The sequence below is a fragment of the Primulina tabacum genome, chromosome 9 (genome assembly GCF_025594145.1).
Source record: "Primulina tabacum isolate GXHZ01 chromosome 9, ASM2559414v2, whole genome shotgun sequence".
In the NCBI taxonomy this organism is placed as follows: Eukaryota; Viridiplantae; Streptophyta; class Magnoliopsida; order Lamiales; family Gesneriaceae; genus Primulina; species Primulina tabacum.
Genome location: NC_134558.1, coordinates 26,770,350 through 26,831,297, shown reverse-complemented (window position 1 = coordinate 26,831,297; position 60,948 = coordinate 26,770,350). Strand labels below are relative to the sequence as shown.

Here is a 60,948-nt window from a genome sequence, read left to right as displayed (position 1 = left end):
ACTAGTTTTTCTTTTAAAATATACTAGAATTTTTTTTTCCTCATTCTATACTAGAAATCGAAACTGAAACGTCAACTACTAGTTTTTCTTTTAAAATATACTAGAGTTTTTTTTTTCTCATTATATACTACTTTCTAATTCATTTGGTCGAAATACTAAGCCTTTTAAAATACGAATAATTTGCACCATTTAAAAATAACTCAACCAACTATTATTTAAAATCCAAAAGAAAGTAATTCAAACGTAAAATCGTAAAGCGTCGACCAATCTAACCTAACAATGTTTCAAAAATAATTTAACTCTAACATCCTCTCAAAAGCATCATGAAAAATAAAATCTTAAAAGTAACTTAAATCATTGTCATAAGCATAAGTGCGGAAAACTAGCAACTGTCCTCGGGTCATGTGCACCTTCAGCCCTGTTAATTCAACCATCAAGTCCTCCATGAACATCAACATCATGCTCACCTGCATCGATCACACCTAGTGAATCTATTGACTCAGCAAATCATAATCATGATAACAAGTAATACATATATATCCATATGCAACGATGAAAATACCATTTAGTTAAATAGCTTTTAATGAACATGCATTAACGTAAATATTTTTCTTTTCAACATATCATATCATAATTCATTTCATCATATACGTATATGTTTTCCTTTTATTGAATTCGGGTCGTAAATTGTGACTTTCGTATCAGCAGAAGGTCGATGGATGCATCTACGTGTAACCACAATATTGGGCGGCGGGGACATGAGCGACACTCTCACCCGTCAACTGAGCATTGGACCTTACATATCATCGTATCATCAAAATCATCATATTAGTCACAATCAATTCACCTCCTTCAACTTTTCATAATCTCATCACTTATAAAAATTCATGCATATATAAATCATTTTTTTCTTTTAAACCAAACATGCAACATGTATTTTAGCATTAGCGTTTCATCATATAATTTCATAAATATTTAAAATAAACATAGTAACATTATTTACAGCATTCGGGGCACTGCCAGGACGTCTAACAACATTTAGGTGTAAAATGACCGTTTTACCCCTAAGAGGATAACTTTCCATATTTATCCCTAGACCTCGAAATGACGTCCCAAAAAATTACAAACTTAACCTATTATCCTTAAAACACTCCCTTAAATATTCTTTAGGCTTAAAATTTAGTTTTTCGATAGATTCCTTGATTCGTGTTTAAACTTGGACGTACATCCCGATTTTGACTCGTATGGACTCGAAACTTAACCAAAACTTACTAAACTTGGACCGAAGCTTAATAACACCTAAATAAACCATATTCTACCCCAAACAAGCCAATCACGACCCATAACCCATCCTAGAACAGCTACCGAACCTTTGCCCTATTTTCGAAAACCCTAGTTTGATCAAGCCATGCAATCTTCGACCCTAGCCCTCAAGCAACTCGACCAGCCCCTCTTCTACCACCCTAGGACCATACTGGACCCCGATGGACCCTACTGGACCGAGCCTAAAGGACCTTGAAGCCCCAGCCCTCAAACCCGATCACATTCATGCGCACGACTCCCTTCCTTAACGCGATCACCTATCCCTTCGAGCCTAACATCGTGCAGCCCCCTTGAACCCCACCCCCACCCCCCACCCTTCAGCCCCTTTTTGGTCTCCTGGACACACCATAACCATAGCTGGAAGCCGTGGCCATCAAGGATACACTAACCGAAGAGTCGTAGTCCCACAAGAGCTATTTTCGAGCAACCCCTTCCTCCTTCATGTCCAGACCTTGTGTCAGCTTGTCTTGGCCCTTGGACTCTCTTAAACTCGTCCCTTCCCAAAGTCCTATGATGGCAGCCCCTTTATGCATCATTAACACAAGTTTAGAACATTAAAACATGAGTTTTAGGCAAGCCATGGCATAAAAACGAAAATAAACCAAAGGGTAACCTATTTTTCATACAAACATGCTTCAAACATATAATATGGTGTGATGGATTAGAAAGAGGAGATTAAGGCGTGAATTTGCGTTTATTACGCATGAAAACGTTTTGGCGATTCGAGAGATGTCAACGGAGAGAACCTATCTGAATTTTTCCTCACTGAAAATGTGAATTCTTCCTTCCAATATTTTCGTTTATGAGTGTGTTTTGCAAGAAAGAGTCCTAGTGTTTGTGTGAGGGGGTGGGGCGTGTGATATGAGGGTTTTGGGGTAGTGTTTAGAGCTTTTATTTTAATATAAAACAATTGGTGTAAGATTAGGCCCATAAACATTGTATAATAGGCCCACTAAGTTCATTAGGTAATATTTATAATATTTTATTTAGGAAAGTTTGTGAAATTAATAGCTGAATTCTCAAAAAGATCATATTTCGTCAAAAATCGAATATCGTTTAAAAATACTTCTCGGCGTATAAAATCACCTCAAAACACCTCATTTTCGAAAATACCATATAAAATTCAACACACATTAAATTATGAAAAATAATTATTTAATAAAAATATTTTCCCTCATGTGGTCCCCGGTCTCCGTTACTCGATCGCGTCTCGAATAAGCTTTAAAATACAGTCTTATGCCTTCTAACAGAAAACCCTAATATAAACATGTAATCATGCATATCATCTTTAATTCATGCAATTAAAATCATTTATTCAGTCATTTTCTATTTTCCTTAGATTTGCATGCAGTTGGATTCAATTATCGTATTTTTGGACCTTGCAATTCCTCCAACCCTTAAATGAAATTTCGTCATCGAAATTAAAACTTACTGAATAACTACGGGTAGCAGCACCTCATATCCCTCTTGGTTTCCCAAGTAACTTCTTCCTCCGAGTGATTTAGCCATTTGACTTTGACCATTGGAATGACTTTGTTTCAGAGCCTTCTTTCTTGTCTACCTAGGATTTGTGTAGGTCTTTCCTCGTATGACATATTCGGAGTCAACTGTAGCGGCTCATAATTTAGTTCATGTGAAGGGTTCGACATGTAATTTCGCAACATCGAGATGTGGAACACATTATGTACTGCGGCTAGCATCGGTGGCAACGCCACTCTATATTCTAGTGTTATAATCCTTTCCAAGATCTCAAATGGTCTTATGATCTCAAACTGTACTCGGACTGAGCTTTCCTTTCTTGCCAAATCTCATAACACCCTTCATAGTTGCTATTTTCACAAATACGTGGTCGCCTACGGCAAACTCTAGCTCTCTTAGTCGCTTGTCGGCGTAGCTCTTTTGTCGGTTTTGTGCAGTCTTAATCCTATCACGGATTTTGACTACTAGTTCCGCTATTTGCTTGATCAAGTCCGGACCAAATTCTCTTTATTAGCCAACCTCATTCCAATGTATAGGTGATCTACATTTCCTTCCATATAGTGCCTCGTAAGGAGCCATCCCTATTGACGATTGATAGCTATTATTATAGATAAACTCCACTAGAGGTAACTTAGGTTCCCAACTTCCTTGAAAATCAATCACACTGGCTTGGAGTAAATCATCCAAGATTTGGATCACACTTTCAGACTGTCCATCGGTTTGAGGATGGAATGTTGTACTGAACAACAACTTAGTCCTCATCGCTATATGTAGACTCTTCCAAAAAGATGATGTGAACCTCGGATAGACACTGGAATCCCATGCAGTCTGACTATCTCTCGGATATACAGCTCTGCATACTCTGTCATGGTTAATTTCGTCTTAATAGGTAGAAGATGCACTGATTTCGTAAGACGATCAACTATAACCCAAATGACATCGAATCCCTTGATAGTCCTTGGCAATCCCACAACAAAATCCATAGTGATATTTTCCCATTTCCACTCGGGAATAGGAAGTGGCTTAATTTTTCCAGCTGGCCTCTGACGCTAGGCTTTAACTTTTTGGCATGTCAAACACTCGGACACAAAACGTAGAGTGTCTCGCTTCATGCCCGGCCACCGATATAATAACTGCATATCCTTTTACATCTTCATTCTTCCAGTACGAATGAAGTACAGGGTATCATGAGCTTCCTTCATAATAACTTCTCTCAAAGAATCGCCACTAGGAACCCAAAGTCGATCTCGATATGGAACTATGCCATCCTCCTCGGAATACAGCTTCCGACCCTTAGCTATCTATTAATCTCCACTTTTGCAATTGCTCATCAGAAGACTGTCCCTCACGGATTCTATCTCTCAAAGTCTACTGTACTGTCATAGTGGCAATATTAGGGGCCTTGCCCCTAGCATATACTGCTAGCTCAAACCGCTGAATCTCGAACTGCACTAGTCGCTGAAGTGATAATTGATTAATAAACACTGTCTTTCTACTCAATGTGTCCGCTACTACATTCGCTTTGCACGGATGGTAGCTAATATCACAGTCGTAGTCCTTTACCAATTCTAGTCATCTTCGTTGCCTCATATTCAACTCTTTTTGGGTGAAGAAGTACTTCAAACTTTTTATGGTCGGTCGGTGAAAATCTTGCACTTCTCCCCATATAAGTAGTGTCTCCAAATATTTAGTGCAAAAAATACTGCTGCGAACTCGAGATCATGTGTCGGGTAATTCTTCTCATGAAATTTCAATTGTCTAGATGCATAAGCTATAACTCAGTCGTTTTGCATCAGAACTATTTCTAACCCAAGTTTCTAAGCGTCTGTATAAAAAACATACTCTCCTTGCCCCGATGGCATCGATAATACTGGCGCCAAAATCAAAGCTTGCTTCAAATTGTTAAAAATTTATTGGCATTCGGATCCCCATATAAACTTGGCATTCTTCTTTGTCAAGACGATCAATGGTACCACAATAGAAGAAAATCCTTGTATGAACTTTCGGTAGTAGCCAGCTAGTCCCAAGAAACTACGATCTCGGTTACGCTCTTAGGTACGGGCCATTCTTTCACTATCTCAACTTTACTCGAATCGACTTCAACTCCATCTCTAGAAATGATGTGCCCTAAAAATGCCACTCTCTCAAGCCAAAACTCACACTTGCTGAACTTAGCATATAATTTCCTATCTTGCAGTATTTGCAGTGATGTCCTCAAGTGCTGACTATACTCCTCTTTGCTCATCTAATAAATCAGAATATCGTCGATGAAGACTATAACAAATTGATTCAGATACGGCTGAAATACGCGATTCATGAGATCCATTAAGATTGCTAGCGCATTGGACAACCCAAATGGCATGACCATAAACTCGTAGTTCCCATATCGAGTCCTATGAACATCAGACTCTTTCACTTTCAACTAGTGGTGTCCCAAACGAAGATCTATCTTCGAGAAAATCAATGCTCCTTGAAATTGATCAAATAGGTCTTCGATTCTCGGTAAGGGATACTTATTCTTGATGGTGACCCTATTCAGCTCTCAATAATCTATACAAAGTCGCATACTACCATCTTTTTTCTTCACGAATAATACCGGTGCGCCCCACAGAGAACAACTAGGGCGAATAAAACCCTTGTTCAGAAACTCTTTAATTTGATATTTCAACTCTTTCATTTCGGCGGGCGCTAGACGACAGGGTGCTATCGAAATTGGCACATTGCCCAGCATCAATTCAAAAGAAAATTCCACCTCACGGTCTGGTGGGATACCAGAAATGTCCTCAAGAAAGACGCTAGGAAAGTCTCTTTCGACCTCAACATCTTCTAGCTTCCGACTGTCAGGAACATGTTCTGAAGTAACACATGCTAGAAAATCTTGGAAGCCTCGTCTTATAAGTTTCCTCGCATACAAACAAGAAATTATGTACGGCATTTGCTTGTTCCTTACTGTCTCAAAGATAAAAGACTTCCCACTAGACGGTCGAATAGATACTGACCTCTGGCGAAAATCTATCGAAGCTTCATTCAATGATAGCCAATTCATGCCAAGTATAATGTTGAATTCAGGCATTGGAAGTACAATGAGATCTGCCCGAACCACATCTTTTTGCAAGAAAAGCTCCAGATTCTTCACAATGCACGAGGTGACCATTTGATCACCGGAAGGAATAGAAACTTTGAAGCCCAAGCCCATATCCTCGGGTATAATATTTAGTCGCTTGACGAACGTCTCGGTTATGAATGAGTGTGTAGCTCCCGAATCCAGCGATGCGTAGGTAGCTACACCTAGAATGAATATCTTTCCTACGACGAATACACCATCAAATCTATTCGTGTTGAAGCTTAAGGAATTTCTATCAATATTTTCCCAAAATTTCGAAAATTAAGTGATTGGACTCTATTATTTCTCGGAAGAAATTTCAATTCAACCCGTTCAATTTTTGAAATTAACAACTTCATCCCTAAAAGTTTCGAAAAGTTGCATTTTAGCCCCAAAAATTTCGAATTTCATCAAATTAGTCCCTATACTTTCGAAAATTGCTTATTTAACCCTCAGGATTTTAGAAATTGAGAAAAAAGCCCCTAATTGTCTAAGATTTACAAAAAATTCCCTAGACTTTTCGAATTTTGCAATTTAGTCCCTGAAATTTTCGAAATTCCATATTCATCCTAGAATTTTTGGTTTATCTCAATTTCAGTCCTTGGACTTCTCAAAAATTCTGTTTGGTACTTTAAATCTCGACCAAGTGAAATTTAGCCTCTTAAAATTTTGAAATCTACAATTTGGTCCTCATAGTTTTCGAGAATATCCGTTCATGCCCAAATTTTGAATTTTCTCAAATTTAAGCTTTAAAACTCTTATTTGGTAAGGCTCATAATTCATGTTCAATTTCTATGATTTCTATTGTCATATATTAATTCCAACTATGGTAGAGCATGCAACCTATTTAGGTTTTTCTTGATCCCAACTCGATTCTCATAACCAATTTAACATTTCATGCAATAAAAGCAATATAAAAACATTAAATAACTAGGTTACCAGCGATTAGGGTCGTGTCTGACTCCTCCTCAGCTTCCTCATCGTGCATCACATAATCTCTACCTACAGTAGGTCATTTCTTATTCGGGCAATCAGCAGCTTTATGTCCTTCTTCTTTGCATATGAAGCACTTGTATGTCCCCCACATGCACTTGCCAAAATATAAGAGATTGCACTCTTTGCACTGTGGTCTCTCTACAGGTTTTTGTGCTCCAATTTGTGATGGATTTTGTTGTCCTGGCTTCTTCCATTGTCCTTGGGGTTTTTGTTCCCCTTGAGCTTTCGGAGGTCCCGTAAATTGCCTCTTGACTGGCTGAAAGTTCTGCTGGTCCTGCTGCCTCTTGCGCTGCCTCTCAAAATCAATATCTTTCAGGGCTTGCTCAGGTTGGAATGCACAAGCAGTGGAAGCTGCATAATCTGACGGTTGCATCATCATCACATCACGGCGTATGGTAGGTCGAAGGCCATCCATGAAGTGCCTTAACTTCTCAGTAGCATCCCTAGCAATAAGGGATACAAAGTGACAACCCCTATCAAATCTCCTCACAAACTCAGCCACAGTCGTGTCTCCGTGACGGAGAGTCATGAATTCTCTCTTCAAGAATCATCGGACGTCGACGATAAAGTAATTCTCATAGAAAATGTTCTTGAATTGCTCCCAAGTGAGTATGGCAATGTTGACACCATGTTCAGCTCATTCCCACCAAAGAGAAGCATCATCTCGAAGCATATAAGTAGCACACCTAACTCGGTCAGCATCTCCCATATTAGATAACGAAATTGCACCTCAAGTGATCGAATCCAACCCTCAGCAGCAAAAAGGTCGGTGGTGCCAGAAAATTCCTTCGGACCTAGCCTCCGGAACTGATCATAAACGTCAAGCTGTGGCCTCGGAGCCTGTTGAAACTGCTTCTCAAAGAAATATGCCATGCTTTTCATTGCATGAATAGCAGCATCCCCATTAGGAGTTGGGGGTGCATTCCCTTGACGATCTCCATTAGTTTCGACTTGCCTATCAGTACTAGGTGTGCGTCTAGGAGGCATTATATCTGAACGTTTTCTAAATTCTAAACGTAATCAACATGCATTTAAATCTAAGATTTCTAATCATGAAACATGTAAATTTCATTTATCGTTCAACTTAAACATAAATATCATTAAGTTTCAATAAGCATGCAAGTTAAACATATGGATCATGCGATCATGCAGGTGCTAACAATAAAATAATATAAAACAACTTACAAATTTAGAGGCTTGATGACTGAGCTTTCCGGACTGGCGGTGACACAACCCTTTGCAGGAACATTGCTCTGATACCAATTGAAATGTCCACTACTTGTTTTCTTTTAAAATATACTAGAAATTTTTTTCTCCCATTCTATACTACTTTCTAATTCATTCGGCCGAAATACTAAGCCTTTTAAAAATCAACGTTTTGCACCATTTAAAAAAACCCAACCAACTATTATTTAAAAATCAAAAGAAAGTAAATAAAACGTAAAATCGTAAAGCGTCGACCAATCTAACCTAACAATGTTTCAAAAATAATTAACTCTAACTTCCTCTCAAAAGCATCAAAAGAAATAAAATCTTAAAAGTAACTTAAATCATTATCATAAGTCATAAACATAAGTGCAGAAAACTATCGACTGTCCTCAGGTCATGTGCACCGTCAGCCCACTTAGTCCAACCATCAAGTCCTCCATGAACATCAACATCATGCTCACCTGCATCGATCACACCTAGTGAGTCTATTGACTCAGCAAATCATAACCATGATAACAAGTAATACATGTACATCCATATCCAACACTGAAAATACCTTTTAGTTAAAATAGCTTTAAAAGAATATGCATAAACGTAAACATTTTTCCTTTCATCATATCATATCATATTTCATTTCATCATATACGTATACGTTTCGTTTTATTGAATTCGGATCGTAAATTGTGACTTTCGTATCAGCTGAAGGTCGATGGATGCATCTACGTGTAACCACAATATTGGGCGGCGGGGACATGAGCGACACTCTCACCCGTCAACTGAGCCTTGGCCTTACATATCATCATATCATCATAATCATCGTATCATCGTATTATTTACAATCACTTCACCTCCTTCAACTTTTCAAAATCTCATCATTTATAAAAATTAAAGCATATATAAATCATTTTTTTCTTTTAAACCAAACATGCAACATGTCTTTTAGCATTAGCGTTTCATCATATAATTTCATAAATATATAAAATAAACATAGTAACATTATTTACAGTATTCGGGGCACTGCCAGGACGTCTAAGAACATTTAGGTGTAAAATGATCGTTTTACCTCTAAGAGCATAACTTTCCATATTTATCCCTAGACCTCGAAACAATGTCCCAAATAATTTCAAACTTAACCTATTACCTTAAAACACTCACTTAAATATTCCTTAGGCTTAAAATTTAGTTTTTCGATAGATTCCTCGATGCATTTTTAAACTTGGTCGTACATCCCGGTTTTGACTCGTACGGACTCGAAACTTAACCAAAACTTACCAAACTTGGACCAAAGCTTAATAAACCTAAATAAACCATATTCAACCCCAAACAAGCCAATCACGACCCATGACCCAGCCTAGAATAGCTACTGAACCTTTGTCCTATTTTCGAAAACCCTAGTTTAATCAAGCCATGCAAGCTTCGACCCTAGCCCTCAAGCAACTCGACCAGCCCTTATTCGACCACCATAGGACCATACTGGACCCCTATTGACCCTAATGGGCTGATCCTAAAGGACCTAGAAGCCCCAGCCCTCAAACCCGATCACATGCACGCATGCGGCTCCCTTCCATAACGCGATCACCTATCCCTTCGAGCCTAGCATCGTGCAGCCCCCTTGAACCCCTCTTCAGCCCCTTTTTGGTCTTTTGGACACACCCTAACCGTAGTTGGAAGCCGTGGCATCAAGGATGCACTAATTGAAGAGTCCTAGTCCCAAAAGAGTTCCATTTTCGAGCAACCCATTCCTCCTTCATGTCCAGCCTTTGTGTCAGCTTATATAGGCCGTTAAACTCTCTTAAACTCGTCCCTTCCATAGCCCTATGATGGCAGCCCCTTTATGCATCAATAACACAAGTTTTGGAACATAAAAACATGAGTTTTAGGCAAGCCATGGTATATAAATGAAAATAAACCAAAGGATAACCTCTTTTTCATGCAAACATACCTCAAACATATAATATGGTGTGAAGGATGAGAAAGAGGCACTATAAAAAAAAAAGGCTAAAGACAATGGTGAAAAACCGTTGTCGTAGGTCTTGTAAAACCGTTGTTAAAGGCCATGTGGTTAAAGGGTGTGCTCAAAGACAACGGTGAAAAATCGTTGTCGTTGACGTCTAAAGACGACGGTGAAAAACTGTTGTCGTAGGTCTTGTAAAACCGGTTTTAAAGGCCATTGGTTAAAGAGTGCGCTCGAATACAACGGTGAAAAACCGATGTTGTAGCGCTGAAAAATCATTGTTAAAGGTCAATTAACAAAGGTTTTTCATATTATTTCCGTCACTAATTAGCGACGGTTTTCATTTGATTTCCGTCGCTAATTAATTAGCGACGGTTGTTCATATGATTTCTGTCGCTAATTAGCGATGGTTATTCATATGCTTTAGCGACGGTTTTTCATAATATTTCCGTCGCTATTTTTTTACGTAAAATGAAAAAAAAATATTTTATAATTTAATAAATCTAACAAAATAAAACTTAAAATCTTACTAAACTAATAATATTTATAATCTTAACCAAAACTTAAAAATTTATCAAGAAATTAAGAACTGAAATAGAGAAAATTTATTGTGGGAAGAAAATAGATCCAGGACGCGGATATTTATAGACAGTTTGCGACAATTTTTGTTTAAATCGTAGCTATTAACGACGGTATTGCCATAAACTGTCGCTATTAGCGACAGATTTTATTGAACCATCGCTCTTAGCGACGGTAAAGATAAGGCCGTCATTATTAGCGACGGTTGTTTAAACAACCGTCGCGTTTTTTAAATTAGCGACGGTTGTATTGTCGCTAATTTAAAATTGCGACGATTTTGTCACAACCGTCGCTAAATATAGAGACAATTTTTTTAAAACCGTCGCTAATTTAAAATGCGACGGTTTTAAAAAAACAGTCGCTATATTTAGCGACGGTTGAAGAAACACCGTCGCTAAATAAACAATTTTCTTCTATCTACACAGTTTTTTTAAACCGTTGTCTTAGGCCCTAAAAATGTACATAGACAACAATTTTATAAACCGTTGTCGTAACTACTAAAAAAGCCGTTGTCTTTCACTGACTTCAATAGACAACGGTTTTTAAAATTGTTGTCTTAGCTACATAAAACACGCTCATAGACAACGGTATTAATAACCATTGTCGTAGTTACTAAAAAAACCAGCTCATAGACAACGGTTTTTATACCGTTGTCGTAACCCATAAAAGACAACGGTTTTTAAAACGTTGTCTTAGCTACATAAAAACGCGCCCATAGACAACGGTATTAATAATCGTTGTCGTAGCTACTAAAAAACCCACTCATAGACAACGGTTTTTAAACCGTTGTTGTACCCATAAAAGACAAGGGTTTTAACAAAAATTGTTGTCTTAGCTAAATAAAAAACCAGCACAAAGACAACGGTATTGAAAACCGTTGTCTTAGCAACCAAAAAATACGCCCATAGACAACGGTTTGCTAAAATCGTTGTCATTGACCCATAAAAGACAACAGTTTTTAAAAAATTGTTCTTTGACAATGAAAAAATTCACAACGACAACGATTTTTGTTAAAACTGTTGTTAAAAAGAATAAAACCGTTGTCTTTTGAGTGTTGTTGAATGTGGAATTTCTTGTAGTGAGGAGATTAAGGCGTGCCTTTACGTTTATTACGCATGAAAAGTTTTTGGCGATTCGAGGGACGTCGACGGAGAGAACCTTGGTGAATTTTTCCTCAAGAAAATGTGAATTCTTCTTTCCAAGATTTTCGTTTGTGTGTGTGTTTTGCTATGAAGAGTCCTAGTGTTTGTGTAGGGGTGGGGCGTGTGATATGAGGGTTTTGGGGTAGGGTTTTGGGCTTTTATTTTAATATAAAACAAGTGGTGTAAGTTTAGGCTCATTAATATTGTATAATAGGCTCATTAAGCCCATTAGGTAATATTTAAAATACTTTGTTTAGGAAAATTTGTGAAATTAATAGCCGAGTTCTCAAAAAATTCATAATTTCGACGAAAATAGAATACCGTTTAAATATACGCCCCGGCGTATAAAATCACCTCAAAACATCTCATTTTCGAAAATACCATATAAAATACAACCCACATTAAATAAATAAAAATAATTATTTAATAAAAATATTTTGCCTCATATGGTCCCGGTCTTTGTTCCTCGATCGCGTCACAAATAAGCTTTAAAACACAGTTTTATGTATTCTAACAGAAAACCCTAATATAAACATGTAATCATGCATATCATCTTTAATTCATGCAATTAAAACCATTTATTCAGTCATTTTCCATTTTCCTTAGATTTTCATGCAGTTGGATTATGTTATCATATTTTTGGACATTACAGGAACCAGTCCATTAAGCCCATAACAAGATTCGGTAAGGATGAACTGGACCCGAAACCATCTCCGATCCATTTCCCAATGGATTGAATCGGTTCAGTTTTCGATTTTTTTCTAAAAATGGATATTGGGCCAACGGTGCAATTGAGTTTTCGGAACCGGATCCGAATCGTTATCAGATCCGGTCCGGAATCAGAAAATTAAAATCAATTAACCGTTGCCCAATGGCCATTTTAATTTTTAATTTTTTTTTAAAAAAAGATGCTTGGGTCAATGGCCCTAAGGCATTAAATTAAAAAAAATAGTCGTTGTCTTTGAACCAATTTTTGTATCAATTATCATCATATTCAGTAGCCATTAGCAAAGAGTACTGAATACATTAAATTAATTGCGAATTGCGGGTCAAATTGCAATTATATTTTTTTATACCAAAAATCAAATATAAATACAAGTTCACTTCTAAATATTTTACATAACAATTTTCTCTCAACTCTACATTTTTCTATAATCAATTCTCTCTTTGCTATCATTTATCGACATATACTCAATAAATTTTGTTATAGTTTATCTACACTTAATATTCTCTTTATTATTATATATTTATTATTTCACAATTTACTCATATAAATAATTCGAATTTCGATGGCGTCATCTTCAAACCGTGGTGGTCGTGAAAATGAATACATTTTCGAATTTGGTGAAAAATATGGGTACATTTCTGACTAAGATGAAGTCGAACCTGACCACCAAGAGGAAGAAGTCATGGAACTTCCTAACAAAAATGTAGGGAAACCATCGTTCACCCAAGCAACACGTTGGAAACGAGCACGACGACAGTCCGAGCAAAAAAAAAGGCAAAGTTTGGGATCACTTTTATATTGAAAAAGAAGATACGGACAACTCTTTGTCGTATGTAAAATTTGCAAAACCAAATATTCTTATAAAATGGGTGTTGGTTTCGATGGTACCGAAACTTTAAAAAACATTTAGTCAAGGTACACAAACTTGACACTGATACTCTACAACCATTTGGTAGTAAACCAAGCTAACAACATATTAATCCTTCAAGTGGTAAAACTTTTTCAATTACAAATGAAATTTCTCAAAAAGTCATCATTAAATTTGTTATGAAATGTTGTCAAATTTTTATAATAATTGAAAAAAAAAAGTTTTGTTGAATTTACTAATATTATTCAACCTGGTTTCACAATATTTCTAACCATATACTTAAGAAATATTGGTTTGATATGTATAAAGAATATAAATAAACATTAAAATCACATCTTTCAAATATTTCTTACAAATTTAGTTTGACAACTGATATTTGGACTAATTTGAAATATGAATCTTGTTTGTTATTACATTTTACACTGGATTGATGAAACTTGGATTATGCAAGAAAGAAAAATTAGCTCTATATCGTATAGAATCGCCACACAACGCATATACTATAGCTAGATATGTTTAAAATGTTGTTAATATTTATGACATACAAAATAAATTAATATCGATCATATTAGATAATTCGAGTGTAAATACTCTTGCGACTAAATAAATTAAAAATGCATTAAAATCGATTTTAGATTGTAATTTTTTTCAGATGGTAATTTGCTTCATGTTATATGTAAATGTCATATTACGAACTTATGTGTTAAATGTGCATGTGATGAACATATGTATACTGTAATAAAAAAATTCAAAGTATGTGGGATATTATTACATGAAATAAGATTTAGTTACTCTATATTAAAATAAAATTGTGGTAGAGTCTTTAATGTTGACAGTAGAAGATTGAAATATTTTGAGTAATTGTGTTTCTCTATTAAAAATTTTTAAACAAGCAACTGAAAAATTTTTCTAGCATTAACTACCCTACTCCAACCATGTTTTTATATTTTCTTTTCAATATGTTTTATGAATTTATTGAACATCGTGATGAACTTATGCATAATTTTGTTTCAAATATGGAAAACAAAATTTTAAAATATTGGGAGAATATCCCAATTCTGTATGGCTTAGCATCATTACTTGTTCCTAGTCAAAGTAAATGTGGGTTAGACATGTTTTTGAATATTATGCTAAATTTATTCGGAAAAATGTTGATGATCAAAAGAAGTCAATCATGCATTCTCTCCAAGAATTGTTTGATTGGTATGCTAGTGTACAATGTGAACCGAGTGCACAGCCGAGAAAGAGGCCGACAGAGAAAAACAAAAGTAGAACTCTCAACTTCTTTCAAAGTTTGAAGCGACAAAAATTCAAAGGAAAATCAGTGATTATAAAAAATTACAATGAGATCCAAATTTATCTATGCCAATATATTGGGACTACAGAGAACTTCGATATTCTTGTTTGGTAAAAGTAAATTATCAACTTAGCAAGTAATAGAGGCAATTGCAAGAGATGTCATAGCCATTCAAAGTTTAATTGTTGCTTCCGAATCAGAATTTTCAGTATGTGAAAAAATAATTGATGAACAAAAAATTAATTTAAATTCAGAAACACTTAGAATCCTAGCATGCCTACAAGATTAGGTTCGCAGCTGAAAAAAAAAGGACTGCTGGAGCTATCGACGAATTTCAAAGCTCAAGCTCCGAAGAAGATCTGGACTATTCAAATATATTTTAATAAATCGTGATGAATCTTCGATGTTCAATCGTAAAATTCAATGTTTAAGTTACTTTTATTTTTATTTTTATGATTAGTCAATATTGTTTTCAGTTTTCACTCAAAATACTAAATAAAAAAATTGTTCATTAATAAAAGTAATTTTATATTAAAAATAATAAAATTCGTAATCGAGAACCGGTTTGATCCAAACCAAAACCGGTCTATAAATTATAAAATTGGTTCATGTTTCAGATTGGTTCCGATGTTTTTACCTTGGAAATAATTTCGAACTTGTTCCGGAGCCGTTCGACCCGAAAACGGAAATGAGAAGTGGTTAAGCATGACTAGTATATAGTACTTCAACTTTTTAGCAGAAAAATGACTATACAAAAAGTTAAACACATAGTTAAGATTGAAATTTGACCCGTGTGATAAGTGTTGTTACTTGGACCAAACTCATTCGAACAGAAAAGTCAAGACATGGAGTCCGGAATTTATGATGTTTTAAATAAGTGGACTGTATTCAATTCAGAGTTTTGATGACTTTAATGACTTTTTCAAATGATAGATTTTTATGAATTTGATAGGTTTTTATTGACTTTTACAGAATCTCACAGATTTATAAACAAATTTATGTGGATTCATGTAGACTTTTTTGCAAGATTTTTATAGACTTTTGTGAATTTTTTTATAGAATTTTATAAATTTTGTAGTTAATTATAACATATTATTTTTTATTAATTTCTTTGAACCAATAATTAATTGTCATATATAACATATCTAGTTTGAAATAGTTTTTCAATATTTATTTCAATAAATAAATTTACTTATTTAAAAGTTAAATAATTTAATCCTTACATGTGTACATATGTGGGTTTTTATGCATGTTTCTAAATTTTTAAAAATACATTAATTGATTAATCTGTAGCCTGGTTTTTGAATTGATAATATACATGTGAAAAGAATATTTTTTTATCATTGTGTGGATACAATTTTGTATAAAAATATCATAGCTTACATATTAATCGAAAATGCTAAAAAGAATTTAAAAAATCATGGTTGTTGCGAGGCTATTCAATTATTAAGAATTAAGCGGCATATTTTTGGATCATCTTTTATTATTATTGAATATTACATTAATTTGTATAAAACATAAATTAAAAATCACAAAATCAATTCTAAAATTATTAATTTCCTATGATATTAATAAAAAATATTAAATGGACAATCAACAAAAAATAAAAAATTTGAAAAGAAATATGTGAGACTCCGAAAATAAAATAGTATTGATGTCATTTTTGTAAATAAGTTAAAAATATTCAATTTATTTTGATGACATTTTCGTAAATAAGTTGAAAAATAATGAATTAATTTTAAAGGTAAAATGGTAATTAGTTACATATTTTGGTCATATGAAGTCCAAATGATTTAAAATTTGTATATAACGTAGAAAACTCAAAGATATAGAAGTTTCATGTTTTGAGTTTTGAAAAATTTGATCGTTTAACTGGTCCAAAGGGATATACCGATGTTAAAATGTTAAATTTATTATATTATTATTAATATAATATAATAATATAATATAAAATAATATTAAAAAAAATTAACTTGAGTCGTGAATTCCACCGACTCAAATGAACGTAGACAGACAGAGAGAAAGAGGAAAGAGAAAGAGCGTTTTCGATTTTTCTTTTCGGTATTGCGACTTATCGGTTTATCCAATCGACGAGCCGACTTCAGTTCTGGGATCGTTGACACAAGGTTTTCGATTTGAGGTGTAAATTTATATTTTTGGCGATCTTTGAAATTCGTCGATTTTTGGAATAAATCCGATAAATTGTTAAATCATACAGAAATTAAAGATTGTTGAATAGCGTATGATTTTAACGAAGAAGAGATGATTATAGTGATGTTATTTTGAATTATTCCCAATTTATTATAATTAAGGAATTTTAATCGTTGGATTGATATTGAAGAATTGTTTGTCAGATGTTATTAATTCTGATTTATATGTGGTAGAATAGCCGAAAAGAAACTAAGTTTTGAAGTCGGAATTGAATTATGTTATGATTTCAATTTGATATGAAATTTCAAAGTTTCAAAAGATATTTGAAACTTATATTGTTGATTTTGAATGATGATATTGATTGAAATTAATATGTTATTATACTGATATCTTCAAGCTACATCGACTGGAACGAAGAATTGAGGTATGTTGCGACCGAGTAACATACGCATGTATCTGTATCATATGATATATGTTGGATTGATTTGATGGATTGGAATGAGAATATATGTCTATATGCCTTATTTATTGATTTGATGTGGCATACATGACATACACGTTGAGCTATGATCCTTTGATACCTTGATATGATTAGATTTGATTCTGGGGTTTGTGAAAACGATGCTATGTTTGGCATTATGTGGCCCTTAAAGCATAGTCATTAGTGACCTCGATGATTGATTGAGATTTGGGATTTGATAGCGCTTTGTCGACGTTATCATACGAGTATCCTTGATTGAGGCCGGTGTGCCAGCTCGAGCATTGATTTGATAGCGATTCGATTGATTCTGACATGTGCTCAGTGGATGGGCATTTGACCTGATACCTCCACGACATACATGCATTGCATATCATATATCATTGTTTAGATACATGTGGTATATATTGTGGTTATTTCAAACTGAGCTTTGCTCACCCCAGAGGGGGCTATTGTTGTCTTTGTATGTGGACAATGACATGTACTCCAGGATATCAGGAGGCCGGAGAGGGTGCTTCTGGAGGGATTCAAAGTTTGAGATGATGTTTTATGTTTTTCCCAGTGTATATATGTATTTATATACCGGGACATGTCCCGAGGATATGAGTTATTTGTATGTGGTTGGCTTTGATTACGTGTGGGCATGTTTTATGATACGATATGAAATACTATTTTTAGTATTCAAATAAGATATTTTTGGCTCATTGTAAAGAAAATTTAAACTTGTTTTCTGGTGTAGTTAATTAACCCTAATCAGATTGTATTGCAATGACGATTAGGAGTTAAGGGCCCCATACAGAGTGGTATCAGAGCATAGCTGGGAATGCTCGATTGAGTCTTGTGTACACGTAATAGGCACAAATGAATTGTGCGTTTGTGTTTGATTTATTTGTATTACTTGCTCCTACTTGATTTAGTTTGAGTATGTTATTGATGAGATTGATGATATGAGATGATGATGATGTGAAATTGATATTGATTTGTGGTATTCATCCTCTGATTTATAGATGGATCCCACAAATGAAACTGCGAGTAGCAGTGCTGAGAGGATAGTTGGACAATTCGAAGGATAGTCCATGGATTTAGTGATGGCTCGATTCCAGGATTTGAAACCACCGAGGTTCTTTGGCACTGAGAGTGCAGAAAGAGCAGAGGCTTGGTTGAAGGATATCGAGCACTTGTTTAATATTGTTGTATACTCTAAGGCTCGGAGAATGAAACTTGCCCTTTATCAATTAAAGGACAGAGCAAAATCTTGGTGGAAGCCGCTGAGATTGGATTGAAAGAAGCCGGGATTGAAGTCACATGGGATGTCTTCAAGGCCCAGTTTTTGGAGCAGTATTCTCAACCTTCGTGTTATACTGCCCAAGAAAATGAATTCAATAGTCTGCAACAGGGAACGATGACTGTTGCAGAATATGCTTCGAAGTTTTCTACGTTGTTGAAATATGCACCTCACGTAGCTGCAAATGCAAAAGCGAAATATAACAGGTTGTGAATGGATTGCATCCTGCTATATATACTTTTGTCATTTCATTTTTTCCTACGAGCTACGCAGAGGCAGTTGAACGAGCCAAGGCAGCCGAACCTGGATTAAGGCGAGGAGGTCCTCAGTATGTTCCTCCACCTTAAGTGTCAGCTCAGCAGCCTGCCCTGTGTCCCAGAAGCAGGAAAGATTTTTTTGTTTGAGCAAGTTATGCATAATTGTGTATTGATGTACGAGGATAATGTTATATTCTTGAATTTGACTCTCCTCCCAATGCACGACTTTGATTGTATTGTTGGCATGGATATCTTGACAACAAATCGAGCTACTGTCGATTTTTTCATGGAGTGGTTCGATTTAGACCTGTTGATAGACCTAAGTGGAATTTTTATGGCAAGGGTTCCCAAGCCAAAATTCCATTGGTATCCTCTTTGGAAATGTCCCGACTTTTGTTTAACGAGGATGAGGGTTATCTTATTTACACTATTGATGTCTCTAAGAAGGAGCCTTCTTTATCTGAGATTTCTGTTGCGAAAGAATTCCCAGATGTATTTCCCGATGAGATTCTTGATTTTTCTCCTCATCGAGAAGTTGAGTTTAGTATTGATCTTATGCCAGGGACTGCACCTATTTCTAAAGCTCCTTATCGCATGGCACCTCTGGAATTGAAAGAATAGAAAGAACAATTACAGGATCTTCTCGATAAGAGATATATTCGACCGAGTGTATCACCTTGGGAAGCTCCGGTTTTATTTGTTCGAAAGAAATATGGTACGATGCGAATGTGTATTGATTATATGCAACTGAATCGGGCTACTGTGAAAAACAAGTACCCACTTCCTCGTATTGATGATTTATTTGATCAGCTTCAGGATATTTCTGTTTACTCTAAGATTGATCTTCGTTCTGGATACCATCAAGTACGACTTCGAGAAGAAGATGTGCCTAAAACTGCTTTTCGTACCAGGTATGGCCACTATGAGTTTTGGGTTATGCCTTTCGGTCTCATGAATGCTCCTGCTGTTTTTATGGATCTAATGAATCGTGTCTTTCGAGATTATCTTGACCGATTCGTTATCGTCTTTATTGATGATATTCTTGTGTATTCGAAATCGAAAAAGGAGCATGTTGAACATCTGAGACTAGTACTTCAAACTCTTCGCAATGGACATTTATATGCTAAATTGTCCAAATGCGAATTCTGGATGGACAAAGTAGTATTTTTGGGCCATGTTATTTCGAGACATGGCATATCTGTTGATCTTGCAAAGATTGAAGCTGTATTGAATTGGTCGAGACCTACAAATGTTCCTGAGATCCGTAGCTTCACGGGTTTAGCTGGTTATTATCGTCGTTTTATTGAAGGGTTTTCGAAAATAGCTAAACCTATTACTCAACTGACACAGAAGAATCAGATATTCATTTGGTCAGATGAGTGTTAAGCTAGTTTTCTTGAATTGAAGACGAGATTGACCACAATACCTGTGCTTACTATTCCCTCGGGTGCCGGAGGATTTGTAGTGTGTACAGATGCGTCTGGTAAAGGTTTGGGCTGTGTTTTGATGCAACATGGCAAGGTGATTGCTTATGCGTCTCGTCAATTGAAATCTCATGAAACACGTTATCCTGTTCATGATCTTGAATTGGTCGCCATTGTGTTTGCACTGAAAATTTGGTGCCATTACTTGTATGGAGAAAAAATTTGTTATCTATTCGGACTATAAAAGTCTGAAGTGTCTCTTTTCTCAATCTGATTTGAATATGAGGCATCGCAGGTGGATGGATCTCCTGAAGGATTTTGATTGTGAGATTCAATATCACCCTGGATCGGTGAATGTCACCGCGGATGCCCTTAGTCGGAAAGTTCATGATTCTATTTGTGTAGCCAAGGTACATGATGATATATGTACTTCTGGTTGGAATTTTCACTCGAATTGGAATTCTGTCACTGTCTCAGCATTGTAAATTGAGCCTAATTTATTATCTAAAATACGAAAGGCCCAACGAAGCGATGCTCAGTTCAAAATTCGAAAGAACTTGTATCTGCAGGACATCAGTCTGGATTTCGGATTTCTTACGATGGTTCTTTACGACTTAATGGTCGGCTGGTAGTTCCTGATAATTCTGATTTGAAATATGCCCTTCTTCGAGAAGCACATTGTAGCAAATACAATATTCACCCTGGAGGCTGAAAGATGTATTTGACATTAAGACCTCAATTTTGGTGGAGACGTATGAAGAAGAACATTGCTAAATTTATTTCGAAATTTCTTGTCTGCCAGCAAGTGAAAGACGATAGAATGAAACCTGAAGGATTACTCCATAGTCTCGAAATCCCGAAATGGAATTGGGAACATATTGCTATGGATTTTGTGACTCATTTACCTCGTTCGTCCAAGGGCTGTGATGCTATTTGGGTTATTATTGATCTGCTTTCGAAATTTGCACATTTTATTCCGTATGAGCGGACTTATCCTTATAAGAGAATGACCCGTTTATACATCGAGAATATTGTGAGACTGCATGGTGTGCCAGTCTCCATTGTATCTGATCGTGATCCCAGTTTTGCTTCTAAATTCTGGGGTAGTTTCCAAGAAGCTATGGGTACGCGTTTGGCTATGAGTACTGCATATCATCCTCAAACTGATGGCCAGACTGAGCGTACAATTCAAACGTTAGAGAATATGTTACGTGCAATTGTGATGGATTTCAGAATGGGATGGCAAGATGCTTTACCATTGGTGGAATTTTCTTATAATAATAGCTTCCAAACGAGCATTGGTATGGCACCTTTTGAAGCCTTATACGGGAGACGATGTAGGTCACCGTTATTCTGGGATGAAATTGGTGAAAAATAATTGACTGGACCTGAAATGATACAGGAAATGAATGATAAGGTTCAATTAATTCGAAAGTGGATGAAAGCTACTCAGGATCATTAAACGAGTTATGCGAATAAACGAAGACGACCCTTAGAATTCTTGAAAGGTGACAGAGTGTTTTTGAAAATATCTCCCTTCATAGGCACTGTTCGATTTGGCATGCGAGGGAAGTTATCACCTCGATATGTTGGTCCATACGAGATCCTTGATCGAGTTGGGGATCTTGCTTATCGGTTAGCATTGCCACTAGCTTTATCTGTCATTCACGATGTATTTTATGTTTCTACGTTGAGAAAGTATGAACCAGATCCATCACATGTACTTGCACCCGATGAGGTTGAACTTGATCCTTCTCTTTCCTACGTCGAACAACATGTTTGCATTATGGATAGGAAGGATAAAGTATTGCGTAATAAATCGATTCCGTTAGTTTGAGTGCAATGGACATGACATGGTGTGGAGGAGTCAATGTGGGAATTGGAAAGTCAGATGCGAGAATAATATCCACAACTGTTTGATTCTATTCCACATGTTTCATTGTATTCAATGTATAGTGATCCATTTACTGATTTTAGTTTTGATATATACTATAACTGGTGACATATTATATGTTTGTCAATATTATGTATATAGAGATATATGAGATTTCGAGGACGAAATCTTTTAAGTTGGGGAGAAATGTGAGACCCTGAAAATAAAATAGTATTGATGGCATTTTTGTAAATAAGTTGAAAAATATTCGATTTATTTTGATGGCATTTTCGTAAATAAGTTGAAAAATAATGAATTAATTTTAAGGACAAAATGGTAATTAGTGACATATCTTGGTGAATGAAGTCCAAATAATTTGAAATTTGGATATAACTTAGAAAACTCAAAGATATAGAAGTTTCATGTTTTGAGTTTTGAAAAATTTGATCGTTTGACTGGTCCAAAGAGATATACTGATACTAAAATGTTAAATAAATATAATAATATAATATAAAATAATATTTTTTAAAAAATTAACTTGAGTGGAATTCAAATATGAATTCAAATATGAATTCCACCAACTCAAATGAACGTAGACAGACAGAGAGAAAGAGGAAAGAGAAAGAGGGTTTTCGATTTTTCTTTTCGGTCTTGCGACTTATCGGTTTATCCAATCGACGACCGACTTCAGTTTTGGGATCGTTGACACAATGTCTTCGATTTGAGGTATAAAATTTATATTTTTGGCGATGTTTGAAATTCGTCGATTTTTGTAATAAATCTGATAAATTGTTAAATCATACAGAAATTGAAGATTGTTGAATAACGTATGATTTTTTAACGAATAAGAGATGCTTATAGTGATGTTATTTTGAATTATTCCCAAATTATTATAATTAAGGAATTTTAATCGTTGAATTGATATTGAAGAATTGTTTGTCAGATGTTATTAATTCTGATTATATGTGGTAGATAGCCGACAAGAAACTAAGTTTTGAAGTCGGAATTGAATTATGTTATGATTTCAATTTGATATGAAATTTCAAAGTTTCAAAAGATATTTGAAACTTATATTGTTGATTTTGAATGATGATATTGATTGAAATGAATATGTTATTGATGTAGATAAATTATTATACTGATAGCTTCAAGCTACATCGGCTGGAACGAAGAATTGAGGTATGTTGCGATCGAGTAACATACGACAGGTATCTGTATCATATGATATATGTTGGATTGACTTGATGGATTGGAATGAGAATATATGTCTATATGCCTTATTTATTGATTTGATGTGGCATATATGACATACACGTTGAGCTATGATCCTTGGATACCTTGATATGATTGGATTTGATTCTGGGGTTTGTGAACACGATGCTATGTTTGGCATTATGTGGCCCTTAAAGCATAGTCATTAGTGGCCCCGATGATTGATTGAGATTTGGGATTTGATAGCGCTTTGTCGACGTTATCATACGAGTATCCCTGATTGAGGCCGGTGTGCCAGCTCGAGCATTGATTTGATAGCGATTCGATTGATTCTGACATGTGCTCAGTGGATGAGCATTTGACCTGATACCTCCACGACATACATGTATTGCATATCATATATCATTGTTTAGATACTTGTGGTATATATTGTGGTTGTTTCAGACTGAGCTTTGCTCACCTAGATGGGGCTGTTGTTGTCTTTGTATGTGGACAATGACATGTACTCCAGGATATCAGGAGGCCGGAGAGGGTGCTTCTGGAGGGAGTCACAGTTTGAGATGAAGTTTTATGTTTTTCTCAGTGTATATATGTATCTATATACCGGGGCATGCCTCGAGGATATGAGTTGTTTGTATGTGGTTGTCTTTGATTACGTGTGGGCATGTTTTATGATATGAGATGAAATACTATTTTTAGTATTCAAATTAAGATATTTTGGGCTCATTGTAAAGAAAATTTAAACTCGTTTTCCGCTGTAATTAATTAACCTAATCAGATTGTATTGTAATAACGATTAGAAGTTAAGGGCCCCACAAAATATGAAAATATATATAGAGACACATTTCGAAAATTTGAGGGAGTGATAGAGATAGATGAGAGGAGAGAAGATAAGAAGATATGTGATGTAAAGCGACAGATAGATAAATAAATAGCTTTATGTATGAGTTAGAAGTTTTAGAAATCTATTCAAATCTTTGGGTTGAACCTAATACAATTTTTGACAATTTATAATTGTACATTAGGTTTTAATGTTTGTATGTTAATGAATTCCATGAAGTTATTAATAGTCTATTAAAAATTTGAATACCTCTAGACTTTAATAGAGTTTTTAAAAGTCAATGTTAAATATCACTTGACTTTTTAAAACTCTATGAAAGTCTATTTTGAATACCATTAGACTTCTATAAAGTATGCAAAAGTCTTAATTGAATACCTCTAGATTTTTAAAATTTACAAAAGTCATTAAAAATCAATAAATCTCTTACATTGAATACACCATTGAGTCTCTTGATCTTGACCTATAAATGGATAAGTCCGGCCCGGATCCGGATCTCCCCACTATTCCTAGCTATTTGTCTGAACTTTTAGTCAAAGCCGGCTCAAAAGGCCAAATGCCTATTTTAATTTTTTACATTTTATAGGCAAAATGTATTTCTGCTCACGTTAATGCAAATGCTATTTCACCTTGAGAAAGCAAAACCCTAGCTTGTACCCCTTCTCCGATCGTTGCCTTCTCTACAAATTATCGAATTTTCAATTCAAACCATATTTAAATGTATGATTATTTAGATAGATGGAAAGCATGTGAGAAAACCGTGTACTGAGCAGAATCTAGGTGGATTTAATGGCTAATTGAAGAAGCTATTACAGGAATGTTGGCTGCTATTGCCGTTGCTTCAAAATGCAGCAGAAGGTTTAATGCTTCCAATTTACGCAGTGAATTTTATGAAAATTTCATGTACTCCGACGTGTATGGCTTTACTTGGCAGCCACTTGTGAAGGGAATTCGGGGCTTCAGTTCTTTGCGAGGAACCAGCAATCTCCATTATATTGTGAGCTCACTTCGTCTTACACTTACGTTGTGAATTGCATTTTGCTGTATTTTTTGGATACTTTCTTTCTTTAATTATGGGCAGTTTTACTTTTAATGTAAAGTGTAATGGTGATACAATTGTTATTGTATGAATTCACGTAGTTGTTAAGAAATCTAGGATGAGTTGAAGTTAACTGTCTTGACTTCCGATATATACAAGAATATTGAGATTGGATATGTTCTCTTTTGAAAGCTCAAGAAATAATATATTAATCGAAGAGTCTTTCTTTTTTGTCAAAGTCTTTGTCAATCGAATCTCATAAGGAATGGCTGTGTTTCCAATACAGAGTTACATGAAGAAAAGCTTGATTAGAGTAAGTCGGATTAGGCCATTCAATGATTTTCTGAGAACTTTGGTTGGCAATCGGTCATTAGCAACTAAAGTATCTCCTTTTGAAGTAAACACTGATGAAATCTTGAGTCAAATTCTTGCTGCTTTAGAGGATCCAAGTGTTTCGAAAGAAGAAACCTGCTTCAGCTATATAAAAGTGTTGTGCGTGGCCGGACATCTTTCAGATGCTTTTACGCTAATTCAGAGTTTACACAGTAAAAACATATTTTTCAGTCCTCATGCTTATGTTTACCTTCTTCAATCTTCTGGCATAAAGGATAATATTCACCTCTTGCCTGAAATTTTCAAGGATCTTGTGGTTTCATGTGAAAAAATAGGATTAACTTCATATCTCATCTTTGCCGGAGCTCTTGCAAAGCATAGCGATTCTACTGTGTTGCTGAAATTTGTTGAAGAAATCTCAGAAATGGATTTAGCGAGAAAAGATATAGTTTTGAACAGAGTTATTTTCGCCTTGGGTAAATGTGGACATGTTCAAAAGGCACTGTTGGTATTTAATCATATGAAGGGTTTGAATTGTAAACCAGACCTGGTCACGTATAATACCATTTTGACATTTTTGGGTAGGCTTGGTCGAGTAGATGAAATGCTACAAGAATTTAATTTTATGAAAACAGTACAAGTTTTTCCAGATGTTGTCACATACAATACCATGTTAAACAGTTTAAGAAAAATGGGTAGATTGGATTTGTGCTTAGCATATTTTAAGGAGATGAGTGAAAGAGGACTTCCACCTGATGAGTACTCTTTCAAAGCTTTGATTGAGATCCTAGGTAGATCAGGTAACATTCAAGAAGCCCTGAAAGTTTTTGATGATATGAAATGTAGGGGGATTTATCAATCAATTCACATCTATCGAGCTTTGATTTTCAGTTTAAAGAAGATGGGAATGATGTGGTTGGCTTTAAAATTCTCGAAGGAGATGAACGAATTCTCTCGAGATATTCCGCGAGATTTCAGCCATAAAAGTAGATAGTTTATGTATTTGAATTTTCGGTTATTTTTTCAGCAGTCTCAATGGTCTCAGAGACATATTCCCCTCATTCTTGATGTGATATAGTGCACTGCAGAAAAATTGCCTTGCTTTGAATGTGTACAAGGAAGTGACTTTTTGAAATATTGAAGATGATAAAATTCGATGTAAAATATTAATTAGTCAATGGTTTCTCGGGTAACCCTGTTGAGATTGACAAATTGCAGAGTTGATTATCAATCTTCTGTGACGAAACTTATCTTTGGGTCAATAGTGAAAAAATACGAACTTTTAAATTCTGAAAAGCAGAGGTGACAAAATTTTGCATGTAAAATTGACAATAGCTGAATGTTGAAGGCATGAGACAGTAGTAATCGTTTCCTTCTGAATTGTATCATATTCTACTTGAGTCTCTTCCAAATATAAAGCGCCTTCCCCAGTCAGAGATCACCAGAATTCTTGTGCGCCAGCTCACGAGCTTACTGCATTATTATGAAGGAAAAAGGACCAGAAATAAGCGAAATGTGACAGGTACTGAATCTGTGTGAGACTGGAAAAGATTTACCTGGCATAGACAGAGTACCAGAGCCATTGGGTACTCTGACCTATTGAAACCCAATCTCCTGGAAGCTGAGCTGCTGTCTGTTCTCCTCCCAGTGGAGCAAATTGCCCGAAATGTTTGTACCTTTCGTTGAGCCAAGCCAACCCATGGTTAATGGGCATCAAATTTATGAAGGAAACTAGCTTGTCTCGTTTATTTGAGATGGTAAAATTATTTTTAGGAAAAATAACTCTGATATATTTTGCTTATTCCTCGTGTAATAGTGTGCCCACTTATTTTGTGTTTCCCTTTCACTGTAATTACAGCAAAATCTTTGCATACCTGAATGGGTGGAAGCGATGTCTCCCGGTTCCTCTGAACCTCAATGGGCCTTCAGGATATTTCTCACACAATGTCATCCTATTGAAACAGTCAGCAAGATATGCCCCTTGTTGAGCGGCCACCTACAAGGTAAAGTTTTCTTTTTCGGAAATTTCATCTTCTAATGCATCTAATGTGATGAAGTCGAAGGCACAAGTCTGATTTTGTATATGTTCCATTTACCTGTGCCGTTGCAGGAAGATTTTTCATCAGCGAGTCTACTTCGGAAAGTGCTGACTTGAACTTTTCGATATCCAATTCAGCTTCCCCATGTGAGTTCTTAAGTAGATGAACAAAGTTCTTCAGCTGTTTTTTCTTGAGGTAAATTCCCACTTGCGGATACCTTTCACAGATGTCATTTATCACTTCCTTAAAATCTTCGACTTTGAGACTACCTGTGTTATTCGTGTCTGCCTTGCTGAAAATGGCTGAAATATCTTCCTGATAACAATTAATAACTCAAACAAACATACAAATCTATTAATTTCAGACAAAATAAATGAATCTTGAATCACGAAAAACAACTCGTACCATGACACTACGTTGATTTATTGTTGCACAATCACCTAGAGCGTAGATGCTATCACACGCTTCGACTCGTAGCCATTCATCGGTCGCTAAGACTCGTCTGTTTGTCTGCCCCTCCCATGACATATATACATGGTGAGGTTTGGTAAAAGTCTTTAACAATTGCATGGTAGGTATAATACAACTAGCAAAGATTAAAAGAAGAACCAAACCTGTCCGATTTGCTTCATAAAATCCATGATAACCGGCCTCGTTCCTATCCCAGTTGACCATACAACCATCCCATAAGGGATCGACACAGATTGTCCAGTTGCTCTCTCCTTAGTACATATTTCTGTTTCGGTTACCTTCGTAACCATTGAACCGGTTTTCACATCGATACCATCCCTCTGGAACTTATCTTCAGCAAATGCTGTTATTCTTTTGTCAAACCTACGAAGATTCAAGGAAGTTACTGTAAGAAAGAAAAATTACTCCAACACCTGATGACTCGTTAGCTTGTGATACATAGAGTGACATAATTTGTAATCATGCTAACATGTTCAAAATGTGATCTCCAGCTTCAAGAAGTGTTATTTTGACATGATCCTTGAGTGTTGGATATAGTTTGGCCAAATCCTCGATCACGAAATCGTGAAGCTCCGCTGCAAACTCGACCCCTGTCGGGCCCCCTCCCACGACAACAAAATGCAGTATCCTTTTCCTTTCTTCTTCACTTATGGTCGGAAGGCTTGCCCTCTCGAAACAATCGATCACCGATCTTCGAATTCTCTGGGCATCTTCTATTTCCTACAAAAAGAAGAGAAAATAAACTACCATTTTATTGAGCAAGATTTGATATTTTGTTGACTGTAATGTGGAATATATTAACGAATCTCGAGATATTTTAATCTTGCTAATTTTTGTTAAAAAATGAAGATAAGCTTAATTTAAGTTACCTTGAGAAAGTGTGCATGTTCCACGACACCGGGAGTGTTAAATGTATTAGCTCGAGCACCCATAGCTATCACAAGATAATCATAGTCCACTGCAAATTCTTCGCTCCCCCCTAAGTTAGTTTCTTGGCCTGATCGGCAGTAGACTTTCTTGTTTTGTGTATCAATTTTGTAGCATTCAGCTTCCTTGAATTGAACATCAAACTTTTTCTGCCATTTGTGAACCAACAAGTTTTTAATCGAAAATCGCAAAACCAAATCACCTAAACTAAAAAAATCCGAATTCGTGCTATTTGAGATTGTCTAGCGTCTATCCTAACAGGGTCACCCGGTTCTATCTCTGGTCAAGTGGGGTGGACGGATGCCCCTACTTCTTTAAATTCTGATGTATTAGCCAATGATTTAAGTTATGAAACATTTACTTAAAAAAAAAAAAAAAAACTAGCCAGATGTATATTACTATAAACTTGCGTACACCCTACACGATGGATTTCTTTCTAACATTTAATGTGTCCAAACATTTAGCGAAGGCAGAAACCTGATTCATAAAAACTTTTCTAAGCCACAATCGGCAGCTGGATACTCACCTTTCGGACGATGTTACGGATCGGTTCGACAATGCTTCGTGCTTCGACAGTGCCATTGGTAACACTGGGTAGCAGAGGAGTGAATGCGAAGTAGTTGCGCGGGGATACGATCTGAACATCATAGTTCGGATCTTTCAAGCTCTTGAGAAAGCTAGTGCCAGCCCAACCTGTGCCAAGAACAACCACTTTCTTTCTCTTAATATCATCACCAAATGCAGTATTAGTCCTGAATGGGCTGCTATCTGAGTAGGCCAGCACCCCTCCTCCACCACTGCAGTATTAACAATATTTCAAACAAGACGGCATGCACATTTGTAACTATTCAATTATGCAAGAAAAAAGACTGAAAATTCGATACCTATAAATTTTCTTTTTTAAAAAAAAAAACGCAGCCATTTTCGTTTCGTATATCACTATCGGCTTTGATTCGTTTAGCCATTGACTGGATTCAGGTGGAGCAACATCAACGTGATCTTGTACACATTTTTGGGATTAATTTGCATACATATTCTTACATTTTGTAAATCGATTATTCGAAATTCGAAACTCGATAATTCGAAATTAGAAACAGCATGAAAAACATGAATTTCATGGAAAAAATTACCTGACAGTAAAAACAAGAAGCAGCTTGGAGAGATGAGGGTTGCCGTAATAAGCCTTGGAGAACCTATGATAAAAACCGAAGCCACTCATTGTGTATATGTGTGTTCCCTGTGAAATCAACTCTACTTCTTCTGTATATATTTATATTATTATTTCTTACCTTAAATACATTTATGAATGAATTAATTAATTAATATATTCAATAATTAACGTGAAAATTGGATGTTTTTATTGCAAGGAAAAAAAATAGAGCCGCGAGGCCAGTGGAGTAGGGGTCAAGTAATAACTGACTCGTTGCGGTTTGTGAGGAGGGATCTCCTCTTTGGTCGGGGAGAGTTCTGAACCGCAAAAGGGCCGAATTCTAAGGTCACGTCTAATTCGGTAAAATGACAATATTTTTAGAATGTATATTTTCACTTATATTCTTTTCAAAATAAAATAAAAAATAAATCTCACACGACACGTTCTCACTGATTTAAATTTGTGAGACGAGTTCACCTGATTAATATTTGTTAGAATAAGTGTCAAGCGAGCCAACTTGTGGCGATAGCTTTGTTGACTTTTATGTAAAAACACTCTTTATTTTAATCATATTTTATGTTTTTATCCAATTATGATATTTACATTTACTTTCTCTGTATTCTCATTCAAACTTCATAGCTAAAGCTTATGAATCTACAATAAGTACCATGAGGTCCGTCTCTCAACGTATGATCATGAAACTAATTAAAAACTGTACTGTATATTCTAAACTGGTTCTTATTCAATTCAACCGAAATAAGTATAAAGGTTGTTCGAACTTGAGACTAACATTTGTGATATAAACGTTATGTTTCATTAGGAAGGGCATGTAGATGTATGTTCATACATATGATTGATCAATTGATGATGCACTGAACAACTCTCCCTCAAACTTTCCAAGCGGTTATCACTTATCGAGTGGAATGGTCTGCGATTGTGGTTGTATATCATTAGTCTTTAGACTTGAGACAACATGGAGGCTTGGTATATTAGCATATACTTTGACTCGTTTACCGACTCCACTGAGGGTTATTAGGTGGCGATGTTGGGTTTAATATCAAAATACGAAGGAGCTAATGCATTGTAATTAGACATGTCAAAATGGGTTGGCGAGACGGGCCCGCCATTAGGCGGGGCAGGACAGGCCTCTTAATGGTCAACCCTGCCTAATCCATCTTAGGCCGCGGGTTAGGCGGGCCGACCCGCTTATTTTTTTTAAGAAAAAATGCTAAACATATTTCAGTCAAATAGCTTCATAAAATAATTAAAAACATTGAAATAAGAAATTAAGAAAGCATACAACATAATCCATAAAAAGCAAAGTGTTTAAACCAAACATGAAGATTGAGACATGAAAGAGAACATAAAGTCGAGGAAAGAGACGGTTGTAAATTTAAAAAAATATTATGTCTTCAACAATACACATAATTAGCAAACCTCCGTCGGGTCCACAAAATTTCAGTGCAACTCGTCGGACTTCAAACGAAACCACTATTGGGTTCACAAACAACTGCTATGCTTAAAAATTATTTTAAGATTCATGAATAAAATTTACAGGAATTTCTTCCCTTTTACTTTCTTTATGTATATCTGTAAATTTCTTTTTTTTATTTTATTTGTGTATATTTGTTGTAAGAGTAAATTATCAATAAATTTGTTCTAAGAGTAAATTATCAATATATTTGTTCTGAGACATGGAGGCGCATGAAACTTATTCCAATTTTTATATAAAACTTAAAAATATAAAATGTTATCCTAATTTGGCGGGCCAGCCCGCCCCGTTTGGGTTCAACCCATCTTGGGCCGCAACCCAAACGGGCTCAGCCCATTTGGCCCGCCTCCAAACGGGCTGCTATTTTATCAACCCAACCCGTTCAATTTTTATAGCGAGGCGGGCCGGCCCGACGGGCCTAACCCAATTTGACAAGTCTAATTGTAATAGGTAATTCACCGCTCACCTATGAGTGATGATATATTATGCGATCTGATAAGCTAATAGTTTAGTAATATCTCACCAGAGTAAGACATGTGTATTTTGAAAACGTGTTTACTCAGTTACACATATCATGTCACTATTACTATTCAAAGATACATCACATCATTATTGAATTCATATACAACTCTTAATATATCAATGACTACAGATTCGATCGGGGTATATAATTTGAAGGTACCGTACTTTACGTTAACCATAAATTAAGGTTCTTGTAAGCACTATCAGTGATATCTAAGAAATCATGTGGAGATGCTACTAAACGCTCTTATCATGATCCGATGAGCGCAATCAGAATTGAGTGGTGACGTTCTTGATAAAGAAATTGATGAAAAGAATGAGACTAATTAGGGTAAGCCTGAATAAGAACAGATGTTTGTGAACTCATGGCTAACTGCATCCCTAAATCATTGAGAGTTATAAAAGTATTGGATTCTATGTTCCTGTTGAGATAGTTGAATTCAAGGAGTTGAATTTGACGACTGTAGTTTGATTGATATCAACAGATTGCTCATAAAAGGAGTTTATTAGTAGATTCCATTTAATGGAAGTTTTGGAATTTAGCTTAACTGCTAATTAAGTGAGGAGAGTGCAACTGTCTGTTTTAGTGAAATAGTTCACAAAATTGGTAGCTGCCATAAATGTTTCAGTGAAAAATTTCGTTTTTTTCGAAATTTGCATTTTTCATAATATGAACGAGATTTATACCATCAATACATCGACATTTTCTAATAATCGATCGAGGTTATAATTCATTCTCAATTATTTATTTAGTAAATTTAGAATAAAATAATTAAATAATAAATTACTAATAGAGATTACTAAGTATAAGATTCTTATTAAATATTCTAGAGGGGTTTATAATTAACTAATTAATTGATTAAATAATTAAATAATAGTTATTTATTTATACGATATCATGTATTAACAAAAGTTAATAATTATTTAATTAATCATAGTATTATCAAAAGTTGAAAATACAACATGAGAACATGACACATCTATAGATTATATGATAGGATTTGGGAATCCTAATACAATTCTAAGTAGTAGGAGTCCTAGTTAAATCATAAAACCTAGTAGAGTTTTGACAAATAAATAAATAAGCTAGAATACTAATAGGATTCTAACTTAATTTGATAATTATTTAATTAATCATGGTATTATCAAAAGATGAAAATATAACATGGGATCATTACTCATCCATGTATTGAATGATAGTATTGGAGAATCCTAATACAACTCTAACTGGTAAACCCTAATGAATGAAACTTTAACAACCAATGAAATACACACTTAGCCATGCAATACTCATGCAATAAAATGCATAAAAATCATAAATAACATATTTTAAATAAAAACACTAGATTGCATGCAGTCGGATTACGTAGTTCGAATTTACTAAACCTTAAAATTCTTCTCCCCTTAAATTGAATTTTATCCTCGAAATTTAAAACATACGGAGTAACTCCGGGTAACGACTCCTCATCTTGGTCTCCGTCTCCCAAGTAGCCTCCTCTTCGGAATGATTCCGCCACTTGACTTTAACCATGTGGATCACCTTGTTCCCGAGCCTCCTCTCATGTCTGTCCAATATCTAAGTGATCCTCTTCTCGAAAGACAGGTTCAGTGTCTGCTGAAGTGGCTCAGAGTCCTAGTTAGATCATAAAACCTAGTAGAATTTTGATGAATATATATAATTTTCTTCTCCCTCACGCAACTAAAAAATCGACCCCTCAGGATACCGTTGAAATTTTAAAATTTAAAACTAGATAGATCAAATGAAAAATAGTGTTGCAATTTTTTTGTTTCAAATAACCTTCGGCACAATTATGATGTAGTGCACATTTTCTGAAAAATTTAATGAAAAACTACATCAAGCTCATAATATTGTATTTAAGATTTTCAACAAGTAGTACGTCTTCAATGATAATGTTATTATGGATAAACTTATCTTTACTCACGGTTCTACCTTGAGAAGCATAACCAAATGTGATCTTGGGTCCAGAACATTGAATCGATTGGGATATCAGTTGGGATTCTTTGGTTATGTGTCTTGAACATCCATTGTCCAAGTACTAAATCGAGTTTTTGATTAGCTTAAACTGCAATCACAAATTAAAAATAACTTTTGGTCTTCATTCCTACTTGGATCCAGACTGGATTAATCTTTTTGGAACCCAAACTGGATCAGTTTAACTGACTTACCACTCGATGTATTTCAAATATGTTGTCCATATGCATGTGTGTTGTGTGCAGTAGATACAAAATATTGTTTATCCCTTCCAAATTAGTTGATTTCCCTGTATATTTTCTGAACATGCTTATTGTTAAAGTGTCAGTTAGGCTTGCCTTTCACTGAATTATGCCTAGCAAAACCAGTTTGGATAGGCTTCTACTTTTAGCTTAGCATTGGAACTGTGAGACACATAACCAACACCAAACTTTCTGTCTTTGCTCATATTTTCAATAGTCTTTGCAACTTGAGGGATATGTTCTTTGTGTTTATATACCAAACTAGATCTAACAAAGTGAATATACTTTCCTGTGCATATTTCCAGATTTTTTTGAGTTCTTTTCTCAACAATACTTGCATTGTTGTTTAAACCGAGACTTTTTTGTCCCGTCCCGCGATCAAGGCGTCGGTGACATCCGACATTGTTTAACAATTGCATGAAAACAATAAGCCTCGTAGCAAATAGCAAACAACCAGTATTTTTCATAAGTAAGCATTGTCTTTTACAATGATAACATAATGGAAATTACATCGATAATGTTGCGAAAGCGAAATACAAAAATACAAAGTCTTGATCTTTGAGCTTTTGATACTATCACCAGCCCCTGAACGTCTCATGTTCTTCCTCGTTCAATTGCTCTTCATTCTTATCTAGGGAGAGATATAAGAGGTGAGTGTTTTGGAAAATACTCAGCAAGTGAGGGTCGATCGATTACCACAAGTACAAAAGATAATTTAAAAGCATCTTTTAACAGATTTTTAAAACGTAGTATATTGACATTAGCATATCATAACAGAATTAGAATCAAAATGTGAAACAGAGATTATCAGACAATTCAGAATGGAACAAATCGGAACAAATGAAAACATTGTTATTCATCTCATTATCTATGGTCAAATTGTCCCCCATATGTTAGTCCTCTAAGGAGTGAGGCCAGAACACAGTTTTATACCCACTGATGGGGGTCAGACAGAACACAGTTTTATACCCACTGATGGGGGCCAGACATAATTTACAATCGTCGTTCCATGTCCAACTCTATTCATAACAGTGAACCACAGAATCAAATAAATCAAACATCACTTATCAGAATTGTGAATGGACTCAACAGAATCAAAGAAAATCGAGACGATAATGAGCATATTGTACGTCGATCAAGATTTTAAAAGATACGATCACCATTTTTTGAAAATAAATAGACACACATACAAGGATGTCATGAAATACTTATACAAAATTTAAGTTACAAAGAAATACATATCAAAAGCCCACTTAAAAATTTGAAGTTGTTGTTCGAAACTTGCTTGATTCTTGAACGAAAACTTGGCCGAACAAGGACAACTTTTGGGTGTGAATTGGGTACCGTCTTGAGTAGGTTTTGGATGAAATTCTTGAGCAGAATAACCCCTTGGGTATCCCTTAGTTTTTGTTTGAAACGGACTTGCACAGCAGCTCCTTCTTTGCTTGAGAGTGGCCGAAATTTGGAGGATTTTTGTGGAACTTTTTGGTGTGTCATTTCTCAACACATGATGGGGTATTTATAGGTGAAAAAATGGTAGATCCTCTCCCCATATAGCAGCCAAAATTGGCCTCCTGAATGCCCACAAGTGATGGTCCAAGTAGCCTCCAAATGGTCAAAGTTTATCCAAAACCAAGGGTCATTTTGGTGTACTCAAAGGTCACTTTTTACCCATCGATTATGTCCTATTTTTAGTTCCTCTCATGGCTGAATTTTTGTCTGCTTTAGGACAAGTATCAATGAGCTTTCTTGAGCTGAGGGTTTAAGCCCATGAGCTAGGGATTTTCTCCCCGACAATCAATGAGCTTCCTTGAGCTGAGGGTTTTAGCTTGTAAGCTAAGGGTTTCCTCTTCCAAGCGACGTTCCCTCAATTCTTATGGTTTTGCATTGCATGGGCTTCTTTTTGAGCTACTTTCCGAGCTTTTGAGCTGAAAATTTACGTATATTGTTGAATTTCTTTAATTAGAAGTTTTTGATTTAAAAATTTGGATTTCACTATTTACATGATTTGCATCGAAAATCCGGATACTCACAGTTTTTGTCTCCAAATGGTTTCCACAAATCTTGCATTTTAGTTAAAGAAACTGAAGACTTGTTCTATGATAAAACCAGTTTAGTTAACTTCATATTATCATATTTTAACATTTGGTTCTTATAATGTATTCTTTCACTCTCGCTTTTCAGTTTAGCAGGTTCTGCCTTTAGACTCAAGATTTCACTAGAATGTTCTCAGTCATGTTCAGTTTTGTTGTCTAGCAGATCAGTTTGCTTAGCTTTAACTTCTTCGAATGGGAGAGAAAGTCTTTGGTACTCATTTATTTATCATCTCATGTAGTGAAGTGACAAGTTCATCTCTTGTGAAATCAGTTGAACTAAAATCAAATATCTGTTCACTAGTAGATTCCATCTTAGCATCATTGGCTATTAAGCACTTCACTTCCTCATCATCACTCGAACTGTTTAAGCTTTCTGACTCAGGTGATTCACTATCAGAATCAGTCCACTTTGACTTGCTTTCCTTGGCCACCAACACCTTTTTGTCAAGCTTCTTCTTGAAAAATTTCTTCTCATCTTTGGATCTCCTCTTCATGTCAAAAGATCTCTTATCCTTCTCAGATGACCTCCTGTCATCCTTTCTTGGTTTAGGCAATCTGCTATGAAGTGCTCAGTCTTGCCACAATTGAAACAGCCATTAGAATCATCAATTGACTCCCTTTTTTGATAATATCTTTGGTGGGATACTTGATTCTTCCTCATGAACTTTCCAAACTTTTTAACAAACAATGACATGCTATCATTGCTTAATTGTTCAGCTGATTTTTCATTTGAAACTGATGGATTCAATTTCACATCAGTTAGAGCCTTAATAACTGAGAGGTAGATTGGTCATCCTCTCTGGTTTGCAACTCAAACCCGTACGCATTTAAATCCTCAAAAAGATCGTGCAACTCTAGTTTGTTCAAATATTTAGATTCCCTCTTTATCGTTGTTTTCACATATTATTCTTTGAGCAAACCACATATCACTTTCAAGATAACTTCTTGTTACTATATACTTTTCTAATTGCACTCAGTTCAATGATAATGCTACTTACTTTTTATCAAATTCAGACATTGATTTTCCTTTTTTTTTCATTTTGATGTTGACAAACTTATATATAACAATAGAGAGTTGTTTTCTTTTGTTTGTTCACTTTTCCTCACACAACTAAATTAGTTTTTCCCAATTTTTCTTTGTTGTCTTATACATTTTGATCTTACTGAAAATACAGTATGTCTTTAACCACATTATCGAGGTAGACATTTTTCTTATCATCATTTGTCCATTCATCTCTGGGATTTTCAATACATCAGATAGGTAAATCGCACTAGGTAAACTTATGCGACATACTCGATCGAGAAAATATTAATATGTGAAATGTAATTCATTTATTTTTATTTATTTATTTATTTTTATTTTTTTAACATTGTGAACTCGCAGCCATTGCTTCTGATACACTCTAGGTAAACCCAAAGGATAACATAGTAGCAGCCTGCAAAACACGCCTATCAGGTAAATCACAATGGAAAGTTTTTGTGTGATAAACTCGAAGCTAAGATGACATAAATAAGTAAACAACAGTGAACAAACTTTGTATAAGAAATTGAATTCATTATTTTTCATTACATGTGGGGTGGGTGGTTTAACACGTTTATATCTTCCTAAAGATCTCTTTACCAACAATCTCTTGTTTCTTGAAAATAATTAGATAGAATACATTTTGGTTAAGCAACTATCATCAGAATACATTTGACAGAACAAATCTTTATATATATATCTAACATACATATAAATATACCACTTCAATTGTGAATTTTTTTATATGTCCTTGTTCATTTAAGTTGGCCAATTAAATTATTAGGTTATCTTAAATGTTTTTTTTGTAATTCATTGTCCATCTTAAATGAATTTTGACATTAATACACATTCCTCTTTATTTCTTAAATTTTATGCCAAAAAAATTTATTTTTTTACATTTCCTTGTTCATTTAAGTTAGCAAATTAAATCAATATGTCTTTTTAAGGGTTCTTTTGTGATTCATTGTCCATCTTAGATAGATTTGGACATTAATTCACATTCTTCTTTACTTTCTAAATTTTATTTAAAAAAATTCTTTATTTACATTTCTTAGTCAATTTTTGTGATTTATTGTCCATCTTAGATATATTTGGACATTAATACACGTTCTTCTTTTTGTTTTTCTTGTAAATTTTAAACTAAATTTATGATATAATCTTTAAAAAAAATTTAATCAATATAATCCTTATAATAAATATGAATTATATTGATAGTTTATTATCATTTGTTATATATTACAATTTTACATATAAAATTTTTTAACTGAGTATTACATATTATTTTATTTATATATGTTTTTTACTATATATATTTGAGTGGTATTATGTTAAAATTTTATTTCTCTTAAATTATTAATCACCAATATTAATTTATAAATGATTGATTCTGATATAAAATTAATTATCTATAATATGTATTCTAAAAAACATAGAAATTAAATAAAATCCGGAATGTGTTAAAAGTTAGAAAAATCAAAAGTGATATTTACCTTAATACCAACTTTAATGATTTTATTTTAACATTATTATGATAATTTAGTAAATGTGTACTCTATTTAAGTAAATTTTAGTTTTGATTTTGGTAAAATTCACTATTCTGTTAATTTTATTTTTATTGTTTTTTCCATGTTGAATGATATTTGAATGAAAAATATTTTTGCTGATTTATCATTTAAGAGAGCTGTATTATGTCGCGAATTGAAAAATGTCATATAAATAAGTGAATATATATGATTTATTGTCATGATGTGTTTTTATGTATTGTGTTTTGATATATTTAGATTGATAAATACTTATAAACATGATGTTATTGAAACGACTTTAAACATTATCTAATTCTCGTGATTATATTTTTCATTATTAGTCACCTACATGCATCGCACGTGTACATTCCTAGTATATATATATATAATTTAGATATTTTTCATCAAATCAAATAGAAAAATGTCATTTCATTGGTGAGTACAATAAGCAGACATCATATCAAAAATTATATTTATATATATTAAAAAATTCAGGTTTTCGCCACTTGTTTATTGGTTGCAAATGTTGTATGAGCCGGAGGATGCTACGGGTGCAGTCTCCTCACCACATACAAGTCAATCAACCACACTCTTAACTCTCATCACCACGACCACCACGATCCATCCATCCTACCACCGCTGCGGCTACTTTTGGCACATCCACTTCTTACACCTCCTCGTCGACCACCACCCTCCCGACCACCCTCCCTGAGAAAAGTTACGTCTACAACCCAACCTGCGAGATATCGAGCTTGGACCTAGAGCGTTCGGCTTGCTCTACGATGTCTAACTCACCACGATGAGTAGCACCACCCTCGTGCAGCCGGATCAGGCCAACACTGACAGCATGGCAAGTCATTGTGTGACATGGAGACGCCTTGTGGTAGCTCAGGACAAACGTTGACTTAATAGACAACTTCATATCACATCGTAAGGAACAGTAGATTCAAACGTTAGTATCATCAATAAATTAAGCTTCACTCCTTCAACTTCACATAATCCCTTTATAATCTTGTCATCATTTGAATGTGTAAAAAGTTTCCCAAAAATGCAAATTCCGAGTTCACTTTTAGAGTAAAATTATACTTGTTGTAAAAGCATTTGATAGAGGAAAATCTTGTTAAATAATACTGGAATTAACAATCCTTATTAAAGCACCAACAATTTCCTTAACATTCCATACCTTGATAAGAAAGCTATCAGTTTATACTACTACCTAGATAGAGTTTTCACCAAAGACCCATTTCTATTTTCTTGAGATCGATACATTCTTATAGCAAACAAAAAAGAAGATATCTAGTTGAAATGCACCCAGATATCTAGTTGAAATGAGAGCGCGCTGGAGTGCTGTAATGATGTAAAGAAAAAGAAATGCAATAGGAGCAAAATTACCCTCAGACCTTGCCCATGTGCCTAGTTTGAGCAGCATCCGTATCTCTTCCAAACCGAAGCTTCTTCTTTGATATTGATTGTTTCCCCCTTTGTTGGAACAGAAGTAGCAGTTTCATCACCAGCCTCAACAGCTTTCCGGCTTACAATCTGATGAATCTGAGCAAGAACTTCAGAGAATGCCTTCTCCACATTTGTTGCTTCCAAAGCAGAAGTCTCCATGAAGTAGAGAGACTCCCTCTCTGCTAAATCTTTTCCATCGTCAGTCGAAACGGCCACGAGATGTCGAAGATCAGATTTGTTTCCGATGAGCATGACTACAATATTTGGGTCAGTATGATCCCTCAATTCTTTGAGCCATCTCAGAACATTCTCGAAAGTGGAACGTCGAGTGACATCATACACTAGCAAAGCACCAACAGCTCCTCGATAGTAAGCGCTAGTAATGGCACGATACCTGAAGTGGGAACAACAGTAGCTCATAAAAGCTAAAGCATTAATATTTAATTTTCACTTCAATTGTTTAAGACAAAACTTGAGAATAAAAGCATGTTAACAAATTATCCACAACACAAAATATATGCAACAGGCTGCATAACCGACAGCTACTCGAGTAGATATATAACAAAAACGGTAAAATACAATACTAAGCCCACCATTCTTATCTAAAAACGAATGTTATCTTCAGTTTCACTTGAAAAGAAAAAAAATCAATGGCGAACGACTACCCCATTTGGATGATCAACAGCAAACACAAGGACTTTGAAAGAATGTGAATCTGAAATAAGAGTGTAAAACATAGAAAGTATCATCATATGAGATCATAAAACCAATCAAGGTAACACTTGTACAGAATTTATTCAATATGAATATCAATTTACATGAAGATGTCAATTGTTTTATTCTTAAAAAAAGGGCTTTTTACGAAGGCCAGATACATTAAAACAGTTTTTCACCCTTTTAACCGACCACATGATTCATAGCCAAATTACTGCGAGAAATTTCTTGTTCTTCAACTGATTATACAAACAAAAAAAAAGCAGATATTCCATTTGAAAGACAAGTACGTGCATCTAAAAATCTTTTTCAGCGCGTGAGAAAATATATCTAAGCACATTTCTAGGGTGGTTCAATTTGAAGAGATAGATAAAAGAAATAATTTGGTTTTTAAATCAATGCCAAGCTCTAGTACTGATGCCTCAATTAGACTATTGAACAATTTATGTATAATATTTTTTTTCGGTTGTGAAATATATAATCTCTTCATGCTTGCATTTCTGGGGACAATAAAAGATGATAATACAGTAGAAGAAAAAGGAAAAGACTAAAGAATGCAAAATTGCAACAAACCAGCTCAGGAAAACTAGATGTAAATGGTGATCCAGGAGCATACGAACAATCCGGTGCCCAACACTACCATGAACACAGATAGGGGAGTGGATCACAGCATCAATACAAGACATTTTCAGAAAGCTAGGATCAAAATAGGAAGACAGGTTCGTTAATATATGTGTGTACATATGCATGCAAACACAAAATAATATATATAAATGCGTGTGTATATACATATATATCTATATATATACACATATATCTATATATAAACACATATATATGTATATATGTACATGTGTACATGTTTATACAAACGCAATTTATATATATAGGTATGTACGTGTGTACATGTTTATGCAAACGCAAAATAATATATTTATAATATCTCTCTCTTGCTCTCTCTCTCTCTCTCTCTCTCTCTCTATATATATATATATATATATATATATATATATATCTAAAAAAACATCAAATGAATCAACCAACCAACTCATTGATAATTCACAAACATTGTAAAAATTTCAATACAAATATATAAAGGAGTCATTCAAATTCAAGTCCAAAAAATAGTTAAATAGCATACAAAATTCCACACTATAACCTTTATCCATCATCATTCATCAAGTCATTTTCAATGCTCCAATGCATGATCTTAGATGAAGAAATCAATAAAGATGCATAATATATCAGCATAAATTACATCATTGACCATCAGGGATAAATATTGCCCATTAACTCAAGAAAATAACCACAAAAATATTAAGATGATATTACGCATTTCAGCAACTAATCCAATATCTTGAATGAAAAAGGCCGTGATTTTAAATGAAATAGACTAAAAGGCCCAAAATGTCAACATATAACGAGTTGGCTTTCTCCACCTTGTGACTTTATCAAAGTATGTGAGATTCAAAACTCTGAATGATGCATACTACTCAGGTGTCGACAGTGATGTTTCACTACAAAATTCCAATTCCAGTTAACACCCAGACAAGTCCACAAAGTGATTCATTTACCGCAGAACTATACCCAACAACACAACCAACATCAAGATGTCCTTGTTTGTCAGGGTTATCATGAAATTTATCAAGTCACTAAAACATCACATCAATCTTTAATATTAATAAGAATTAAGAAAGAGTGTTTCTTTATTTGAATCCTGGTGTGGTTTTCAAACCCGTGCATCTGACATTTCAACATCAGAGGAAATGAAAGCCTTGAGTTATTATGATGAGTATGATCGTAAAAAAGAAAATCTTCAAGTAAGATTGCAGAATCTAAACAAACTAGGCTTCATAAATACAATTTGATCTCACATCAATTCAACTATATAGGAATAATAAGTGCAAATTTTTGACCGGTAATCATCTAGGTCAGTAGAAGTAGCACAACTTCCTTCCCCAGGGCTATTTTTATATAAGAAACGAGATTCATTAACAAGTTTAAAAGATACAAATGACATATAAACATTCAAAAGAGGCCGCATAGGCTTTAAAAAACATTGATTTTTTCATACATGTCTGAAACATTAACCAGCCCTGATGTGGAGGTAACAGGGAGTCTTAAACAACTCGCAATATCTAACTAGTTAAAATAAAGTTAACACATAGCAGAATCTACACACTACATCTTACCAACTACAGGAACAAGATTATTAAAATATGTGCTTATAAAAAATTGGAGGGTGCGTATAAAAAATTGGAGAGTAAATATCAAAGAGATTCTGCAAGTACAAGTAGCATCTTGCTAAAGATTTAAGTGATATAATCATTTGTATAACACTATTAGTTCAGCAAGTTTCTCAATATGAAAGTTGCACTAGTTTAAACAGTCCGAATTCAGAAAAAGAAAAGTTGCGAAAAAGATGAATACTTCCAGGTGGCAGAAGTTTGTTTCATTCATAAACGCAACAAAAGCCATAACAAAAACGTGCAAAAAGTCAAATGAAAATTCAAAATCAACTCATTCAAAAAAAATTTCGTCCTCCATAAAAACATATGATGATCGGTTCGGGCACCTGCGAGGGTGCTTCAAACACAATATTCTCAATGAGCTGCAAGAGCTCGTGTTCTAAGAATGTATACACCGATGAATTAGATCGAGTTTGGTTTCAAACCAAGCGGAAAACACTCAAAGTAATCATTCGTTAAGAAAAACTGAAAGATTTTAAAAACTAATGACTTGTGCAAACTGATCGACTGAAATACAGGGAATCAATTCTGGCTTCTATCATTTCAGTTGTGGACAGAACTGAACTGATCAAGTCAGTTTAAAACACAGTTAAGCAGTTAATACACAAGATATGTTTATGGATGTTCGGAGACTTCAACTGCTCCTACATTACCCCTTCTACCACCTTGGGTAGGATCCACTAGAAGACTTTGATTTATACAACACTTTGTACAAACCCACTCAGCTTAGAACTTACACACTGCCTAACTGAACTCCTAGTCTAGATTGAAGGCATCACTTTCCAGCCAACACTTGTTTAACGTGTGTGTGTCAAAGACTACATACACAAGTTTTACGTCTTTGTGCAAGACGGTATTTGAGTGGTGGTGTGTGTGTGTGAGAACTGATCTCTAAAAACAACCCGAAAGATGTTCTCATACACTGAGGAAAATAATCTTCTACACTAAGCTGATATAACTTGAAGTGTCCCCTCAACTGGGTTGATTGCTTCTTTATAAGTTGATATGCAATAAGCGTGCCCGTTTTTCTCTCTCTTGTTTTTCCACCTTTTTTTCTTTATTGATTGTCTTGGTTTGTATTTATAGTAGTATTGCGACCGTACATCAAGACTCATCACATGTGATCGTTGCAGTTTGAATGTGTTCCTTGAAATTTGTGTCTCGACTTTTCCGACAATCATTCTGGAACATTTTGTCTTTAAGCTTTACTGCAACGTCCATTATTATACTATTGATAATGCAGTTGCTTTTCCTTAATGCGCGCAACTGGATTCCACCTTTGATAAGCTTGTCGTGTTCTACAAACTAATTGATTCCAAACTGATGCTCTGACTGGTTAGTTGAACCGGTCTTCAGTTGGGATGGTGAAATCAGTTGACTCGTTAGTTGAACTGATTTCACTCTTTCATTTGAACTGCTCAGTTGGGCTCTTTATCAGTTGAACTCTTCATCAGCTGGCGGGCTTCTGAAGGTCTTCTGCTGAACCACCTATCAGCTGGACAATCAGTTGAACTGATTTACGATATATCAGTTGAACTGATTCAGTTTCGGGCAATCAATTGGCTTTTCAGTTTACGTCTTTGATAGCTTCAGCTTAGGCAGTAACTAATCAGTTTGAAGCCTGATCAGTTTCAACTTCTTGCGCACTTAGGTAAATCATCAGTAACAAAATAACATGTTTTGTTAATGTCAAAATCAAGATTGCGAACATGAAATGTTTCAACAACATACTTAACAACACACACTGAACATGCAAATTAACCTCGTATGCCTTCAAATTAAGGATACAAACTAAACAAATGGTAGAATATCACCCCTTCTATGTCTTAAAAAACTTCTCTGTCTTAAAAAACTCATACTGCAGAACATGAAAGTAAATAATCATTGTCACTAAGAACGATAAAAACAAAATCAAGAAAAAGCATGGATTAATGTGAAAAAAGAAACAAATGATGCACGTGATTAGACAATTTTCAAATCCCACATAAAAACAGTAAAAAACTCCACTCAATACAACTTCATCAATAATGGAAGATAAGCAGCTATAAAACTTCTAGCCATCCACAATTCCAAACTTTTATTAAAGTTAAAACAAAGTAGATATACAAAAATAAAAAAATATATAAAAAAATGAACGCATAGTGCTTATTAATAACTGTGAAAGAGATCAAAACCACCCCGAGCTGCATCGTATTTGTGAACCAGATTGAGTTTCAGATACAGGGATACATGTGATACATTTTTTTTCATATGATGACAATGGGAATGGAAATCATTAAAACATGCATACTGGTTCAATGTCCAAACTATAAACTTGAGCATTGAAAGACAACATCCATTCTTCGATCATACCAATAGAACTGATGCTTAAACGGAGAAATCCTAACTTTGAGCCATCGTAACCAAGGATACATCAGTTGAATTTTAATCATAAAGAAAAGTTAAGGCAAAGAAATTTGGAATCTTCAAATAGGTAAATTCAAATATCCAGATAGAATAGACCCGCGAAGCAGAAAACAAGAAAGTATAAGTTCCAAGTAGAATAGACCCACGAAGCAGAAAACAAGAAAGTATAAGTTCCAATTAGTGGCGGAGAAAACAGCAATACAGTATTGCGTCTAAATCATCGCTGAAGTCCATAACACTTGGTCGGTTCACTGCGGCTTTTTTTATTACGCATAAAAACTGGAGCCAAACATGTACTACTGCCATCATGGAATAGAATTTGCAGAAAAATAAACAAATAAAATTAGAAAGGAAGCATATTTGATTCCAATCGTAAGCCTCTAGTTCATTGATATGCCACATGACTCTGCAAATGAATTAGCTTACCTATAACAATGAAATCAAAACAAAGAACCCCGATCACAACTCAACAAATACAAGCATCATTATAGCCTCCACGTACACCAGCAACAGCCCGTATAATCTTTCCACAACAAACCAGAAATGAACATTTCAAATTGTTCCCACTTCCAACAATCAATCATCATAGACAAATGACAACATGCCTATATATAACCAACAAAAAAACATACATTCACCAAATTCGAATCAGGCTAGAATGATTTGAAAGAGGGGTGCAAGAGGAGTGACCTTTCTTGACCAGCAGTGTCCCAAATCTGAGCTTTGATAACTTTACCATCGATATGAAGGCTTCTGGTTGCAAACTCAACGCCAATAGTGGATTTGGACTCCAGATTGAACTCATTCTTGGTGAACCTTGATAAAAGATTGGATTTTCCAACGCCTGAATCACCAATAAGAACAAGCTTGAACAAATAATCATAATCTTCACTAGCCCTGTAGCCCGCCATCTCCTTTTCTTGCCCTCCTTCAACGAGTTGAATTTATGTTTTTATGGAAGGGGAATAAGGGTTCTTCCCGAAGCAATTTTCTTTCTTTTGTATTGTTTTTGAAGTGGAGGTGGAGTTGAGACTGGGGTCGCTATATTCTTGGCAAAAGCGCCTAAAAAAATAATAAAAGCAAACTCATACTGAATTTACAAGAAGACCCATTATGGTTGAGATTTTTTTTTCATTTGTTCTTCGAGATAAATGAAAACATACGAAGCCATCTCCAACTACAAAATCTATTTTTTGTATGTAAATTTTACACTAAAATAATGCAATTTTTACATCAAATACAACATGTATTTCCAGCCCATTTAATTCAAATCTTACACAAAAAAGAATATTCTCGAAATATTCTTTTTATTAGATATATATTAATTATTATATTTTATTTAATATATTTTAATTATGAATAGTGTTCATACATATATTAATTCATTGTATTTGAATTATGTGTTTCAATTATGCGTTTCAATTTAGTTATGAATTGTATTGTTATATTAATTTTTGTATTTGTATTTAATTATATTATTTATAAATCATTAAATCAAATTATTCTTTAATTATTAATAATTAACATAAATAAAAATATTAATATTTAAAAATCAATAATTATTATTCTTTCATTTTTATTATTAAATATCTAATTATTAAAATAATAAAATATATATTATACTATTATTTATATTTTTTATTATAAATATTTATAAAAAAAATAAAAATTTATAGAAATAAAAAAAAACACATTGGCGCTGAGGCCTTCCTCTACGCCAAATTTGGCGCGGAAGAAGGCTAAAATAGTGCAACTCACATTGGATGACAATTAAACATCATTTTGATGCAAGATTGGAGATGACCTGAGTGAGTTTTGATACGAGTTGTAATTTAAAAAAAAATTTACTTAATTAAACCAAGTTTTTTTAGTGTTTTTATATATAGAAAAACATAGAAATTTTGGCATTTGGACAAAGAGGTAAGTTAGCATAATATCCTGGATAATAGTTTTAATTTATGAATCAGATCTCATATCAGATTTCAATATTAAGGGATGCCAATTATAAGTCTTTTGAATTATAGATCCTCATTGCAATTAAACAGTACATTACGACTTAAACATTTAAATTAATTAACCATTCCTTTGTTTTTCACTTCACCCTCATATCTTAATATGTGTCTTCTCCCTCTGTCGATTCTCCTATTCCAACAGGTGTTTCCATCAGACGAAAGTCTTCCAGCGGTGAGCTCTATTACCGACGTTGTGGGTCAACAGCGAAGGCATTCTTCATCTTCTCCGAAAATATTTTTTTGTTATTTAATATCAATGTGTACATATTTGAATTTTGATTTGCATATTTGAGATCATTTGAGCTTAGTTTTTACCGATTAAAGGTGTCATTTCTGGCAAATTTGAGATCATTTGAGCTTAGTTTTTACCGATTAAAGGTGTCATTTCTGGCAAATTTGAGCTCGTTCAAGCTTATTTGGCTGATTTGTTATAATGCAAATAAGAGAATTTTTTCCTTTTTTTCTTGTACGAAGATTGGTTGAAGATTTGACAATTTTTTGTCATCTTTATGTGAATTTCCTCTAAAATTTTAATTTTTTTCCAAATTTTAGCTCAATATATATGTTTTTTCAAGAGTTTGTTTGTCTTTGGATTAGTTCAGTTTGTATAATACCTGAGTTCAGCGATTTTTTTCCTTTCTCACCCAATGTTTTGGTTTGGACAAATGAGTTAAGGAAAACTGTAAGGTTTAAGAAATTTGATCTACATAACCTCACTGCATACCATCTAGGGTTTTACTTAAATTATTTGTTTAATGATTTTTATGCATTTAATGCCTTAATGTTGCATAGTTAGGTGTTATTGCATGTGTATTTTAAAGTTTCATGCATTAGGGTTTTAAGTTGCATTTCGCGCTCGAACGAGTAATGGAGATCGGGGATAATTAGTAAATATTTTTATTAAATTATTATTAATATGAGGTATAATTAAGGGAGAATTTTGAAATTGGTCATTTGTAGAGTATTTTTACTCGCCGAATCATATTTTTAACCGGTACGCAAATTTTAACGATTCGGAGGACTTTTTGAGGGTTCGGATAATATTTTTAAAAATGTACCAAAACGAAATATTTTCGGGAGTGTTATTGGGCTTGCTGGGTTTGTTTTAATGCTTAATGGGCTCAAAACCTTTTTAATCCTTTTAAAATTTAATTTAAGACACATTAGTGCTTTGTATTTTATTTAAACACTACCCTAAGCTGACCCTAAACCTAATAACACCCTACCGCCTCTCCCCTCCATTAGCAGCCTCCCCTCTTTTTTTTCAGCAGCAACCATCGGCCCCCTTTAGTTTTCAAAGAAAGCTTCATCCCCGCTCCTCCGGTGCTAGTCCTACGCACGTATCTTCGAGTCTTTGAGTGTATAAACATTAAGGCACGCCATGTTTCTTTATTTTCGCATCATACATGTTGTATTTATGTTGATACATGTGCCATATATGAAGATTTCATAAACCTTTCATGAGTAAAACATTTCTTGCTTCGGATGTTCATGAAAACGCGTGTTCTTGCGCATAACTCATGTTTTTCTTGAATTGTTGTATGAGGGGGCTGCTGGTCTACATTGCTAGGGTGCTAAGCACGTCAAGGGACGAGGAACCTAGGGGCTGGAGTCATGGCTTGGTCGAGTGGAATGGGTAGCTATGCGAGTTGCTTTCGGTTAGGGCTTGGGTTGGATTGTTCGAGTACTTTAGTGTGTCCAGCCGTGCGTGGCTCAATTCCAGCCAAGGAGTCGATCCTCTTGGGTCCATGACAAGGCTGGGAAAGGGCCATGAATATCTGGTTGTGGTCTAGGAGTTGGTCGAAGGGCTAGGTTGATGTGTGGCTCGGTTGGCTTGTGCGGCGCAGTTTCGAGGGTATCGCAAGGGTCTGGTGTTTTAGATAGTATGATTAGCTAGGGTTGGTCAAGGAGAGCCTCCAGGGTTCGAACATGGTCCCAGTATAGCTGGTTAGGTGCTGGTCCGCTTGGTCTTGAGCTAGGATCGAAAATATAGAAAGGTTGGTCCACTAGGGTTTCGAGTATGCACGTATAGAAAATTCCAGAAACTTTAGGTTACTATTTTAGGGTCATAAGTGGTCTGAAATAAGTGGTTTAAAGGCTGGTCATGTGGGTTCGAGTCATGGTTTGAGTTGGAAAAATTTTGGTTAAGTTTCGGGTTATAATCGGGACCCCGGTCCAAGTTTTAAAACGAATCATATAAGCTTTGAAACGGGCTCGAGTTTACGTCTAAGAAATGCTTATTATTATGTTTTGAGATGTTTTGGTAGGCTTCGGGTCAAAATTTTGAGGTCTAGGGGTAAAATGGTCAATTAAATGTCATTTTGCGCCCGAGTCGAGTTTTTTGTCGTGGCAACACCGTAAACACGATTTTGTCATGTTTTAATGTATACGATATCATATATATGAATTTTTATGAAATCATGAAAAATACGTTGCATGCTTGATTTTAAGAAAAATTTCGTATATGCATTATTTTGATAAGTGATGAAAATTATGATGTTTTTGAAGGATGAGAGTTGGTTATGATTGATTATATATGTATACGATGAGCTGTAAGGCCAATGCTCAATGGATGGGTAATAATGTCGCTGATGCCCCCGTCGCCCAGTACCACGGTTATATGTAGATGGATCCATCGAATAGAGCTAATACGATAGAGCTGATACGAAAGTCACAACTAACGAAATGAATTCGATTAAATAAAATGAACAAGTATATGATGATATGATGAGATGTTTTCACATGTCATGCTTTTATTATGTGTACGTTACGCATTTTTAAGATCATGAAACATATTTTTATTATACTACTTTTCACTGTTGCTTGTTATGTATATGTATTCGTTATAACTTTACAAGTGTGTTGAGTCTTTAGACTTATTAGGTGTGAATGATGCAGGTGAGCGAATTGATCAAGAGATTGGAGGTGCCGAAGACTAGTAGGCGGAGTTGGATGTGCGCACGCGAACTCGATGACCTTATTTCTTCCGCACATCACGTTTATGAGATATGAGTGAACATGAATATTTTTACTCATTCATTTTATTATATTATTGGTTATCAGTATTTTTACTCCTTCATATTTGTTTCATTTTTTTAAATTGCAGTATTTTCATACGGTAGATGATTACTATTATTTTTTAAAGATGAAATTTTCAGCGGTGTTGCATGCATGCATAATTTATGAATTTTCGATAATGAGCTTTTAAAAAGAAAAAAATTAGTAGCATTTTTAAGTAATAGATGTTTCAAAAGCAATGCATTTTCCAATGAAATGTCATATTTAAGCTCCATTGTATTATTTTGCTTTTAAAATTGTATGACTTTTCTTTAAATGTTGTACGCGTTTGAAGGGATTGTAAAAGCACAACATAGATGGATTCAGGAGCTAATTCGTCGAGTGAAGTAATATTTGGAAATTTTCAATACTATGAAGAGTTGTACATGATATCGTTAAATGATTCTGCGAGTTTAATGGAGTTATTTTGGGGTTGTCTGCAAAATGCGTAGAGAATAAGTGAAACAATGTTTTTTCAATATGTAGCTCCTCATTAGAATGTATGTGACTCCGCACGACGACGACGATGTTGTTGGTGTATCGTTTTCTCGCACCCAATATGCAGCGCAAGTTTAAAATTTTTGTAATTTGACCATCAAATCACGCTTGGGTGTCGTATGATTCTAAATTTATCCATAGAGTGTTTTGAAATTTAATCTTTAATGCTAAAACTTTGACTTCAACTATTCTGAATTTTAAGCTGGAATAGATCTTCTTATATCTCCTTATAAATAATCAACTGGAAGTCGCCTTTCTTAAACATCCAAGAATTGCGTCCATGATTGAAAATTTTGCTCCTTGTCTAGATTACAATACAAATCTAAACAAAATTTTCATTGTTGATCAATCGTCGGAAAGCGTGAGATTCTGACGGCAGCACAACGACAACGCGACAAGGCAGAGGCTAATATGCAGCAGCGTGAGGGAGGTCTCGGTCGTGGGTCTTGTTCCCCAAGGAAGTGGCCTAAACTCCAAGTGAGGAGAGAGAGAGCTAGAATTTTGTAAAATTATGATCTTGATGTATTGTGTGTAATCAAACATTGATTACATATATTAATGTCTTTTAAGTGTACATGGATCCTTCTAGAACTAGATATTTTTCCCTTGTCAAATCTCTCATGTAGTCTTGACAAATTTAGAGAAGGTTTGTGATAGGATCGGTTAAGGGTGAAAAAATATTTAGAAGAGGGGTTGAATAAACACTCAAAATTTTCAAAACTTTTTGACTGATGAGTCAGTTTAGTGATAAACTGATACTCGAGAATCTTGTAAGTCAATATCAATCAATTAAAAAATAGTTGTGCGGAAATAAACTGACTGATAGATAGAATAAAAACTGAAATAATAAGACACATGATTTTATGGATGTTTGGAGATTTCAAACACTCCTACGTCACCCCTTATATCTCAAGGATAGGATATATACACTAAAATACTTTGATCTATACAAACACACTTCAGTTTTGGACTTAACAATTCCAAATTGAAACACTTGTACAAACTCACTTCAGTTTTGGACTTAACAATGCCAAACTGAAACTCTTAGTTACAAACTAGTTTTCAGAACTCAATAGAACTGAATAAATCTAACACAACTGATCTCTTCTAGATCAAGTAATACAGTTTGTGTTGAAAGCTCGAATTATAGCCTAGCAGCTATGAATGTATACAATAAGCGTGAGCTTTTCTGTTTACAAAAATTTCAGCAGAGTAACTGAATAGATTTCGAGTGCTCAAGAATTCAGATGTTCAATAATTCAGTATTTCGAGAGTTATCTTCAGTTGCTCTTCTCTGCTATTTATAGGCTTCACTCCAACGGTAATATTAAATACAATTTGAACCTTTCTGTCCATTTCATGCCATGTCAACATTCTTCTGACAGTCGTACACTGAAACTTTTCTGTAATGCGGCGATCCCACTACTTGTTGCAGTCAGCTTTTGTCGGTTGAATATATTAACTGATGACGTGTATAGTTGAGGGATCAGCTGATAGAATGTAGTTGAGAAGCTCACAACTGTTTGTAGTAATTGATCAGTTCCAACTGATCAGTCAGTTGTCTGTATACTTCAGTTGCTGGTTAAGTTGCCTTCGAAAGTCTGCGTGTTTTTCTTCAGTTAATGGCAACATGTTTTAGATCAGTTAGACGCTCAGTTTTTCAAACATCCAAAATTCAGTTTCCAACAGTTTGATAGAATATAATAGACCATAATCCATCCATTGGATTCTGAAACTTTCGAGAATTTCTCTTGGTTGATTTGAATAATTAGAAATCTACTAGTCATTGTTTAATTAATAAACTCCAAGTTTAATTAATCAAACAATCCATGATTGTGGTTTCATGATAATCATATCGACGATCAGACGTCACTGATGTGACAAGGGTACAGAATTCATTATTATGATGTAAGTGAAAATTTCGAAAATCAAATTTCCAACAATCCATTTTTTACAGCGGCTAATTATGGGGCTTCTTCCTAAATTTTAGGCAACTGAACTCTCCTAACAAGTTAAGCAGTCATGCTAACTCTCACAACTTCCGAATAAAAAATTCATTTATAAACACATTTATAAGTTATATGTTTGATCCTCATCAATCTATAATCATAAAATTCAACTCCTTAAATCGACAATCTTAACAGTAACACAAAATCCAACACTTGTGACATCCTTAATGGTTAAAGGATACATCTAGTTGTGGATTCACAACTCATATAATTCAAGATAACATTTATCTCCAATACGGGATTACCCTTGTTAGCCCCATTCTGTGCATCAATCATTTGATCACAAGAACGTCAAAACTCAGTCCTGATTGCATCCATCGTATCATTGTAAGAGCATCTAGTAGCATCTTATCAAAATCCCCTAAGTGTCAGTGATAGTGTCTGCAAGAACCAATAGGTTATGATTATTGTACAGTGCGGCCCCTTCAATATATATATATATATATATGTGTGTGTGTGTGTGTGTGTGTGTGTGTGTACGAGTCAGGGTGATTGAATATACGAGTTTCCAATAATTGATATATCGAGAGCTTCATATGAACTCGATAACGATTTGATGTATCTTTAAATAATCATAATGGCATCGTGTGTACAACTAGGAAACACTTTTCCCTAAAACACAACTCATACGTTGTCTAGAGATTTCTTGCACTATTAACACATCAAATTACATAGGATATCTACTGTGGTGCCCCTAGATTCTCACTATTAATTTTCATGCATATTTAATTAAATTAATCTTTTAACTTTGCAGCGGGTTTCAAAAGATAGTTTATTGATAGAAGTCGTATTTACGTATTTTATTGCATCGTTTGAATCGTAGTCCGCATCATTTTGTGTGCATGAAGTCCACATTTTGTTCATTTTATCTTAAATTGTTGCATATGATCACCGCTCAACGAGTTTTACGAATATGCAGGAAAATGGCGGAAAAGATGAAATGTCAACTGGAATTGAAGTTGATGGCATAACAACTCGCGCTGGGGCGAGAATTCCAGACCGCCCCAGCGCGAGCACAAGCCAAAAAGATGTTGGGACAGAGGATATCACGCTCGTGAGATGCTGAAAAATAACCAAACGGAAAGAACCAATCACGCTAGGGTGAGAATTCCCGACCGCCCCAATGCGAGCAAAGAAGGAAATTTCCTATTTCAAAATTATTTCTAACTTGGAAAGATTTTGGCTGCCTAAATAACCCTGATACACAAATCTTGGGGACTTTTATCACGTTTTTGGGAGAAAAAGTGGCAGCCGCATTAAGGAGAAAAAATCCGGAGTCGAGGAAACTCAAAGACTCGGGAGCAGCGTGTCGATCGTTTTTCATCTATGCTAATATTTTTAGTTTACGAATCTTTATTTTAATGGTGCTTTGTGTTCATTATTATGAACTCTAGTAGCTAAACTCATTGTTTGTTGGGATTCGAAGGGGATCCGACCCCGAATGATAGTTTGACATAATTTAATACTCGACTTTTCCTTCGCTCTTGATTTTATTATTGTTTTGATTGAATTATTGAAGTCTAGCTAACTTTGATGATATTTCATATTGCGAGTGAGTTCGAGAGAATAATTTGCAATAGGATCTAGTAATAAAATCCGCAGATTTACAATTTACATAGTTTATACATAGATCTTTGAAATTGAATACATGTCGATAGTGATAGTACAATATGTCGAAAGCTAGGGGATTCCATAAATCGTGCATTCAATTCACCGTTGGTAAATAATTAAAGATGTTTAATTATTTAATCGTGTCAAATTAGTTTTGAAACGACCCCGATTTTTTTTTAACTAATAACTCAAAAATTAACACATAAAGCTACTTAACATTTTCTTAAATTATAATAAATTAACATTTAAATATCAAGTGCATAAAATAAATCTTAAATCATCGACTAATCAAAACTCCTAAATCGACCTTTAAAATGATCAACAAACAATAAAATAAAGCATAAAAATATCTCTAATAAAATCATTAATATAATCTTTAAATCATTAATCTATCTAGCTAGTGTAGAAACATAAAGGCCATCGGGTGTGTACTGCTGCACTCGATCCACTCAATCGTCAGCGCCTCCCATAAATCAGCAAATCATGCATCATACAAACCTAGTGAGTCTAAAGACTCAGCACATTCTAAACATGGATAGCAAATAATACATATACAATCACATGCTTTAAAAATCATACTTTTATTTAAAATAATTTTAAACATAAATAAACCATTTAAAATTATTTAAGTATAATTAAATCATAAATCTTAAAATCATTTAAAAATAACTTTAAGCATAAATAAATTCTTTAAAAATCATTTAAAAATAACTTTTGAGCATCAATAAATCATATATCATACAATCATTAAAATCATAAATCTTTCAATCATATATAATTTTTGGTGAAATTTGATCCTTGAAAGTGACTAGTTTTTATCCTCCGGTCGACTGATCAGTCTTCAGCTCCACATGGCCCATGGGGGTATGCACTAGGCTCCACCAGGGAAATACGATCATCGGGGCTCTCTCGGGGGCCTTCTCCCATAGACGGGCTCTCTCTGGGGCCTTCTCCCGTAAATGGGCTCCCTCTAGGGCTTTTTCCCCTCACGACATCCTCATAAAATCATAAGTTCACCGTCCTCACATAAACAGATCCCCCACAAATCATATATCATATGTCACAGTCAATTCACATCCCTCAAAATCTTTTCCTTTTTAAAAAAAATCATAAAATAACATAACTTTCCAAAAATAGCATTTTAGACCGTAAAAATTGCACATCTTTACCATAAAACGTAAAATAACATATTATCATCAAAATCATCATTTTAAATCATATAATATCATTTAACATGAATTATGATACTTCGGGACGCTGCCAAACTTTTACGTATTTTCCTACGTGTAAAATTACTGTTTTACCTCTGGACGTAAAAAATCTCGATTTTATCTTTTTCTCACTTTTAATGACATGGGCATAATCTCAATGATTATTTAAGTTTAAATATAATTTTTCATAGTTTTATAAAGCTTAAAACTAGGCTTTTCAATTAATTCTTTAATTAAAGTTTTGTGAGGCGATTAAATCCCGGATAAATCCCAAACTCCATATTTTGATCCCATATTTTAAACATAACATTTTAATTATTTATTCTACCCTTGTGAGCCATGAACCACACCCGTGGACACATGGTTCCAATTTTATTTTAAAATCTCGTTTTTGACACATATTCAAACACACCGAGCCATCTCCCAAAATACTCGAGCTAGGCCCAAGCCACCTCAATCCAAACCCGAGACAACCCATCTAAGAACCCAAATGACCAAGCCCAGCTCATAGAACTAGATCCTAGCTTGATCAAACTCTCCTGGAGCCAAGCTACAGAATCTGCACATGGATGAAGCTCACGCATATAAACTCCTAGTGACTCTAGGACTCTTCCAGCCGAGCCACCACCGAGCCCACCTGACCCTAACCATCCCTAGACTACGCCCAGGCCCAACCCAGAACAGCCTATACCCTGGAACACACGCGCGAGCCACCAACAACAAGCAGCAGCCTGTGCGTCACCTTGATCTCTCATGGTCCTCTCGTTTGCTCGAGCCAGCAACAAGCCCAGCCATTCCAGCCCCTGGCCTGACCTCTGCCCATCACCCTAGGACCCTGATGGACCTACTTAGCTCGCCTAAGCCCCAGCAGCACGTCCCCTTGGCCGCTGTTGTACACACGCACGCGTGGGGGAGAGTCCCACTTCACGTGGACTCTTCCCCAGCCCATGACTTGAGCCCTAGCCCTCCTAGGACTCTTCCTAGGACCCAACCCCCAGACATGGTCGAGCCCCAAAGCCCCATGCAACACAAACAAACCTTGAACCCTGAACAAGCCAACCAAAAACCCACGGCTCCTTTTCTGAATTTCTTCCTACAGTTCAAGCTTATTTTCTATTGAATATATCATGTTTCAATCACAATTCATGTTTTGGCAGCGTATCTGTTGGGTTCATAACGATTCTTTTAAAACAAGCGTAAAATCGTAAAAACGTTGAAAATACGCATCATACCGTAAAATAATCGAACCCACATATTTTTAATGCATAATCAATTTAACACACATATTATGATTCGTATGATGTTTAAAAGGGTTTAGAAAACGTGTCTTTGTGTTTATAACGCTCGAATATACGATCTTTGGCGAGGGTGCGACGTTGGATTATCGGACGACGAAGAACACAAGCTTTCTTCTCCCTCATTATTTTCGAAAATTATGTGTTGTGTCTGAGTGTGTTTCAGCTGCTAGGGTATAAAATTGTGGTGTTTTGAAAGCCTTGGTAACTTATTTATAAATAAAATAACATGCTAATGGGTTTTGGTTTGGGCTTGCAAGATTAAGGGTAATTGAGCCTACGTAAATTAATTAAATCGGGCCCAATATTACTTATTTAATTAAAATATAAAAGTTTATAAAATTTGTTTCCCAAAAATAATAATTTTGATATTTTAAAACTCCTTGTTTGCCCAAAACCGACTTCCCGAGAAAAATCGAGTTCGACTCATAAATAATTCGAACTGCAAAATTAGGAAAATTAAATCATTTTTAAATCATATTAGGAAGCATTGCCATTAATTAAAGAAAATTACATATTCTTGTCTTGGTCGTCCTCGGTCTGTTTTTCTCTGCCTATTATCTAATATTCGGGTAAAATCCTTAATTTCATATCATCATGTCATATTATCATTTAACCATGCATTTATACATTTAATCATATAATAAATATCATGCTAGCATTTAAAATCAATTAAATAAAATAATTAAGCAATTAAAACAATTTTGCATGCATGCGGTTTTCGTAGGTTGGTTTTTCGGACGTACAATTCTCCCTCCCTTAAATAGAATTTTGTCCTCGAAATCTTCGTTGACCTGATGATTGCAAAGCTTAGGTTCCATTTTCCACCCCTAACTTAAAATCTTACTCTTCAATTCGGTCCTCAAAATCTTGAAAATTGCAATTCTATCCCAAAAATTTCTCAAAGTCTACTCCTAAATCCAGCTCAAGTAGTGCATGCACCCTATTCTCTTCTAAGTTCTTCGTTATCCCAGTCAATTCCCATAATCTAATTTAACATTTCATGCAAGAAAAGCATCGAAAAAATGTTAAACAGCTAGATTACCTAGAAATCAGTGTAGTGTCGGATCTGTCTCAGTCTCCTTAGCATGCATCACATAGACTCTCCAACAGTGGGTTGCCTAGGCTTTGTGCAATCCCCAACCTTGTGTCCCAAATCTCCACACTTGAAGCATTTGAAGGTGCCCCCCACATACACTTGCCATGATGTTGAAGATTGCACTCTTTGCAAAGTGGTTTTACAGCAGTCCTCGGGCCATCATCCCTAGGTGGTTGTCCTTGTGGCTTTGGTGGTTCTGGTTGCTTAGGTTGTCCCACATAAGGCTTTTTATTTTGCTGACTAGCTTGCTGAGCACGATTCCTCTTACGATGAATCTCCCATTCAATATCCTTCAAAGATTTCTCGGCTCGAAATGCTTTAGAAACAGCAGTAATATATTCAATAGGATCGCTGAGCATCACATCACGACGGATCGTGGGCCTCAATCCATCAAGGAAGTGTCGCCGCCGCATCATTCGCTATCAAGGGCACAAAATGACAGCCCCTATCAAATTTTTGCACAAACTCTGCCACTGATGAATCCCCCTGGCGGAGACTCAAGAACTCTCTCTTCAACCTTGAACGAACATCGGAATTGAAGTATTTATCGTAGAACACCCTCTTGAAATCCTCCCAAGTCGAAGTCGCCATATTCACTCCTCGCTTCGCTCCCTCCCACCATAAGGAAGTGTCGCCCTTTAGTAAATAGATAGTACAACGAACTCGGTCGGTGTTCGCCATCTCCATATGACGAAATATTACATCTAAAGATCTAATCCATCCCTCAGCAATGAGTGGATCAGTAGTGCTATGGAATCCTCGGGGTGCATCCTCCTAAAACGCTCATATGCTTCTTCTGGTCTAACCCTTGCTCCATTTCCTACATGTCGCTCTAATAAACGGGCCATATCGGCTAGCACACGGGCACTAGCATCCTGAACAGGTGGAGGCTGTGGAATCTCCTCCTCCTGTCTAACCTCATCAGTCCTACCCAAAATTCTTCTAGGAGGCATCTCTGTACACGTCGTCCAACCACGTAACCAACATGCATTTAAAATTTTTCATGCAGCATGCAACTAACAATTATATCATGTATCGTATAAGCATTTAAAATAAATTTAGCATATAAAATATAAAGCAGTAAAAACTCACATATTTCAGGCGTGACTTCTTGAGCTTCTCGAAGTGACAATACACAACCCTTTGGGGAAAAGCTTGGCTCTGATACCAAATGAAACGATTTTTTTATTTTTTTTAACTAATAACTTGAAAATTAATACATAAAGCTACTTAACATTTCCATAAATCATAATAAATTAAAATTTAAATATCAAGTGCATTAAATAAATCATAAATCGTCGACTAACCAAAACTCCTAAATCGACCTTTAAAAGGATCAACTAACAATAAAATAAAGCATAAAAATATCTCTAATAAAATCATTAACATAGTCTTTAAATCATTAATCTATCTAGCTAGTACGGAAACATAAAGGCCCTCGGGTGTGTACTGTTGCACTCGATCCACTCAATCGTCAGCGCCTCCCATAAATCATCAAATCCTGCATCATACAAACCTAGTGAGTCTAAAGACTCAGCACGTTCTAAACATAGATAGCAAATAATATGTATACAATCACATGCATTAAAAATCATACTTTTATTTAAAATAGCTTTTAGACATAAATAAACAAAATTTAAAATTATTTAAGCATAATTAAATCATAAATCTTAAAATAATTTAAAAATAAAGTATAAATAAATACTTTAAAGATCATTTAAAAATAGCTTTTGAGCATCAATAAATCATATATCATAAAATCATTAAAATCGTAAAACTTTCAATCATATATCATTTTTGGTGAAGTTTGATACTTGAAAGTGACTAGCTTTTATCCTCCGATCGACTAATCAGTCTTCATCTCCACATGGCCCATGGGGGTGTGCACTAGGCTCCACCATGGAAATACAATCGTCGTGGCTCTCTCGGGGGCCTTCTCCCATATACGGGCTCCCTCTGGGGGTCTTTTCCCATAAATGGGCTCCCTATGGGGCTTTTTCCCCTCACGACATCCCCACAAAATTGTAACTTCACCATCCTCACAAAAACGGATCCCCCAAAAATCACATATCATATGTCACAGTCAATTCACATCCCTCAAAATATTTTTTTTTTAAAATAATCATAAAATAACATAACTTTCCAAAAATAGCATTTTAGACAGTAAAAATTGCACAGCCTTACTATAAATCGTAAAATAACATATTATCATCAAAATCATCATTTTAAATCATAGAATATCATTTAATATGCATTATGATCATTTGGGACGCTGCCAAGCTTTTACGTATT

General features: G+C 35.0%; 3 protein-coding genes across 5 annotated transcripts; 1 reads left to right on the top strand and 2 right to left on the bottom strand.

Annotated features, from left to right (window-relative positions):
• Positions 1-24,761: 24,761 nt before the first annotated feature.
• LOC142555057 (uncharacterized) lies at positions 24,762-26,583 on the top strand. Its single transcript, XM_075665705.1, has 2 exons — positions 24,762-25,192; positions 25,521-26,583. The coding sequence occupies exons 1-2, from the start codon at positions 25,013-25,015 to the stop codon at positions 26,559-26,561; spliced, it is 1,221 nt and encodes a 406-aa protein (XP_075521820.1). The 5' UTR covers positions 24,762-25,012; the 3' UTR covers positions 26,562-26,583.
• LOC142555056 (external alternative NAD(P)H-ubiquinone oxidoreductase B4, mitochondrial-like) lies at positions 25,078-30,303 on the bottom strand. Of its 3 annotated transcripts, XM_075665702.1 has the most exons (10): positions 30,135-30,303; positions 29,531-29,801; positions 28,947-29,153; positions 28,547-28,797; positions 28,221-28,440; positions 28,012-28,116; positions 27,664-27,921; positions 27,442-27,563; positions 27,124-27,243; positions 26,914-27,040 (listed from the first exon to the last, which is right to left on the bottom strand). In XM_075665702.1, exons 1-10 carry the CDS (start codon positions 30,221-30,223, stop codon positions 26,953-26,955), a joined length of 1,731 nt encoding a protein of 576 aa, XP_075521817.1. In that variant the 5' UTR covers positions 30,224-30,303; the 3' UTR covers positions 26,914-26,952. The 3 variants fall into 3 exon arrangements, with proteins under 3 accessions (XP_075521819.1, XP_075521817.1, XP_075521818.1); XM_075665704.1 differs by lacking the exons at positions 26,914-27,040; positions 27,124-27,243 and adding an exon at positions 25,078-25,201 and having other exon boundaries at positions 27,424-27,563; XM_075665703.1 differs by having other exon boundaries at positions 26,914-27,401; positions 27,440-27,563.
• Positions 30,304-40,387: 10,084 nt separating this feature from the next.
• Positions 40,388-46,904, bottom strand: LOC142555055 (ras-related protein YPT3). Its single transcript, XM_075665700.1, has 2 exons — positions 46,555-46,904; positions 40,388-40,889 (listed from the first exon to the last, which is right to left on the bottom strand). Exons 1-2 carry the CDS (start codon positions 46,773-46,775, stop codon positions 40,457-40,459), a joined length of 654 nt encoding a protein of 217 aa, XP_075521815.1. The 5' UTR covers positions 46,776-46,904; the 3' UTR covers positions 40,388-40,456.
• Positions 46,905-60,948: the final 14,044 nt, after the last annotated feature.

Bases quoted from the DNA above. Each gene is read 5' to 3' on its own strand.
- LOC142555057 (XM_075665705.1), top strand. From the start codon at position 25,013: ATGTTGGCTGCTATTGCCGTTGCTTCAAAATGCAGCAGAAGGTTTAAT. The intron at 25,193-25,520 runs GTGAGCTCACTT...TTTCCAATACAG, and splicing joins CCAGCAATCTCCATTATATT to AGTTACATGAAGAAAAGCTT.
- LOC142555056 (XM_075665702.1), bottom strand. From the start codon at position 30,223: ATGAGTGGCTTCGGTTTTTATCATAGGTTCTCCAAGGCTTATTACGGC. The intron at 29,802-30,134 runs GTAATTTTTTCC...TTAATACTGCAG, and splicing joins CTTCTTGTTTTTACTGTCAG to TGGTGGAGGAGGGGTGCTGG. The intron at 28,798-28,946 runs GTAACTTAAATT...TTCTTTTTGTAG, and splicing joins AACATGCACACTTTCTCAAG to GAAATAGAAGATGCCCAGAG.
- LOC142555055 (XM_075665700.1), bottom strand. From the start codon at position 46,775: ATGGCGGGCTACAGGGCTAGTGAAGATTATGATTATTTGTTCAAGCTT. The intron at 40,890-46,554 runs GTCACTCCTCTT...TTCCCACTTCAG, and splicing joins GACACTGCTGGTCAAGAAAG to GTATCGTGCCATTACTAGCG.